We start from the raw sequence: 72,089 nt of genomic DNA, 5'->3' as shown, positions 1-72,089 counted from the left end.
GTGGATTGGGCTAGGAAACTCTGCTCCCTTCCTCCGAGGGGTCCAACCCCTCCCTGAGACCCAGTCCCAGTTACCCCGGGGGATTCTCTCACTCCTTTTAACATTCACTTCGTCTCTTTACTGGCTGTTTTCCTCGTGGAAAGACGGAACCACAGCATGGGAGACTCCACACTCGGGTAGCAGGTCTGGGACAACCAGCCCGCCTCTCATTCACACACATTCATCCCCCTGTACCTGCCCCCCCGAAAAGTACTTACCAATCCTTTTTCCTTTCCGGGTTCTTCGTGCGCACTACTACTCTTAGGGGGCCAATTACCGCGGTTTCAGAAAGGGAGCCGTTTTCCCCTCTCTTTGTTTTATTGCCTCTCTTTGTCCAACGATGTAACCTGCATCTGTCGGTTGCACCAGGGGAACCAGAGCGAGGCTGCCAAATCGAGCAGGGTGCGCCTCCCCACTCTGACTATCCTAAGGCACCAGCAGCGAGGTGTGAACCATCCTCTGCTACCATAATTGTGAAAAACGCCAATCACTTGTTTTTCAAATTTTAAAAGTTTAATAGTAGTAATATAATTAGAATAAAAAAGTTTGAACAATTGAGGTTAGGACAATATGAGACAATAAAAACAAAGAGATACGGACATCCGGGTACCTTTTTCTGGGCATCACGAGCCCGAAAAAGGACCCCCGTTAACAGAGAATTAACCCTTAAAAATCGCCTGTTGCATATTCATTCATCTCATACATGATGCATAAATTCCATTCAAACACAGGATTCTGTCTGGTCACTGTCAACTTCTTCCTCTTAATCCTCATGCCATCTTCCTGTCTGAGCGAGGTGGGAAGAAGTTAGTTTTCTGCTGATAAGGGAGCAATAAATTCCCTTTCTCTGAAAGATTTAGGTGTCCTGTGGCGTCCATCTGGTGCAAGTCCCTTCTTAACCAAATACCTTACATAGCATAGTTTCTATTTTAACATTATGTTATAACCTAAACCAGTATTTAATAGTTAATTTAATACTTAAGAAAATTAATACAGCATAACTTTCTAACATAGCACATACAATATTCATTTTAATACTTGCGAAAAGCCAATCATAAAATACACATTTTTCACACTTGTGAGACCACTACCTGGAGTGTTGTGCTTAGCTTGGCTCCCCCAGTTCTATCCATGGATTTATTTTTTTTCCCTCTTAATGACACAAAATAGAGCCTGGTACATGTTCTTAGAGGATGGTGGTGGGGCTGGGGTATGTGGTCCAAGAAGAGCTGAGACCATTCTGCCTCTAGAAGAGAAGGTAAAGATGGGTGGCTAAACTGAACTTCCATGCTTACAGTGGACCAAATGGAAAACAGACCTGTACTCCTCCTACAGGTGCCCCGTAAAAGCACAGCAATCTGCAGTGAGAGGAATTCCAGTTGCATACATGAAATAAAATCTAAAGAATCACCATGAAAATGGTCCAGGATTTAGAGCAGATACCAAGAGAGATTGTGAAGTCTCCATCACTGGAAATTTTCAAAACTCAAATAGACTCAGAGCCACCAGCTGTACCTTTGAAGTTAAGTCTGCTTTGAGTAGCAGGCTTGACCTCCACCAAACCCTTTCAACTTAGTTTATTCCATGATTCGAGGGAAACAGATCTCTGTATGGAAAACTGGTTATTATGGGGATAGACAAATCATCTGTCTGCCTCTGTGCATGCAAACCACTCTGTTTGTAGGTAGAAATAGTTTTGCTACAGTTTATCAGTGCAGGTGTTTATGTTCATGCTAACTGTCCCATGGAGAAAAGCCAACATTTGCAATTACAGTCATTTAACATTGGCACTACTCTATGGGTTTAAATCTTATGTCCTTGAAGAAATCTTTTAGGAAACATGAACTTGGAACGTAATTGAATAGTGTGCTGAGTGAATAACTGCAGCTGATCCTTACACTTGGATCTAAGTTTAAAAACAAAGCGTCAGGTTTCTAGAAGTTTCTTAACACCTTTAAGTGTTTTGTTTCAATTGCTCTGTGCTATAGGGAAACCACACCAGATGCAAGGTAGTAAAATCAGGTCATTTGTCCCGTTCCCCTGTAGAAGTGTCACATGTGCTTTCATAGCAAGAAACTGCTTCAGTTTTGTTTTTTTTCTCTGAAATAGAAAAATTTTCGCCTTGTGCTCACAACATGGTTTGTTTTGGCTGAGAGGTGTCCTTCAGGCCATGCTGCAAGGGAAACTATTGGGAAAAGGCTGGCATGTAGCAGAGCAGTTTCCCGATGCATTTTTGGATTAGGTGATTGTGGCAGGCTTGCTTTTAAACTGATGTTCCCATCGTGTTTCAGACATGTAATTCTGGTTTGTGTTAGTTTAAGTGATTAAAAGCTCAGCTCCACAAATGGAAAACAGACCAGAGGAAAGAGGTAACTTGTGTGGGTGCATCTGCCACTGCTGGGGGCTGCTGTGATCCAGCAGCTCCTCTCCTGAGGTGTGGGCCTGTGAAGCTCAGCACACTGGAGCTACCCACATCAGCAAGCCCTCAGAACCTGCAGTGGCAACAAGCCTCCTGTGCGGGGGGCAGGGGATTAAGGCTCAGCTCTTGTAAGCACGGAGGAGCAAGGGCAAAGGGAAGCCTAATACTGAACTGGAGCTCTTGAAACTGAACTCCGTATGCCCTTTCTCTTTCCTGAGCCATGTCAGGAGAGGTGCCCCCAGGCAAGCTCTTGGGTCACCTCATGGGCTTATTGACCTACAGACACAAGGGCTGATGGGATGTTGGAGAAGACTGTTTGGGCCGTGCATAAATCCTGTTCTGGGATATTTAGAGCCAGAACCAAAAGGGGAGAAAGGGAGGGGTCATAGTGGTTTGGAGGAACAAGCATGGGCAGAGAGAGAAGGGGGCAGTTGTGGGCAAACAGGCTGCTGCACAGCAGTGTGTCTGGCTGTGCCTACCCCTCACAGCGCTGTCTGCTCTCCCTGAAAGTTCTTTCCAGTCCTTTCTAAATATGAATAAAATGGTTAAAACTGTCTTAAGTAGGGCTTGTGGATAAATTTGGGATGAATTTAGGCAAAATCTAGAAGCATACATTTCCTTGAAAGTAATGTGATACTTAGCTACAAAGAAACGTTAGACAGAGATTGGGTTTTGCAAAATTATTCTGGCAGCCTTTATAAGAAAAGCACCTTTATGGTGTTAAGTACCTGACATCCTGACTGATGTTTTCTTCATCTCCTTTGAACTGCGAAGTAAGAGGTCTGTGCTCTGTTCATTAAAAGGAAATTGATAAAATTGAAAGATAAGTAGTTCAAAGCATTCCAAGCAAGCCAAGATGAAATTACAAAATGCAGGTTCTGGGCTTCAGAGACTAAAGCAATCCTAAAGATGATAATTATATACACTTAAACTTCATAATTTAACACACATTCATGGGAGAAATATGAAATCTAAAGTAATTTGTAGATTTAAGTAATAGGCTCTGTCATTAAAAAGCAACACAAACATACACCAGCTATTGTTAACTGTAGCATTGCAAAACTGTGTTTGTCAGTTACATTCACTCAGTAGACTAATGTTAATTAAGCCCTAGTGAAATTTGAAATTAGACACCTTAACAGAAATGATTGACTGTACAAGAAGGTTTGAATTTTGAGCAGGTTTTGGCAGTGCAGGTCTCTTTAAAGTGTGGTCACAGATTTGGGGAGGTGCTGACGATCTCAGAGAAGAAGAGGACCATTCTCATGATCTTCTTCCATGAAATAGAAATTAAAATTAATGAATACTGTCATGAGTTTCTGGTTTCAATGAATGTGTGCTAATTTGATGGCATTTGATTTGAAAGAGCTGGAAGTGCCAGTCAAACAAATGCATTGGGGTAATAGGTCTCATCCAGCCTGGAAGAAAGATTAGGATACACTAGTGTGATGTTAATGCATAGGAGCTCTTCTGCACTGATTCCTTGCATGTGTGCTTTTGCACTAAATATCAAAATATATTAAGATAAACTGTGGAAAAATTAAAAGGAACCCAGAGAGGCACAAAAATATATGCAGAAATCAGTGCCGAGTACCACTTGAAAAGAAGCCAAGAAGCCGAGTCAATCAAGCTTGTACAGAGATGATTAAATCAAGCACATGCACATGCATTGAGACTAACCCGAAGAACAATGAAGCTGAGAAGGCAGTGGGTGGTAGCAGAGAGCAAGTTATGTAATAGTGACACAGTAAGAGTGCTGGCAGCCACACAAGAGCTGTGGCTTGGTGCAGGAAACTCTCTTTGCACTGATAAGGGATGATTGAGGCTGTGCTCCCTTCCCTGGGGCATGTGGATGTGTTCTTGATGGTGAAGCAGATACCAAGTTGAGCAGTTTAGAGCAGGGAGAAGCAGATGCAAGGATTGAGTCTAAAAATTTAAAACTCTGAAGAAATAACTGCATCATATTAGAGATTAACCATGAGGAGCACTCTGGTTTTGAACCAAGAGGTCATAATCCCATTTGTAAACAAAAATTCAGAAGGTGGACATTAGTTTTGGTTGTGGCCTGGTGTTATTGGGAATGAGCTAGAAAATTGGGAAAAGCTGAGAAGATGCGTGGCTGTAGCAGCTCATATAGACTACATGATCTCTCTGCTGTGCCCCACAGTTTTTTTATCACAGAAATGCCTCATAATGCTACAGCTCTAGCAGTAAAAGACATGTAAAGAGCCTGTGAAATGCATAATTTTTCGGGGCAGTGACTCTCCTGTCCTGCGTTGATGGTGGGAGCAGAGCTGCCGAGGTTCTCCTCTTGTGGCACAGCCCATTCCCCACCACGGCCCCACCCCGCCTGGGGCTCCAGCTCGAGTGGGATTCACAGAAGTGCCCAAGGGAGGAGGCTGTTCATCTCTTTCTATGTCTTCCTTTGCTGAATAGCAGCACTTAAGGTCTGGTTCAGGCTTAGAGCCATGTGGAAGCTGGAAAGCGTGTGAGTTAGAGAGCAGTGCAGCTCATTCAAGACTCAGTCTGGACCCGGCATTGGCCATTCCCACTCCTTCAGACTTTGAAGCAAAGGGTCGGGTCTGTGCAGTACAGCTACAGACCTGAAAGAAAAAATGGGGTCACAAATGTAGGCCAATTGCCCATGCATCACGGAACAGGAAATCTTGCAGAACAGCCTTTTGCTCATCTCTCAATGTAGTTAGAATTTTTAAAAAATGTATGCATCCTGACTCATGCTGTTGTATAATAAAAGGATCTGTTCGTCATGGGAAGCAAACTGAACACTGTCCAGTTTTGTGGTCTTTGACAATAAATAGCATCCATACATTTTCTTGTCACTACTGGTTTTTTATATAGATTACCTGCTTTTTATATGTGTGTGTGTGTGTGTATGTGTGTGTGTGTGTGTGTGTGGTAGAGTCAAATTCTGCTAATGAGTCATTTTATATTTACTTGATCCTCTCGTCCTTGAGGGGTTAGGGAGGGGAATTGAAACAAACTTTTAACAGGAAAGAACATAAAAGAGATCATTCAAATCAATAAAACCTAATTTCTTGGAGTTTATTTTCTCCCTCCTTGGTTCCAACAGTATAGGAGAGAAGTTGAGCTGTGACAAGCTAATCACATAGCTAAATAGATCACTACATAGATCTATTAGCTAAATAGAGCTACATAGATTTCTTTCTTGAGAATGGCTGCTCCTTTCCTCCCCTGATTTTTGTTCTTAACCTGAGGGTTTCATCTAAAACCACAGCAGTCTGTTGTTAGCTACCAGCCTGGGGCACACAGTTACTTGGAACGATTGTTAGTGACCTGTGTGCTTTATTTTTAGTAAATATGATATTTAAGAGAATTTAAAGTTCCATCTCAAGATGTGGCAGTGCAGAAAAGTCTCAGGGATATAGAATTTCCCAATGCTTTGAGGAAAACAGAAATTTTGCCACTTTGCCACAGGTATTGCCCACCAATGCAAGGTGCTGAGAGGACGGTCCCCACTGACCATTTGTCTGGGAAGGGGCAGTGTCTTCTCTGTGCACAAGGTTGCACTGGGAAGTGGAATTTAATATTATGTTAAACCTACTGAAGTGAATAAACACAGGGATGCTGATGTGTCCTATGGACTAGTTTTAACCTCTAGCCGCAGAAAACTGCACATATAGATAAAACTATACAAGAACAAATTCGATCTAGTCTCAGGCACAGAAAGGATTAATGACAGTTGAGGATCCTCTGCTGTATATTTGGGGTTGGAACAGGCAGTGGTAAGGCAGTGTGGGACCAGTACTAAAGTCCTGGTGGAGCATGATGAGGCACTCTCCAGCTCTGTAATGCAGAACATTCCTCACTTCCAGATTTGCTCTGTGGTCATGAAGCCTGTCAAACTGGGAACTGTGCCACTCTAAGCACAGCACAGGTAACCACAAGATGGTTACTTAAAAAATCCTGTGACTGACTGGGGTCTGAGGAGATGGCAACACTGTTGCTTGGAAGGAAACAAAACCTACTCTGGTGTTGATCTGAGCCACTAGAGCAAGTCAGAGGGGAGAAAGAGACAACAGGCTCTCGATGTGAGTAAAGACAGTTCAACATAGTTCTGCATGTTGGGAGGGAGCCCCACCAATGTATTTGCTGGTCTTTCAGGGGCCTGGAAGAAAACTCTTTGATTGCCTTCAAATCAAGAAGATTTGGTGCTCCCCTTAGGAACACTTTATAGCTCCTGAAGAGCTCAACAATGGAAGCTGCACTTTTGGTGGCACATTAAAGCTGCTGTGTAGTGAGAAGAGGTAGTGGAACCAGAGAGACTGAGAGGCTGAACTTTCAGGAGGGGTTGTGAGATAGAATTAGGCATGCCAGAAATGTGCTTAAGTATCGTTGTGCAGGGGCTGTGGTTCAGTCTGGTGTTCAGAGCATTGGCGTGGTATAGGGACAGAAGAGCTCCTTCTTGGGAAAGCAGGCTGGCAATGGGCCCATGAAAAAGCTGCTGTTGACAACAGCTTCAAAGTCTTGCTGTGAATTGGATGCCCTGGGCCCTGCAGGATTGCAGAAAGAGAGAAGATGAAAGGCTTTTAGAGTAGGATGTTGTCACCTCAGATATAAGAAGATAAAGTTGTAAGCAATCAGAAATCTCTGTATGTATAACTATTAAAAGACACAAGTCTAGTATTTTCCAATGATTCTGGTATTTTCTAATTATTAGAATAATAAGATTTTAACTTCATTGAAAATTCTCTTAAGCCTTCTCCAAAAAAAAGCACCCTTAATTCATGGGTTATAGAAAATGGAACTCTAGCAGTTTCTTTCTTCTTTATTCAAACAGCAGCTTTTTAATTAACTTATAATCAGAGGGGAGCTTTTAAAAATAAGACCTTGTGCTACCTTCAGTAAGGAGGCATCTTCCCCAGCAGAAGCTCAAAATAACTTTTAACCACGTAACTTCTGCTGCTTGTAAAAATCTTTCAGTCTCATATTGTCTTGCCTTTAACAGTCTTTGTTGCACTCAGCGGTGATGGAAAAGGAAAATTTAGTATAAAGTTATTTTTAAATCATAAAAAAGCTTCAGGGAGAGCTACAAAATACTTATTCTTCCCACCCACCTCTTGTCTCACACTGGACCAGTGTCACATTCACCTTCCATTTCACTTAACCAGGCAACGTGGTTGCATTTGAGAGCTTCATTTTGTGCTCAAGGTCTTCTCTCCAGCTGCTGGCATGGCCTCTCTCTCACCCTCTTGCACTCTTACCAGCCTCTTGCATAAGAAATGTCTACCTGAGTACTGAAACTTTGCAACTGGTTCAGATAATCAAGAAATTACAAATTACTGTTGCAATACCATATCTTAACAAGAATTTGGGGTTTGAGTCATTAATCCTGCTATTGGTTCCACTTCTGTAGGGCTGAGGTAACTTCAGAATTCTGAGGTGTCACTCATGGTTATCAGGCAGTAGCATCTGGACCCCAGAGGACACAAATCTAATAATTACAGTGTAGCTTCTTTCATAGTTTCTCTTCAGTAGTGCAATTCAGTGAGACATCACAGTGCAAGCATTTTTGTTGTGTTTGTTTGTATCAGATTCTTTAAGACACCCCAAAATTATCACTCAAGGATATCCAGGAACCTTCTGACTGAGCTCAGCAAGTAGGAGTCCATCCCTTTCTCTGACACAGCTGAGGCATAAGGTGCTTATCTCATAAAATCACTGGGAAAAGTGTAGCAAAATTCCCATATTAGTAAAAGCTGCTTGCCTATTTTAGCCCCACTGAAGTATTAACAGGAAGGATCCTTTGATAAGGACACAAGTCAGCCTAAAGCCAGAGGTGGTGTGGATCAGGTTGGTCAGACAGGCCTGGAAGCATCTGAGGTAGAAGAAACACCTCTGGTCCTGCTGTCTGCATTTGCTGTGGCATGACATCTTTCTCTTTTCCAGCCATGAAGGCTGAAATGCTGATGACAGAGAAGCAGATTTTTCATCCATCCTCACAAAAGACAGTAAGTAAAATTTGCATCATGTAACACTTGTGTATGCCAAAAAGGAAAAAGGAAAATAACCCCCTGGATGCACCCTGGCTGACAGTAGGCTGCTGTGTGAATTTGGAGGAACACAGCCCACTGTGGAGCTGGGTGATGAACATGTCCTCAGAGGCCTGGTTTGGCAGTGAATGCCAGAGTATTAGTTTTCAGTTGGTCTTCCTGAAGGATGGGCTGCTCTGTGCCATCTACAGCAGGGTGACCTAGGCATGACTGGCACACCTGACACATCATATGCTGCCAGGAAGACATAATTTTCTCTCTACCATCTGTGTGAGAATTAGGGGACCCTTTCCAGACTTTATATGTTACTGTGGGATAGTGTGGACAAACTTCACCCACCTGGGTGAGACCTCCCTCTTGGTTGCAGATGGGAGTGACAATTCTCACCAAGAACCCTTGTTCCACAAGCACAGGGAGCAAGTTAAGCAAGACCCAACCATATTTAGGATCAAGGTCTGGGCTTCTCTTATTGGCTTTTGGCTGATCCCAGAAAGAGTTGGTTTGCTAAACATGGGGGAAATTCCTCACTTAAAAATCCCCAAACAACAAACCAACAAAACACAGTATAAAACAACAAAGAAAGGTAATGAACACTTTTCTGTTGTTTTGTCAAACTAAAAGAGAAACCAGGAGAGAAAGGCAGGTGCCAGAGCCCAGGAGAAAGTGTCTGTGGTAGCTGATATGTTGGCCCATCTGCTTTTTAAAACCAGACTGAAAACCACCTTTGAGATTAGCCATGTATTTAGAAGTAGGCAGAGGTCTAAACACCTCACTAATGTGGGGCCTTCCCTGGCTCAGGAGGGGATGAAGAGTCAGTGCTGCAGTGTTAAATGCAGTGCAGTGGTTAGCTGTGGGTGTGTTGACCCTGTGCCTTCACACTAATGCTGAGAAATCAAGGAATAGATCACACAAACCTCATTAACCAACACTGCTTTGAGGAGCCAATTACCTTTCTGGATTCTGGTTTTTTATATTTGATACTAAGGTTGTCTGGTAAATGGTTCTTGTGGTGTGTGCTTTGAGAGTCAAGACACTTAGTCCTGGCACTCTGCATTGAACAGGGAGCAGGTATGCTTGAGACAAATGGACAATAGGTGCAGAGGAGCAGCACCTCTGCCCCTACTACTGGCAACAGGTAGAAGGAAATGACTACCTGAGCCACGTCTCACTTCAGCATTTCAGGCAGCAATGGTTAGAGGTGTTTTGGAAGAAACTGAGCTTGGAAATAGCAAAAGGAATATTGTGCCTGTGAAGTAATGAAAGAACAAGAATGCTGTCCCAAATATTGCCAGCTGAGTTGTGATTCGCACTCCAAACACAGACTGGTGAGGTCAGTTGAAAATGGACAGAAAGAATATTTTGGGGGCAAGAGAAAGAAACATATCTGTCAGATTATTATCTTTGTAGGAGGAAGCAGATAAAGCCAAGAGTTTGTGTAGGACCACAGAGAGCATCAATGGGGATCCAGCATCAACAGATCCTAGTGAGGGTGTCCCAGTTAGCATTTAGGTGGTCCTTTCTGGAACAGGCACTAAAGCTTCAGAGTAGTGAGAGCCCACTGGGGATGAGTGGTATACCAGTGTAAATTTAGATGCCTGTCAAGCCTATCCAACAAACTGGAAGATGAAGTGAAGCAGGACATGGTTAATAGTAGTTCACTTTTCAAAATCTCAGCAGTGGAGGCAACCAAAACATCCAGGGGAGAAAGGACCGTGGGTTGCCAGCTTTCTCCAGTGTGTCCTCACAAATGCATATACCTTTCCCCTTCAGTAAAGAACATGTTTGTGCCATACAGCACAATCACATAATTATAAAATCATGGAACAGTTTGGTTTGGAAGAGGCCTTCAAAGGTCATCTAGTCCAATCCCCCTGCAACAAGCAGGGACAATGTCGTGAAGAGATGAGCAAGGTGCCTGGGCAGTCATCAAAAATAATCTAACTTGGAGAAAGATTTATAGATCCTTTGGGGGCTGTACTGCTTCTGCCACTTGAAATATCTGGCATATATCTGCACTGAGAGACCTATTAAAAAGTTTTGCTGCAGATGAAGAAATTTCCTTGACAAGGCTAAGAGCCATAAACAAGTTTCTGGTTTTCCAGGTTATATTGGGTTTGTGTGGCAATGTTTTGGTGGAGGTGGTGGGGGATGCTACAGCTTCGCATGTCCAACAGACCCAATGCCAGACACTCAAAGACAGATGCATTGCTGGTCAAGGTCAAGTCTATCAGCAATGGTCACAGAACCTCTGGGATAACATATTTAAGAAGCAGGGGGGTGGAGGGAATACTTCACAAGAGCAATGGCAGATAAAGAAGAGAAGAGTAAGAAGATATAAGAGAATATAACAGCTCTAGAGATGCCCAGGTGAAGCAATCAGTGAGTGATCTCTCCCTGCCCTTATCTCATGAACCTTTTATTACATTTTCACTCCCATGTCCATTTGAGGAGGGGAGTGATAGAAATGCTTTGATTGTCACCTTTGATGGCATCCAGCCAGGTCAAGCCACCAACCAGCACTGAGGTTCAAATCAGAGCCAGAATGCCTGCAGAACTGACCTGTCCCTTTGTGCTTCTGGTGTCACAAGGACAGTTCAACCTGAGTAACTGGGCTAACTGTTCTTCACTCTCCAGGCTGTTGCCCAGTAGTATAATTTCAGTAGATTTAGCTGTGCTGCTTGATTCTCTAACATACCTGTCCCACAGCATTAGCAAGTTCCTGTCTTTGTACAAGCTAGATTGTATTATATTGTTTTATATATTGTTTTTATTGTGTATTGTATTTATTTCATATAATAATATATAATATATTGTATTTATAATACATAATTATATAATATAGTATATAATTATTATTATATAGTATGTATTATATAATATAGTATAGTAACATAGTATAATATATCATCTATTGTATTTATAATATATTGTATTTATTTTGTATATTGTTATTATATTTATGATTATATATATTATATTGTTGGGAAACAAATCCATCATCCCTCAGGAATGGACATAAGCACATGCTTGCATTCTCTCTGTGTAACACAAAATTAATCAGCTGCAGTTGCCAATTTGTTGTTCCTGGGAGGAAACATGCCTCCCATTACGTTTTTGGTTTCTTTTTTTTACTTTTTTTACTTTTTTTTACTTTTTTTTTTTACCACCTCTGAAATCAAAGTGGAAAAATCAATGTTATCAAAGCCCTAACCACCAGTGATTTCATGCATACTAGAGATCAAATGATAACAGCAGCTGCCCACTCTTAGAAAGGAAGTGAAAGGTTATCTATCTGCTGCAATATGAATCCAGACAGATGGGTAAGCTGTGCACAACAGAGGATCCTATGTCAGCAAGTATTTTCCCTGTCATGTGCCTGGCACAACACAGCTCTGTGCATTTCCTTTCCCTCCTAATTCACACAGAAATAAATAGTTATGTTCAATGCTCTAAAGGAATCACAGTGCAACCCTTCTGCTGTGAAAGTTAAGTGCTTGAAATATTTAAAACTTGTTAAAAGCAAAATTATTTAAATGTGTTTGATTGTCTCACTGATTAGTATCTGACCATAGGGAGGATTGTGATTAGGACACAACTTCCTTCCTATACCAGCCTGCACAAATGCCATCTCAGCGGTGACTGTATGGGAGCAGAAATTCCTCCTGTCCAGAAGACCTGGAAGGTGATTTTCCTCCTTGCAGAGCAATCTCTTGTGGCAGTTTCTCTCTGGGTAGCCTCAGATCATTGGTGTGGTTAGTGGTATAGATGTAAAATGAGGGAGTCATTGTCTCATTGAAGAGGCCAGCCAGTATCTCCAGTATGTCTTTGCAATCAGCAAAATCACAGCTCATGTGCTGAAAGGCATGTGCTGTAACTTGGTCCATGCAGGAGGAAAGAAATCATCTCTGATATGTATCCAGCCAAGAAAGGGACTACATATTGTGCAGACACAGATTCAAATTTCATTCTTCCATTTCATCATCTGTGGCTTTAGGTGTGAGCTGGGATCACAGATGCCTTTAAACTTCCATACCACACATCCAGTTGCTGCATTAGGTATACAAACAACTTTTAATCTATTTTTAGCTCTTACTCAGGCCATGAAGCCCACTGCTGGAGAGATGGGATTGGGGCATTCCATGGTGTGGATCTCTTGTAAAAAAGAGTCATATGAAGAAAGTACAAGTCTAAAATGAAATCAGGTCACTGAATTCAATATATTCAGGTTAAAATGTAAATGCTTGGGAGTACAGTGTGATGACAGGCTCTGAGATACTACTTTGGTAATTATTTCAATGAGACATTAAACAGAGAGTGAATGACTGAGTGAAGCAATAAAAAAATGTTACCACAACGGGTATGATCTGACTAGAGGATCAAAAACATAGGAATTATGTCAGCAACTGCATACTTAGCTCTGCTTTTATCTTTGTCTCATGTTTGCAACATTTCTGACATGGAAATTCACTTGTCTTTTACAGCCTAATGTAAACACTGGCAGAAGTTTGTAAACAATTCAGCAGAATTTTCTTTCAGTAGACCATTGACTTCAGAAAGCAGTTATTTGGAAATATCATGCAATATTTTGTCTTTTTTGAGGTGGTATGCTTGATTTTTAAAAAATTTACATCCACTTTAGCAAGAATATGATCTTAAGCCCTTAAATAAGGGACTGTGACTTGCATTACACATTCTTTGTTGGGATTTCAGGAACAAACATATATTTTCTGGTCTATAAAATAATTTCTTTTGGGTTGAAAAGGTAAAAAAGTGAGATTACAAGTGCCTGGCATCTTCACTCAATAGGCCCTTGGCAGTACAAGGGTTGTGTTATTGTGTTCATCACTGTTAGGGTTCGTTATTTCTGCCATAACCTGGGGAGATGCTTTTACCAGAAATGGTTCTTAAACCTTTTTAAGATAAGCAGTCAAAAGGGAATAGTAAGAAAGAGACCAAATACAGCATAATCTAGAAAAAAACTTTTTCTTAAAGTAAAGCCCCTGTTATTTCAATAAACCAGATTTTTCCTCCAGAATGTCTTTAGCTATCCCAGAAATATTCTGATGAAAAATTGAAGTGTTAAAGGAAAAGCCTTGGAAAAGCTGGTCTTATGTCTCATGGGATTTGTGTTCCTTATGATTTCTATTCCTTTTTCTGTCTAAACTTCTGTGAGATCTTAGATCATGGAATGATATTACTCACTGCCTACTTTCTCTGTCCAAAGCTGGGAAACCTAGCCTGACTGATAAGCTGAGACTACAAAAGAAGATAAAACCATAAACCAGCATATGATAACTTAGATGTGCTTCTTGGTGCATTTTACAAACTAGCATTTTTAAATTTTAAACTGAAAATTTTTATTTAACAACTTTGGTTTATCAACATTTTCTCCAATATAATACAATCTGTTTAACCAGCTTCTCTGAGTCAGTGATTATCAGCAGGAGGATGCACTTACTGCTCTTTATGATTCTTTCTGGAACTCAGGCTCGCTATGAGCTCAGCTGGTTCTAAGAAGTGATGCTGCAGTGAAGCAGAGGAGTGTTCTGAGTATGACTGTGCTCCTCCTTCAGAAAATCCATGTTTAGTCTGACAAGAAATCACATCTGAATCTTTACCATGACTAGTAAACTGTTTTCCATCAGACTTTTTTTCAGCCTGACTTAATTTTCAAGATAAATATTGAGTGCATTGGTGGAAGAAAAGTGATGGATTGTGATACCTGACAAATGCAGTCATACCTTGGGCTGGAGGTGAGCCCTAAGCGCTGACTGTGCAAGCTCCTTCCCAAGTGCTCTGTTTACAATGCTACCCATTTAATCCCTGAGCCCTACTTGCTCCAGTGAAAAAAAAAAAAAAACAAAAACAAACCCTGTAGAAAGCCTTTAGGATGGCTCTGTCTTCCCTGACTGGTTTGACAGAGGTGACCAAATGATAAAAATATTGGTGGATGTTGGTCAGTGCAAGATGGATAACAGTAACTGACACCTCATAATGTGAGAGGAGGTCTGCATCTGGCAAGGGGATAATGGAAGCAGATGAGAGTGAGGTAAAAGGGGAACAAAAATGATCAAAGGGGAAGGAAGTGAGGGGAATTACAAAATGTAATGCTGAAGAGAAATTATAAAGACAATAAGAGATGGGAGTAAGAGAAATCTAGAAAAGCCGAACAAAGAAAGAGGAAGAAATAGGGAGAAGAAAAAACTAAATGCAGAAATACCAAAACCAGCAAAAATGTTTGACAAGAAGTGAAAAGCTAGATGCAAACAAAAGATAGAAATTTGCATAGAATTAATGCCGAAAAAATATATATTCACAATGTAGGATGATCATTATGAGAAAATTAAATAGGTAACATAAACAACTTGAATGCAAATACATAATTTACATTTTATAGTCCAAAATAATAATGAAGAGACTAGAACTTCAGCTGATGGCTAGGTTTTTAAATTAAATTAGACTGATCTAAATTTAACTGAAAGAACATGAAATCGGGTTGGAAGAGCATAGGCGTGCATGCTGCCTTTCTTTTAGAATTAAAAGATATGACATACTGTGTCATTTCAGAAGAAACTTGTGGATTCTGGAACAACTCAGACAATGGCTTAGCTTTCCCTATCTTTAAATATTTTCTTTCCTTAATTATTGGTGGCAGAAAACTAACATGCGGTGAGATTTGAAAAACCACAATTACCATATTAGCTAAGCAAGAGCAGATTTCCTTTCAGAGCTCTAACATATGAACCAAATATAGCTAACACACAGGTTAACAAAGAGTTGTGTTGAAAAGAGCGAACTCTTTCCACTTGCCACTGTGTGAAGGTGAAGCAAAAAGCACCTGTAAAGAAGGCTGACTGATTGCAAGAAGCTGTGTTGAAAAGGTAAGTTGGACTAGGTACCTTGTGGTAAATTTGGAATTCATTAAACAGTGAATTCTTCCGCTTCTGAAATATTGTTATATATGCTGGATATTGAATATATTACAGACTAAAAGCACAAGATACATTTGAATTAGAAAGCACCTGATTATGGAACAAGGTGAGCAACAGTTTTTGTAAAAGATCAGCCTCTGATTTACCTTTAATTAAGAATTAAAAATCTGATGTATATTTTGATGACTGTCATTCCATGAAAATATGTTGGTAATATTCAGTTTCTTCACAGGCTAATCTTGGTATTCCAAAGGTAAGTTGTTGTTTGAGAGAGATGTTGGAAGCTGTTTCTAGAAGTGCTTCTCTGAATATGTATTACAATCATGAAGGGCTTGGTGATTTGAAGTCATAGATGGTTTTGCAAAGGAGAGGGATTTTCTACTTCTGTTAGTCATTATCATTATGACTGCCATGTGTTACCATTGTCTTTGTGCAATGAAGACAATGCACAAAGATTGTACAGATCCATCTCTTCACTCCCCAATTTATGAGAAAGAAACACTAGAAATGCTTCAATGAAATAACCCACAATGACATGTCAGCAAATTACACTACCAACAGAATGTGTTCCTACTCTGAATTTGCTACTTTTAACAGGGTTTGAGCCCTTGTTTCAAACTGTCAGAGACTGTGAAAGGAATCTGATTTTCTTCACACAGGTCTTACAGAAAGTGAGCTCTCTGTAAACAGGATTGAGGCTGCTATATGTTGCTATGTTACTACAAAGAGTATGTGCACCTCATTTTAACAGGAGTAAATATACTGTGCCTTGCAGCACTTGAGGGACAGGAGATTTCAAAATGAAGCTTGTGTTTTCTGTCTAAGAAAGTCCAGAATGTACCTTCCAAGCCTCAAGTTAATTCGAAGATTTCCATTATTACAATTTGACATGCAAATAACAAGTTAGCAAACCAGCACAAAAATGCAGTTAAAAGGAAAGTCAAAGCCCCTTTCAGGAAAAGTTCAAAGGATGGCCTGAAAACCTGTGAAGTTTTGATGAAGGAAATTGTTATGAATTATAAAATTATAATTAAAGAGTGGAGAGTACTTCTATATTGTGATTAAGGATGTCTTGTAAGATTCACAAGGACTGCTGTCTTGACCTCTTTGTCTCTGCACTGAAACTCCCACATCTTCTTTCCTCCATGTTACCAGACTTTATAAAACCATTTTCAAGTGCTTAACTATGTTATGGATTTAATCACAACCTGCTCCAGATCTGTGATGACAGGGAGTGGTTTAGTCCAAACAACGATAAGGAGGCCAAATTAATCTTATAGTGACCCTGATGAAGTTATTTGAGTCACAGATAGATTTCACACTTTTTTGCTTTGTATGCAACAAACACTGAAGATTGCTGTTCAGCAGTAACAGTCAAAACATGCTTTCACCACATATGCGTGCACATTTTGGTAGAACAAGACTCATTTCAGGGCTTTCAGGTATCTCTGTGTTGCTCCATGCACATATATTTGGTAATAGCTGAAGTCTTGGATCCTGTGAAAATGAGCCATTGAGAAAATGACATGTGCCTGCTTAGATGATTACGAACCATTACAACATGGTGCTTTAAATGTACCAGTTCTCCTTTTGACACCACGCAGTGTTTTTGTTTCAGTCACTGGGTGTGGTCAGGGGAAAGGCGCACCAAACTTAAGCTGGTAGGGAGCCACTGCTACTGTGATATGCTCTGTTTAGGAAAAAAGTGAACGAGCAGAACATCTGTTGTCCTGCATTTCTATATTAACAGTGTTCTGTTAATATAATCATATCTTAGAATCTTACAAGGCTGTCTGTAATTATGCCATTTTACCTTTTTTTTTTTCTTTTTTTTTTTTTTTCCCTTCCTGCTAATGCAAACATCTAAGTTGTGTTTAAATCCAGGTCTGGAAAAGAAACATTTCTAGGTTTTAAAATTCAGGAATCATGAAATTAAATTAAAATTAGTTCCAACTAACTTTAGTAGCAGACTTGAACAGCATGAACATGAACGGCAAATGCTTGTGCCAAACAGGCAAATGCAACCACATTTTACTTATCTACCTGCATTTGCACATTTTGTGTTTTCAGATCTGGACAAACATTTGGGTTTCATGCACCTTGACATATAACAGATTACTATTTTTTTTTCTTCTAAAACAGCTGCTAATCAATTTGGTAATTATTACTTGTCTCATTTCACAGTTTTACTCTAAGCAGTCTTGTTGATTTAAATGATTGATCTTGAAACTATTCATCTGCACGACATTAAGTGCACCCTTTGCAAAACCATCATTAAGGACATTTCTGAGCACAATGACAATTAACACCCTGCTTATTATGATTCTGATTCTAGCTTGATCATTTTAAAAATAATATCATTACATAGGTAGAGTAATAAGTAAATTAATAACATATTTGCCTCCAGCTTGAATGTTTTCAGCACAGCAACATTTTCCTTTATATAAAAAAACAGGTTATTGCTGTTGCTTGTGAGAAGGAAGTGGTGGTTATTTCAATTTATCTCCATACCTTTAACTAATGCTGTTATTTCTTGTTCTCTAAATTAGAGTGTAGTCTTGTTGAGGCTGATGGTAAATGTGCTTGAGGCAGCCAAAAGAATCACACATCCTCTTTCACCTGGCCCTCAGACTATTTTCAAATCGGGTAAGTACTAAAATAAGACAGGTAATCTATAATCCGTGTATATGTCTGGCAAATATATTAAACTGAACATGTAAGTGGGATTCTACTTACAAGGATGGACTACTCTTAGAAGTACTTAATGACTGAATTGTTTTCTTCATAGAATTCTGTCTTTTTCCCCAGGTCTGTCTTTATTCATTGTGTTTTGTTTGTATAATTCAAATAGTATATTTGATCTTAAGATTGCGGTTTAGTCTTATGTTTGAATACTTGCACACTGCCTTCATGGTGAAAAGAAATGTGATGATGTGGATAAAGTGGAAAAATACTAAGCTCAAAAATTCAAGGCTTATATATTTAATATTCAGAACATAGGTGTTTTTGAGTGCACATGCACAGATATGTACTACCCATATGTAGTACATAACCAATGTTAGGACACACCACCTTATATATATATATATATGAAAAATTATTTTTATATTTACCTAATACATTAATGCTAAATAAAGATGTAAATATTCAAATTATAAATTATAAAGGTGCCTACTGAAACACTGTTAGAAAGATTTAAGTTGAAAAGGACATTGTGTTTACAAGAGTTATGATTCAACTTCCTCAGCAGCCAGTGCATCTTTTTAAAAACTTCTGCAAATGCTGTTTCAAATTCAGAAAAGGAAGTCAGCTCAAGAGATTTAAATCAGGTCTAAATCTGATCTCTGCAATTCTGATTTCAGTTTGAGTCCTTTGCTACAACTCTCATATTAACCATCCTCAGGAAGCTTCTGCTGGACAGTAGAAGTATTTTTGTGAATAAATGTGTGGCTGGTGGTGCCTTTTTGAATTCCTGTAGGATCAGGGAGAATATGCATCTCTCCTGCTATGAGTAGTTGTTGTTCCCCATACGATCCCTGCTGAGCTCTTCTGCAAAATAAAGAGCCTTTTCTTAGTGATCATCTGAAGAGACCTCCCTTCTTAGCCATCCTTGCAGGCTGTAGGAAATACCCATGGCTCCCTTTCTTCTAAATGCCCTCACCCAATCACCTTTCTTTTGTATGTTATGCTCATGTTTCAGGGTGACTTTGTCTGAGTGGAATGAAGAGTGACTTTTAGATAGAAGATATGCTGTCAGACTCTCTTGGTATATTTTAACCATGTAGGTCTTAAAAAGGCATGAATGGCAGATGCCTAGAATGGAATTTTTCTCTCAATGATAAAATAACAGTTTCTATAGTAATAACCTAGACAGGTACCCCTTTAATTCTGTCCATCTGAAGAATTGCTGTAGCTGCCAAGTACAAAGGGTAACAGAAACAGCAAGCAAGGTCACAAGTGTGTGGCTGGATGAGATCAGAAAGTATAAAGCAGTGGACAGTGATTAAAATAGTGCAAAGATGGGCTAAGGAACCACAGCCTCTGGTTAATTGCATATGCCTGCTTGCCCTATACATCTCTGCACTTCTGAGAGACACCTTTAAGTTGCTTGAGATTTGCTTCAGAAGGTGTTCAAGCACTTTCAGGCTGTCATATTTCTGCAGCTGCTAAAAATCAGTTTTGAAAAAACAGCAGACAAAACTGGAGATATAGTTAAAGATTTGTTTAAAGGGCAGGAAATCCAGATAAGCTGTGATGCCTTTGCTACATCGTATAGTTCAGGTCTTTACCCAGCTGCAGCCCTCTGTCATGAGCCAGCATCCCCACATGAGTCATCCTCATTATGCTTTTGGAGAGTGTTCTGTCCTTTCCCTCCCCCAGTTTCCCCATTGTATCTGGACTTCATCTGTCCCATTTTTACAAATTCTCTCTCTCTCTCATTTTCAACATAAGGTAATTCCCAAACAAGAAGGTTTTGGTTTTGTAGACTTAAAGCTGACCCATGTGCTCTTCCCAATTGGTAACACAGCAAAAAGCAGAAAAACTCTGGACAAAACTGTCCTTCACAGACTTGACAAATATGGGACCTCATGTCATCCTGTCCCTGAAATTACTGCCTTGCTGATAGGTGCAGTTTTCAGAGAACAACTAATGGAAAGAAGGGCTGAACTCTTGCAAGGGGAGTCTGAGGAAGGAAATCTCCTGCCCATGAGCTCCTGTGTGAGGCTGAACAAGCTATTTAAGCCCAGCTTCCCGTGTATGGTCACCAATGGTGTGTTTCCCATTTTTATTTTTCTGTGACTTTAGACTCTGTGGTCCATTTTGCAGAAGTCTGATCCTGGATGCCATCAGTCAATGAATTTAATCCTTTACCAGCTGACGTCCTTCATAATTTTAAGTAATCTTAGAAGTGATGTTGAGAGGGATACATGTCTCAAACTGATCATCTTAAGTGAATACTAAACTCTAATGACTCAGATTCTCCCTTTTAAATAAAGTAATACTTCTTCACCACAGGGTGTTGTGCAAATTAAGTAAACCCAATCTGTAAAACAGTTAGGTATCACAGTGATAAAAAAAATTTTTTTCATAGGGTGTTGTTGGAGCTGTACACTGAACACTGCACAGTAAATCTGTGCACTGAACAAAGACAAAACATCAATGCTCGGTCTGTTCATACATTGTGTACTATCCTTTGCCCTATAGGAAGTTCTGTTCTGTTGGTCTTCTATTACTTCACTAGTATAATAAAAAAAGACAGATAATGTTATGTTGAAAGTGCTGAGACACTGATAAAGTGTCAGAGTGTGAAAAAAGGGTAAAATGTTGCATCACTGTTATGAAGTATACTAAGGGAATGCTGTTTATTTTTTCCATATTTTCCTCAATACACAAATTGCCATTGTCATACAGAAGCTCCCAAAGTAAAATTTAACTTATTCTAATTTCTAGTGTGCAAATTCTATGTGAAGTAGTGGTCACATATTCTCATATATAATTTATTAGCCTATGAATAAACATTCAATATATAAGTCTGTGCTCTTAATAATACTGATAAAAACTATTCACTTTCTACAACTGCACATTTTGTAGAGATGTGTGATTTGTTAACATGCTCCAGTGATGAGGTTGTGTTTTGAGCAGGTTTTATTTCCAACTTTGTTTTTCTACTTTCTCACCCTTCTTGTGCTGGTTTTCTGGTCCAATCTACTTTATTTTCTTTTCAGAAATACTTGGGAAAATATTTTGAGGTCCTTCTGAAAATATTTTTCTGAGAAGTGTACTGCCAAAATGAATTTTGTAAGTACCTAATTTATAAACTATGTTAGTATATCAATAAAGCAATGACTCTGTAAGACCCAGTTTCTTTAGGCTGCAGATCCAAACACTGTAATTTCAGGAGAGAAAATCTGAAGAGATGCTTCTGACAGCAGAGTTTGCTGTCAAAGCACACTGTTTATTGGATTTTCACTACAGGTGTGGTGTTTGTGGTGCAGGTGAATGTGTCTCAGGCTAGCTATCATAGATTGCCTCTCTAGCTGAGTAGAGAGAAGCAATCATTTTTGGGCTTGATTTAATCAAGCTACATTAGTATGAAATGCATAGCATGCTAGAAAGGCCTTTTTGCCTTGTGTGATGGTAAAGGAAGACTAGGCCCCCTAATTCAAATTCAGACTTTTACACCGTAGAGTCTTCTGTGACAGCAGACTTGTCCTTTCTGTGCAATGCATTTAAATATGAAGGCCTTTGGGACATTCAAAAGGATTATTTCCACATTTGCATTTTAAGTATGATTTTATGAAATTTCCTAGATAGTTCTTACAAGCCTTGTCTGTAGAGTTAAATGCATTTGTAATTGGAATGTGTGGTCAGTTATCTATCATGTTTCTACCATACAGTGGTTAAAGAGTAACACCTGTGTGTTAACTGGTATTTTCCTTTTTAACAGACAGACCTTCGATCCACAGATTACCCCTATTATTCAGACTATGCTTCTCTGATCATGCCACCTTGTTCTAAGCTGGAAGTCAGAAACTTCACAAAAGCATTTCTGCCAGTCGCATATTCATTGATTTGTATCATCGGCCTCTTTGGGAACATCTTTGTGGTGATCACCTTCGCTTTATATGAAAGAGCTAAGTCCATGACTGACGTGTACCTCTTCAACATGGCCATAGCAGACATACTGTTTGTTCTTACTCTTCCACTGTGGGCAGTGAATTATGCTGCTGATGAATGGATTTTTGGTGATTTAATTTGCAAAATTACTAGAGGCATCTATGCAATCAACTTTAGCTGTGGCATGCTGCTTTTGGTCTTTATCAGTGTGGACCGGTACATTGCTATTGTACAGGCAACAAAGTCTTTTAAACTAAGGGCAAGGACTCTCGCACACAGTAAACTCATTTGTTTGGCTGTGTGGATATCATCAATTTTAATCTCTAGTCCCTCTTTTCTGTACAGTGAAAGTTACAGCTTCTCCATGAATGAAACCAAAGAGATTTGTGATCACAGATCTGCCAGAATGTCTGAAAGCACAATGCTGAAATCGTTGCTGCTATGGCTACAAGTTTCATTTGGATTTTTTATACCTTTCATATTCATGGTTTTTTGTTACACCTTCATTGTCAAATCCTTACAACAAGCTCAGAATTCCAAAAGAAACAAAGCAATTCGTGTGATTGTATTAATTGTAGTTGTTTTCCTAGTTTGCCAGGTACCTTATAACATTGTTCTTCTCATAACAGCTGTCAACATGGGCAAGATTGACAAATCTTGTGACAATGACAAGATAATGGCTTATGCAAAATACACCACTGAAGCCATAGCATTTTTACACTGTTGTGTGAACCCTGTGCTCTATGCGTTTATTGGAGTGAAGTTCAGAAGTTATTTTGTGAAGCTAATGAAGGACCTATGGTGCAAGAGACACAAGAAAGACAATAAACGTAGTTCAAGGACAAACTCTGATACTTATCATTCAAGACAGACCAGTGAAATTCTGACTGACAATGGATCATCTTTTACTATATAATACGATTTGAACAACATTAGTACTGAAGGACTCTTCTCACCAAGATACCCAAACCAATGTCACTGTGCGTGTGACAGCAAGTCATCTGAGTTTCTCTGTGCCTCTAAATGAGATCCAATGATCTACACCTCCTTTTAGGAAATTAGTTTAGATAAAGGAATTATACTGTCCTGTGTAAAACTAAAGCCTTATTCATGTCTCTTAATGCTCTTCTAAACTACATCCTCTTAGAATTATAAAGAAAGTGAAGTTTAAAGAAGAACCCTTGTCATTGTGTAAGGAAAAATTGCATTTAATCTGTCCTACAACATTGAAATATCCCCAAAATAATAAGAAAATCAATAAGGTTGTGTCTAGGCTCTTTCTTACATTTATGTTGTTTCTGTTAATTACTTCTGCCTGGAAATCCTAGTGAAGTGTAGCTCTCCACTGTGCTTATATTGCAGACAGGTCACATTGTGACAATACTAACCCCAAAGAGATGGCATTCGAGCAAAGCACAACAAGGAATGCAAACTGCAAAACGAAAAAACAAGCTCGAGACTGCTGACAGAGCTGAGTGCTTGGTCTTGTAAATCTTTGTCCAGTGCTATTCTGAACAGAGAGTGAAGCTCTGCTAGAGTTTCCTCTCATTGTCTGGCACAGGATTCAGATGCTGGAATCCAACAAAGCTGATAACCTGATGAACATCTCTTTGTGAAAAGTTGCCTCTTTCTAGCTGAAATTCACACTCAATTTTTTAAAAGGCAGCTAACTGCATAAAACTGCAGTTGTTCCAACACAATTTGTTGGCATGTGATTGGTGACAAAATATGAAGAATTTCTTTGTATTTAGCTACTGCTAGCAAAAATTCCTTAGGAATGCATTTACTGGCTCAAATATGCATATACATAGTTTCAGAAATTAGTTAGAAGTTATTGTCTTAAAAAAGAGCAGAATCTGACTTTATTCAGCCAAAATTTTAAGCTGGGTCAGTATTTGACTCACTATGAATATAGGAATATTTATAATAAATGCAATTAATTTTACCCAGCCTTGACTCTTCAGCAAATCCTCAGTGGATCTTCTGCTCTTTGAGTGAGCTTTACTACTGTTGCAGTCACTGAGGGACAGTGAGGTAGACAGAAGCAGGAGCTGAAGATCCCTTGAGGAAATCATTGACAGGGCACATGAAACTAGTACTGCCTTGGCTGGTACAATCCATCCTTGTTTCCACTGCAGGGATTTTTAAACATCAGTATCAGATACGATAAAGTTTGCATATATTTATCATAGCTGAATAGCAATTTTGAAAAAATATGATAGAAAATTATGTAAATACCGATGCATGCATTTGCTATACATCGCAATGAAGATTTTCCAGAAGAGAAGTCAGCAAATAAAAGTTGTAACTGAAAAGGAAAAAAATCCCCTCATATCTCAGTTCCTTGCTACATGTGTTGTTGAATATGAAATATTCTTTTACTCCATGCAAAATCAGTCACATCTGAACAGTCTGTCCATTGTGGGGTCCCTGAGGGAGTGTGCCCCAGGATGGGAAATTCAGAACTGAAGCAGCTGCAGCGGCTCTTGGGCAGAAACTCCCAAGGCTCCAAAGTGTATTCCCCACCTCCTGCCACCCCACTGCCATGCCTGCATTGGTCTTCAGCCACTGAACAACCCAAACACTGCTCCAGTGGGGTTAAGGGGCCAGACAGCAGCCAAGGGATTGTCACTGACCAGGCACTGTCACTGTCCCAGTGGTCACCTGTGGTGACTTGCTGATGGACCCTAGGGAGAGGGCAGGGAAACTGTGCCATAGCCTTCCTGAAGTGGTTAGTGGAAAGAGTACCCTCCCTCTGGGGGGAGGGCAGAGAAAGAGAACAAAGCAGGGTCTTGCTTTGAAGAAGCAGGAAGACCTGGGCCCAGGGAGACCTGGGCCTTCTCCAGAGAGAGGGGTCAGCTTGGGGCCTCACATGTTGCCAGCCCCTCGTAACTGTGAGGGACCCAGGCAAGCTGGAAGTAATGGTGTGGAACAGCGGCCTCAGGCAGGAGCAGCACAGCTTTTGGATTCTGTGAGGGGAAAATGCTCACTGAATGCATATGGGAGAGAAGTCCTGCTGAGTGAATAGGAGCATGGTACACATGTGGGACCAGAACAGCACTCGGAGCACGAATTGTGCTGGTGCCAAGGCCTTGCCAAAAGTCCTGCTTGAGGTGCAGCCAAAATCTTGATTGCCATGAATGAGTGCTTTGTCCCCAGGAAAGATGAGGGTAGAGCACAGGGTGGATTCCTGTGATGGTTTAACACGTCTGGTTGCCACGCATCCACCAAAGCCTCTCTATCACTCCCCTCCTCAACTGGACAGGGAAGACAAAATGTAATGAGAGGCTCATGAGTTCATATAAGAGCAGGGAGACATCATTCACTGATTGCTGTGATGGTACTTGAAGAAGTTAATTGGACTTATTACCAGTCAAAATCAGTGTAAGATAATGAAAAATACAAGAGATCTTAAAAATATCCGACCCGTCTTCCTCCCCAGATGTAACTTTGTTCCTGATTCTTTACCTCCTTCCCCACAACTAGCAGTGACATGGGAATGAGGATTACAGGCAGTTCATCATGTGTTGTTTCTGCCACCACTTCCTCCTCAGGAAAAGGAGTCCTTCCCCTGCCCTAGCCTGGAGTCCCTCACACAGAAGACAGTCTTCCATGAATTCCTTTAGCACGAGTTCTTTCCACAAGCTGCAGTTCTTCACAAATTGCTCCAGTGTGGATCCTTTTCTGTGGCTTACAGTTCTTCAAGAAAAAGCTGCTCCAGCGTGGCTTCCCTGTGAGGTCACAGGTCCTGCCAAGAAACCAGGTAGCATGGACTCCTTTCTCCACAGTGTCACAAGTCCGGCCAGGAGCCTGCTCCAGGATGGTCTTCCCAGAGTCACAAAGTCGCAACTTTTTTTCAAGCATCCACCTGCTTTCATGTGGGGCTCCTCTAGGGTCTGCAGGTGGATCTCTGAGCCCCTGTGGAACTCTGAAGGCTACAGGGAGACAGCCTCACCATGGTCTTCATCATGAGCTGCAGAAGTATCTCTTCTCTGTTGTCTGGAGCACCTTTTCCCCTTCCTTTGCTGGTCTTGGTGTCTGCAGTGTTGGTTCTCTCACATATGTTCACTTCTGTCTTCTCTGTCTCTGCAATTACTTCTGTACCAATAACTTCTCTTTTCCTATTTAGCATTACTATCATGGCTGATGGGCTCAGCCTTGGTCAGAAGTGGGTCCATCGTGGAGGAGCTGGCTCACATTGGCTCTGTTGGACATGGGAGAAGCTTCTATCAGTTTCTCAGAGTAGCCACCCTTAAAGATCCCCCACTACCAAAACCTGACCACTCAAACTCAATATATCTCCTAAGGGGCTGCTGTGCAGGGAGAACCACAGTTCCAGCCAGTGGGATGCTGGCCTTTTTACATACACTTTGAGCGTAACTACAGGATGGAAGGGTGGGTAGGTAGAAACTTAATTTAGATATAATACCTTCTTGACATTTTTTGTGAAATCTACCATAAGGTAAAAGAGAAAAACCAGTTCAGAGCAAAGGCAGTGGAAGAGAAGGATTACTCTGCTCAATGTCCAGAAGAAGGAGATGGCCATAGTGGCAGACTGGCCAGTGGATGTGGCTGATGAGCCCTCAGATATTCCATCATTCCTTTGGTGGCCATGCCAGCAGAACCAACTCATGAGCTGGGGCTGATACTGGTAGCTCAAGGCACAAAAAGAGTACAGATTTAGAGGAGCCTTGGAACTCAATATTTCTTTTAATGCTTATAGAGCAACATTTCAAAGTTTACTATGTTTTATTATGATTTTTACTATGTTTTATTATGATTTTCTCCTTGTTGTCATAGCTGTGTATGACAAACATATGGTAAGGTTTTCTTTTTCATTGCAGATATTCCATCTGGGATTTTTTGAAAGATAAGACTTGTTCTTGCACAGGTTCTTGTTTCCCACCAAATTTAAAGATAGAAGGACATATGCAGTACTGCACCATGTCTTTCACAGAGAAGATGTGGCTGATAAGATTTGAGAAGCCGATTCACATCTTCCTCCAGCTGGGGAGTGGGGCTGGGTTGTGGTATTGGCTGGACATACAAGGTGTCTCTTATTGGCAGGTTCCATTCTGCTTTAGATGGCCCTGCTTGATGCTTCCTGTTCTAGCTTCCTGTTCAGAAGGATGTAGGTCATCAGTGCACACTGCTAAATAAAGTCAGTGCAGACAGTCTAAAGCTAAATCTGTTTTCTGCAATCTATGATCATGAAAATGGACCTGATTTATTATTCTTCTCCCCACAGTAAATGACAACTTTCTTCACAGGGTGAAATTTAAATTTCATGTGGTGTCTCTTTTATTTATATATTACACTTCTTAGAAGAGTGATTATTATAAACTGGTGAGCCTGCAAGAGACTCAAAGTGGACATATAAGTTCAGAGCCATCTGTGCCTTTCTTCTATCAAGGAAAGACAAAGGAAAGAAAATTAAAATTATACACCAAGGTATATAGCGTTTGATGATGATTAGTGGAAACTGAAGGGAAACTTGAAAAAAACAGTCTAGAGAAGAACATCTTGCTATGGCAGGTTATTAATGATGGTTAAGTACATAACAGATATAACTCTACTTTGGATCTTTGTAGTGCAATCTTGTTATTTATAATTGTGGAAATTCTGGGGAAATTTTGTTGCTACAGAATAGCAAGAGATGGCATTTGTAGCTTTAAAAATTTGGACAAAATTGAAAACAAAGTTTCAGATTAAGTGAAAATTAGAACAGTTTCAAATCATCAAAACAGTTTGTCTCATGAAGCATCTAAAATATTTTGACATTTCTGGTTAGTTTTCAGATACTATAACAAATACCAAGGAAATGATTTCACAAAACCACTGAAAGTGGTTCCTAACCTACTATTTTTATGCTGCTGCCAAGTCATCAGGGTATTGTCTCCAACCGCCTCCTATGGCAGGGGGTACTAATCCTCTGTTACCCCTTGTGAGTTAAGGGCTCATAGCTTCTTTGAAAAAATCCATGCAAAGTACAGCTAAAATCAGTTGAAAATTTCGCCATCAAGTTCTCCTACACCAGTAGATCTTATTTCTCTTCTTCATGTCCTTCAGGCTGAAGAGGAAATTAAATTACAACTCCTCTAGTGTGGATGAATTACACAAGACCTGGTGGTAATGATGTGACCACTGAGCTGTGTTGTTCTCTTCACCACTTGGAGCATACTCAGTTCCTTTTATGAAGAGTTCCTTTAAAAAATTTCTTCATTTTTGGCTGTATGAACTTCATTGCCTAACACGGGTCAAAAAGTATCTAAGTTTTATTTACTCTAGAAAACATAATCCAGTAATTAAAAAGCTATTTTGAAGGTAAAAATTCTTATCCACCAAGTCAGGGCCGCTTTCCCCACAAACTGAAAAACCTATTGCCTGCACAAATTTCTATCTGATATTCATAGTCAGTTTTCTTTTAATTGATGATATCATGTAACCCAACTGTAAATACTGATGCACCTTTCACATTTCTAATGAAATCTTCATCTTTCATTTATATTTACTGCCTTTTTATTAGAAATATATATTGAATTATTATAAATTATATTATCAATTTGACCTATATATGTTAGGCTCAGCTAAACAAATTAATATTCTTCTACCAAATGTCTTTGAAGCACTTATTTCATTTTACTGTAGCTTCATCACTCCCAGATATTTATTAAAATCAATACAAATTGATGTAATAATATGTATAATATGTATTTAGTCTGTAATAACTGGAATGAATTTATGAATTTGTGATTCACTCAGGATTAGGAGAAGTAGCGACCAACAGCTTCTTCCACAAGAAATAGTGGCTGAACACTGAAATGAAAGGTTTTTTTCGAAAATAGAAAATATAACATCTGGATTTATGGCAACCACAGACAGCTGTGATGCTTCAGGACAAAGAATGGTAGTATTATTTCTGAAGTACTTGTGTTTAGTCCTATCTAGTGGTTAGGAATGATAAAGTAGAAAGCTATCTAATTACCAGAAAATTGTTCATTTATTCATTTGTTTGTTTCTTATCCTGGATTATATCATCCAGATACTGGTTTTTTTTGTGATTTGTGGTTCCATTTCTGAAGTTTTTACCAAAATATGGAGCCATTTAAGTAGTTACTACTGGAACTCTAATTGTTGTTCTTGATTTTCTTAGCTCATCTTTTTGTTATTCAGATTTAAACCTAGGAATTCCTTGTAGGTATCAGACCACATTTTGCTTCTAGTCCATGTACTTTTTTTTTTTACTAGATCAAGAATGTTTTTGCAAAAACAATTTCTAGTTATTGTATTAAATTACAGAAATACAGAATTGAAAAAATAATACTAAGATACAGAAAATGTACTGTTGGAAAGAATGCATGAATCGTGTATTTTTGGTTGATATTTTGATTCTAAGAGAAACTTATTTATGAAAGGTAAAATCATCTTATTAATGTATTTCAGGTGCATTATAATGTATTTTAACAATCTTTCTTATAAGATTATAATAGCTTTGCTTTTTTTTTTTTTTTTTTCCTGATTCAGATGCAAACTGGATTCAGCTCATAATAACAGTGGTAACAATAGTACTGTGTTCAGAAGCTTTTTGCAGTCTATGGTATTTTCAGACCAGTGGATATATATGTTGGGTTTATGTTTTTTTAAAACAACTTATAAGAAAGAACAATATCAGCAGACATACTAATAGTGAAAACAGAGATCAAAGAATGCGGTGTACTTGTTACATTGGAGTTAATTAGGCACAAGAACAGTGTTTGTTATTGAAAGTATTGTGTGCTCCGGGATTTTCATAAAAATGGGTTTTTTAACAGACTTGTCAATGCAGGAAACATTTTCCACTTTGTTTTCATTAACCTCTTGTTCTTGTATTAGGCTGCATGAGGCAGCATTCATTAAAAATAATTTCTAATTGCTGTTTTTCTCTCTGAACAATTTTCATCCCTCTCAAGTTTTCTATAAATATATGTTGATTTGTAATTTGGCTTTAAAACATGTTACTGAAGAAAGACATTGAAATCATGGCCTTGTGGCATTCACATTCTTTGAACATGATTCCTTCACCCAGGATTTTTCTCCTGGGAAGCTGAAAGGCAGCAAGAGAGGCCTCAAAGAAAAGAAAAACTATTCTTATCTCATTTGCTTCTCCTGTGTTGGGCTCATGTGGAATGTGTTTGGAGATTGTTTACTCACAGCTGATTGCTTGATTGGAGTTCGGTGTGAGTTATTTTGACCCATTGGCCAATCAGTGCTAAGCTGTGTCGGGACTCTGGAAAGAGTCAAGTGTTTTATTATTATCTTTTTAGCATTCCGTAATATCTTTTCTGTATTCTTTAGTATAGTATAGTGTAGCATTCTTTAATATAATATTATACAGTAATGAATTAGCTTTCTGATAAGATGGAGTCCAACTCATCATTCCTTCTTTTGTCGGTGGCCCTGCATTTACAATATTGCTTTATTGCTCAAACTAGAGGATTTCATTCCTGTTCACTTTTTCTGTTCTTTTTTTTTTATTTTATTTTCATAAAGGTACACATTGCTTTTTGCAGTAATGATACAACTCTGCAGAAACTTATTAAGCTTATGCTGATAAACATAAGTATTGTGTGAAAAGTATGTTAGGGTGAGGTTCAAAAATTCCCTTATCTAATTAAGAACCAAGGATCCAGCTGTCACAGTAGTACTGCTCATGAAAATCCATCTTGCAAAGGAAGTAGGGGTTAGTGGTAAGTGGCAGCAAGTCAATTTTGTTGCTGTGAGCTGTACCCACATTATTACTGTTGCTGTCCGCTATGTCCAATGTAGGTGCACAGGAAAAGCACTTGTCTTGGGAATTTCACTCAAAGTGGAAAAGTGGATGCCATGGTATAAAACAACTGAGTCAATTATATGGTATCACCTAGTTCAGAAACAGAAAAGTGCTCCAATTTAAAAACTTTCTGCAAATGTTTGTTGCTGCCTTCTTGATGCAAGTGTGGATGCCTGGATATACTTGGAAACCATTTGGGCTTTTTAGCCCCAAACTCATCCCAAACTCACCATTCATTTTGAGTTTAGTAGGCAGTAGGATATAAAAAAGTACCAATGTTCCTTGAGTACAAACTTTTGAAACTTCACATGTAATATCATAACTTGTTGTGAGACACTGCTACTTTCTTAAGAATCCCTGAAGATTTGTTCAGAAAGCACACATTTCTTTTAGTCCTGAAATTATTTTCATTGCTTCATTTTAAAAAAATCATTTCTGTGCTTTGATTTTAGTTTATTTGCACACTCAGACTGGTGCAAGATTTCCCTCTGGTGGTTACAACATCCACAAAGTGTCTGGAAGTGTAATGTCGTATCTGTACTATCTTAGAGTTTTGTCATTTTACATCAAAAGGATGCACACTTACGTCAGACCTTAAATAGATGTTATTACTTTGTAGATGTGATCAAAAGTTCTGTACAGCTTGAATGAAGAGAATCATATTGCAGAGCACAATGTAGTCACACGCTTTACTTTTTCCCTGAGTCAGATCTTTTTTCATTGTGGGCTGGAGTTTTCTTTGTGTAACAGAGGATCTGAACTCAGTCACTTATTGCCAGTTAGTTCAGCTTCTTCCATCGGATGTGAGAGTATTGTCCAGTAAGAAGAAATATTTTTTTTCCTCATAGCAGATAGTAGTGTCTCCAGGGAAATAAATCTCTGCCCCTTTTTCTCTTTACCTGTAGATTTCTGTTCTTCTAAGACACAGCAACAAAAGTGACAAAACATCTCAGGTCCATTTCAGGCTCATTTGCTGGTAGCTCTTTGGTGAATTCCTCTTCTGTTTAGGATTAACCTATATAAATTAACAATAGGAGAGGAAGTCTGAAATCCATTCCAAGCTGCCTTTAATTACTGTTCTCTTTTGGGGTTAAATTATTACAGAGTCATGGAATGGGTAAGGATAGAAGGGACCACAATGGGTCAGCTTGTCCATTCTCCCTGCTTATACTCAGTTAAGAGTGCCTGCTTGTTTTGTCTTAGGGAGTTACTGGTTTTGCTGCACTAGCCAATAGGTAAATTGATCCTCGTTCCACCCAGAAAATTCCACACAAACTTTATTGCCAGGAATTAAGCAGAACCATTGGAAAGAATTGCACTCACCTTGTAGTAGTCCACTGCAGAGGCAAGTGTCCCTATACATAGAGCTTTCTCTCCAGATTTATTTGTACATGGTACTACTGATGGTTTCTTCATAAACTCTGTGTAACCAAGAAGTACATTTATGAATATATTTATATATGTATTTACATATTAGGTATATATTTATAGACTTGTGTACTGCTTCCTAATTTGTGAACTTCCAGGTCTCATTTTCATCCAGCTTTTATCTTCCTTAAATTTCTTTGTCAGAGGTCCTAAGCATCCTGCTGTTTCATATTTATTGGCTTTGCAGATCACTTCCAGATCACTTCCTCTGTTGACAGCCCCTGACTAACTATACACAGACTTCATGTTGTTTGTGACTGAATTTTACTCCCACTATATTAGCACTCATTATATTTTCTTATTGAATATGAATGTATTTGAATACCAGAGGATTGCTAACATCTCACCGTGTTAGTCTCATGGATACTAAGGTGTGGCAGCTTAGCCACTGCTCCACTCTGGGACAAAAAGTTGGCATCAGAAGCTTGGATAAGAAATGGGCAGTGAGAGAAATGTAGTGCATATTTCTAACAGGAGAACACAGGAAAAATGTAGGGTGCTTTTTCATTGCCAGACAAACCTTTACTAGGACATGCTGACTTATCTTTAGCTTCATGTAATTTGAGACATTTTCAGAATGTTGATCATATTTAGCAGGTTAAACTATCCTAAATTAATGGAGGCATGGTGTAGAAATGAAGAAGAAAAAAGAAATTTCAAACCAAATTGATATGGAAGTTTGCCACTGTCACAATAACTCTGCTGTGGTGAAACTTGAATGGGCAGCATGCAAGGCAACAGAAATCTCACCATGGGAGCTTTTACAGAGGCCAAGATAAATTACATGTAATTCAAGCACCCTAGAGTATTCTAAATGTTAGACAGTAAATGAGCAGTACTTAAATGAGAGCAGCTCATGTCAACTGAATTATTATACTGCATTGTGGATACTGTTACTAAGTTGTTAGTAGTGTACATTCAAAACTAGTAAACAAATCACAGTAACAAGTACTAATTCAGGAAGAGCAAGCCCTCAATCTGTATGCTGCAGACGGGGGAAGTCATAAGCTCAGCCTGAAACTGCTTATCCAAAAAGCCAGAAGGAAGTATTGGATAAAGTACTGAGTACTTTACTCAGGATAAAGCTGAGTTTGGAAGTCACACCACTGTTACATGCTTGAGCAGGCTATTTGGGACAGTCAGCAGTCCATGCTGCCAGCAGCTGGGTGAAAAGGAGGGATTTAAAAAAATTAGAAAGAAAAATGAGTCTATGCTCTACTTTGTGTCTGCTTCTAAAGATTCCAGCTTGCTAAGCAGCTGGCAGCAACCTGCCAGGAAGGGACCTGCCATCCACTTGGAGAAATAAAAGAATAAAAATGTTAGAAAGAAAGAATAAAAATGTTAGAAATGCCAATGTTAAGGTGGTCACACTTTGCATAAAAATGTTGCAGCAGGCCAAGTTTGGCGAAGTTCAGCTAAGCTGTTCTCAGCTGGGAGTGAGGAACAGTGTCACTCCACCGCACAGGAAGGGCTCCAGTGTTGCTCCTCTTGACTTCGGTGGCATGATGGATATTCTAGTAGTAAATATTGAGACAAATAACACATGCAGAACTGGCCATAGATTAGAAATAATTTCCCACTCTTTCATGTCAGTAGTCACAGTATAACAGTAATGAATTTTATCAGTTATCAAATAGCAGCTTTCAAATGCACCAGCCACTGTGGTCACATGGAGCAAGTAACAACTTTATGCAAATAAATGTCTGTGTTCCTCACCTCAAATAAATTTGTGATTTCCTATTATGTAATCAAAAAAAATGCATATTGTATAAGAAGACTGAATTTCAAAGTATAATAAAAAGCAGGCAAATATAAACTTATCGCAAACCCATTAATAACTTTAAAAAGCATGATCAGTCTACACACTTTGTAAATGTATTTGTCAGTCCATCTCTTATGACGAAAGACTTGAAGATTATAATTAAATCCTAAATTTAATTAATTCTAGGAACCATCTGTAACTCCCTCTTGTTTAGTTGATACCAGTCTTGCTTTTCACTAAAATCACTATGAGATGTGAAATGCTAGATATTGCTCTGATATTACTGATAGCTCTGTTTTTCTCTATAAAAGCAGTTGGCTAGCTAAGTGTTCTTGGAAATTATTCAGTACGATTAAAAGAAACTATTTAATGGGAATTTTGTGTTTGTGCATGGTATTTTTCATTGTGTCGGTTTAGACAAGTCTCACAGCAGTTAATGTAAATTAATGCCAGACTTCATCTGGTTTATGTTATTGTTGGGTTTTATGTTGTATAAAATCATAGAATGAGTTAGGCTGGAAGGCACCTTAAAGTTCTAAACCTCCTGCCATGGGCTGGGATGCCACCCACCAGACCAGGTTTCTCAAATTTGCATCCAACTTGGCCCTGAACACTTCCATGGATGAGGCATCCATAGCTTTTCTGGGCAACCTGTCCCAGTGCCCCACCAAACTTAAATTATTTCTTCCTAATATCTAACCTAAACCTTTTAAACCCTTTTATCTTAAAGCAAATTCCCCTTGTCCATCACTATGTGCCCTAGTCCCTCTCCAGCTCTCATGCAGGCTCCTTTAGGGTACTGGAAGTCTGCTGTAAGGTCTCCCCTGGGAGCCTTCTTCAGGCTGAACAGCCCCTCCCTGCCAGTCTGCCTTCACAGCAGAGGTGCACCAGCCCTGTAATCATCTTTGTGGCCCGTCTCTGGACTTGTTCCAACAGTCCATGTATGTCCATGTTTACAGAAGGGCAATACAACACATGAAACTGTTGCATACTTATTTGCATAAGTAGATAAAATAAAATAAAGTGTAGTTTTGTTTTGGGGTTCTATGATTTTGAACACAGAAGGATCAAGATCTTTTCCTGGATTGTTAGGTATCAGAGCAATGAAGATGAAGAATGATAAATTCATCAGACTTTGGAGAATGCAGAGAGTGCAGGATAAATCCAGCACTTCAATGCTTGTTGGATATTTTATATTCTGTATTACTTACAAAAAAATTGTTACCACTGATTTATGTCTCTTTTTTCTGTTTATCTATGTTCCTTAAGTTTACGGCTGCTACTTCACTGTTAATAATATGACATTAAAAAGCAAAAGAGCAATTTACAAATCATAACTTCTTGTTGTTATCTCCAGTAGGGAGAAACTTGTGCAACTGCTTCAGGGTTTAGGAAAATTCTTCCCTAAGTCCTCCAGAGAGTGGAACGGGATTCCCCTGGGTGCCCTTGTCACTGGCAGTTCTTATGCAGGGCTATGAGTCTGACTGTGAGTCTTCTGCTGAGGTCTGCAGGCCTTGGTACATGGGGTTAACTTCCTAATGCTGTTTTGGGGACCTGATTAAAACTGTTAGGGCTTTCAATCAGATTTATGCTTTTTTATTTATTTTTTTTTCCAGGGGAATTTGTGAGGTTTTAGCAGTATTAAAAGATCAGGCATTCATAGACATACTGACTTGGTTAACACTTCCAGTTAACACATCAAATGTTTTAAAATTACCAGGGTGGAAGGCCTGTGAAACTGTAAAATATTTTTCTTATTTACTTTGTCTAATATTTATTAGGCAACTGTCTGAGATAAAACATGTTACTTTTTGTGACAGTTTCTAAATTAAAAAAGTCTGTTAAAGCAGAGATTCTCCACAAATGCTTCACAAGCCAATCATCAGCTTGTACCGCTGTTCCTTGCTTGCTCCTGCTTGCTGCCAAGGTAGTGGTGCCAAGCACCACTTCAGTACCATGCAGAACTGGTACTTCTGTCTCACAGGGATCAGTTTGACCTATTTGGCCATATTTTCTGAGGAAATACTGTGCTTCCAGGAGCAGGAGTGTCTTCGTGTAGTTTTGACTGAGAGGTGCAGACCAGGAAGGGATCAGGGCTTTAGAGAACTTCTGTTTATTCAATAATCCCCTGACAACCAGCAACAATGAGAAAGCAAACATAGAAAAGGTTCACCACAGAGCCAGTTTTCGTGCTCAGTTTCTTATACAAACTAAAGTCAGCTGCCAGCCTAGGCAGTTACCAGCCTAAACAATTTCTTAGGTATGAAACCTCAAGTGTTAAGAGTACATCCTCTGCTTTCCTGAACTTAAAATACATTAAATGGATGAAGAAGATAAATTTTGATGAACAGTTACTGGAATTTATTTTATTTTTGCTGGAATAAAAGCTGACAGTGTCACATTTGCCACTCAAACACCTCCCTGTCAGTGTCAAGGTTGAAATATCTTTTCCTTGACGATGATGTCAAGAAAATTGCCTTACAAAATCCAGTTCTTCATAATGTCTTACTTGAGGTGCCTAAAGAGAAGTATTTGTTGAGAGAGACTCTTGGAAAATGTTTCCTTTCCAGATCCCACCATTCTTAGTCTTGAGATTGTATTTCCTTCATTTATATTTTGGGGAAAGCATGACCAGGACATGGAGTGTCCATGCACCTGGTACAAAATGTGATGTCAGTGTGACAAGCCATGAACAGGCTTTTTATTTGTACCTTATCACAGACCATAACCTTGTACTCGCAGTTGACAACTGCTCACGATTTGAACTTGGAGCCTACGAACAGTTTAGTGGTTTCTTGGGGGGGCATGTGTTGTTTTCTATACTTAAAAAAAAAAAAAAAAAAAAAAAAAAAGGTAAAAATCCCCAAAATAAAACAAAACAAAACAAACACCAAAATTCCCCCCAAAATCACAGCCAACTTTTATACAGTTTCTGGAGTCTGAAGATACTCTGCATACAGCCTGGGCTAAAACAAAACCTCTCTTGGATAAAGAAAGAAAATAAACCACAGGATTTGCTACATCAGTATGACACATTTGTTCATGGTGACTTTTGTCACGATTCCTTAGAATGGATTTTGGAAAACAAGGGCATGGAAGCAGACACTTTTAAGGAGGAAGACCATCCATCACAGCAGACTGCCAGTGATCTGACAAGCAGGGTACCATCTTCCAGTATGACTGAGAAGATTGTATCTTCTTTATATCCAGGTTAGGTTAACAATATGAGTGGGTCCTCCAGAAAGAGCTTTTTAGACTTGAAAATCTACATTTTTTCAAAGTTTGTTTCCCATGTTCTAATCATAAACGGTGTGACTAAGTCATCTCAGTCATGTTTTTTGTTGTTCCCCCATACACATGTAAAAATACTTAACAGCACATCTAGTTTGACCAGTTTGGATGGAAAAATTTATAATCAAAATTCTATTTATTTCAGTTGTCATATGAGGAACATCTTGCAAACGTTTGCTCAAGAAAATAGGAATAACTTTAGGCACAGTTAAAGATAACAATAAAAACTAAGAGTTTATGGCCATCTCCTTGTCCCCTGTCCTGGAAACTCTTGGAGCTGGCACTGTTTTAGGGAAATATGACTTTATATTATTGCTTTCACAAAAGCAAATGTAATTTTAGCAAGTTTCATCTACCTCATTAATGAGTAATTATCTGTTGTTAGCTAACAAATTAAAAGGGACTTTGCTTGATTCATTCTCAGCCTCATGGGTTCAGAGAACCTTCTGTAGGAATGACAAAATATTGGGCTGGATAAACAATGGACAAGCAGATCTTGCACCATTGGGGGGCAGCAGGTGCTGTTACTGAACATATTCCCAGCAGCTGGAAAAGCTGTGTTTCTGTCAGAGCTGTGGAGCACGTGTGCATGCAGGTGTATGCTGAAGTAGATGCACCAGCTGGGAAGCAAGAGCCAACCACCACCCCAACAGAGACCACCAAAAACCAGTCTTTCTGAAGCTTGGGTTGTCTGTTGCATTGTGGGACCCTTCCTGATGATGCCAGCAGTGCAAAGAGATATGAGACTGAAGGGAATGAGAAACTTGAGGAAGAACACAGCATCAGATCTGTTTGAAGGTCGTGTTTTCAAACTTGATGGTATGTGACAATCAGGGTTTTTGTGGTGGGATAAGCAGGATTTCAGCCATTGACCCCACAGCCAGAAGCCAAGCCACAGCAGCAGTGATACAAACAGGCCTGGCTGTCATTGTACTAGATTTCCTGATGGAGCTATGCCACTGTGAATTAGCTGTCAAGAGCCACTGCTGTACATTAGGGGGATAGGCTGAGAAAGAGAGAGGATGAAGACCACGGCTATGTAAATGAAACTTTCATCATCCTGTTCTTTTTGCCTCATAGGAAAGGCTGGTTGAAATGGCAGGCAAAAGCCATCAAGCTGTCTGGAGTGACCAGGTGGAACAAGTAAAAGTCTGTGGCTTCCAAGTGTTCTAATCAAAGCAGAACATCCATGGAGTAATGATGTTGCTCATTCATCTCTGCCCAAATGCCACAATTAGCAAGGTGTTTGTTGTTACTGCCAGCAGTACACTGGGAGCAGAACTGTTCTGTGGCTGTGCCACGGTTTTTGGGTTCTCAGCAAGGGCTGAAGCATGAGAAGGAAAGTATCTTAAGTCTGCTATGCTTCATCATAGAAATTTCTCTTCCCCCTCCCCAGTGCTGTGAATCCTTCAATACATTTCTGAAGAAAGCAAGTACAGTTAGTACTATGAACTCAGGACAAAGTTCATACAGTAAGAAATATATTTATAGGATTCTCTTTGGGTACATTTACATATCCAGCTACATTTAGCTAACACATAAGGCCACAGACAAAATGCTGACTTGAATTAAAAGGAAGAGAAACCTGCTCCCAAAGTCCACTGGAGACAGTGTCTGTTTAGGATAGCAAAGGACACTTAATTTGGTCCCATTAAGCTTTAAAGACATAAAATACTAAGAACTAGTAGGCTATGATGCATCTTATTATGGTAAAGGTAGTTGCTTTTAGTATTGCCATACATTTAAAGAAGTAACCCAGCATTCAAACTGAGTTGGGATCTTCCTGAAACTGTGCCAGACAGGTTTCAAATCCACAGGTCAGCCTTCTTCCAAAAAATGCCTTAACTGAGGGGTGAGGCATTTTCAGTCATAGCCATGCTCTTTCTACTTGTTGGAGTTAGGTCACAGGACAGAGAGGATTCATGGTATAAAGAAAGAAAACAAAAATCAAGCCTAATTTATAAAGGTTTGGTTTTGTTTTTTTTTTTCCTGGAAGGAGTGAATTTGGACTTTGGTCCCTATGCTTATGTTTTTTCCACTGGTACTTCTTCTAACAGAATGTGTAACCAGACATTCAGAGCTAAAAGGAAAACCTTCCCCACTTTTGCATTAATGTATGCCTCAGAAATATTTTGAGGTACATAACTTTTACCTGCTAGTGGACTTCAGAAGTCCTAGGGTAAATGAGGGGTTTTTGCATGCTCAGGAGTATTTTTTTAATTCTCTTTAATTCAGCATTCCTGTATCATATAATAATTTTTGTTACTACTTATGATTGCGGCAAGTAGGTTTTACAGTTTAAATAAAATAACAAAAGCAGATTTTGATTATTTCATTCTGAACATGCAAACCACCAGGAAACATGAAAGCAACATTGTTTTCATGTCTTAACAGTTTAGCAAGAGTGCAAAAATACTTGTCTTAAGAAACTCTATTTTTTTTTCTGGTGATTATTTTTAGGCTTTTCTGTTTCTCCTGGGATTCCTTCTCACCTATCAGCCATGATGCCACTCCTTCCATGCTTTCCAGCTACTTTCATTCCTGTACAGTTCCCATCACAAAATTGTTCCTAAGCTGGGACCCTGGAATTCTCACAGATGTCTCCCTTGGCAATGTGCTCTGCTTGGCAAAGCAGATCCCCAGAGTTCATGCCAAATGAGAGGAGTTCAAAAATCTCAGGACAACACATGCAGCTTTCATATTCAGGTGGGCAAAAAGTACTGGAAAGGAAATCTGAACCTAAGTTTATTGTGCAACTCCTGTAATTTTTGCCTGTGATAGTGATTCTAACTGATTTTATTGCAGGTCAGGGGAAGGTGCTTGGGTTTTATGGTGGCTTGTAATAAAAGCTTTTAAAGTATTGTAAACTGATTTCTTTTTTTCCACTTCTCAAATCACAGTCATCCTGCCTGTCATACTGAGAGAAGTTGGACCTTGTAGATAAAAATGGAGAAGTCATTAAGTTGGGAAAGCTAAATTTTATTAAGTAGGCAATATGTTATATTTAGGGAGAAAAGCATAAGTAGGACATGGCTATAGCTTCCAAAGGTGTGAGAACATGTTGCTGTAGCTAACAAGGCCTGCTCTCTGTCACCAATCGTGGTTTTTCTCACACTGATATATAATTGCATCACTGAGAGTTAAAACAATGTAAGCTGCTACTTGGCATCTTCTCTTGGCTACACTTTGCCAGCCTTGCCTTCTGTGGGAAAAAGACTGAAGGGTAAGAAAGAATAAAAGACCAATTTGCAAGAAATCAAAAGTTGATTTCAAAATGGGGGGAAGAAGAGCAAAAAGAAGTGGGAATAAATAGTTTAAAAGGGAAGAGAATATAAATGTAATCCAGACACACATCCTGGATTCCTTTGAACTTCTACAGTGAGACTTGACTGTGATACTGTGAGCCACTCCCATAGAACAATTGAAATTTTAGTCTCATATTCTTCAAGCTAGCTCAGGACAGGTACTCTTACTGAAAGACTCCAGTCTCCTTCTTGTCCCTGGAACTATTATTTTCTTGCTGGTTTACACTGAACTTGGATCCATTGCCCAGTGAAGAGTACAGAAGAGCTTCAGAAATACTGACAGTACAAATGAGGGGGATTGGGAGGTAGGCAGTGGGTAGGTGAATCACTGAATCACAGAATGACAGATCCACAGAACATTTAGGGTTGAACCCCCTGTCAAGGCAGGGTCACTTTAATCAGGTGACACAGGAACTCATCCAGGTGGCTTTTGAACATCTCTGGAGAGGGAAACCCCACGACCTCCCTGGGCAGCTTGTTCCAGTGTTCTGCCATGCTTAGACTGAAGAAGTATTAAGGTGGAACTTCTTGTGTTTATGTCCATTACTCCCTGTCCTTACTCTGGGCACCACAAAAAAGAGTCTGACACCATCCTTTCGGCATCCACCTATGAGATACTTGTATGTATTGGTGAGGCCCCGTCTCAGTCTTCTCCAGACTAAACAGGCCCAGATCCTACAGTCTCTCCTTGTAAGAGAGATGCTTCAGTCCCCTCATCACCTTTGTGATCCCCCTGTTGCAACCTCACCAGTTAACCCTTGTTTTTCTTAAACTGTGGAGACCAGAATTGAACACAATACCCCAGATGTGGCCTCACTAGGGTTAAACCTGCTGACACTGTTCCTGATGCACCTCAGGATCTCATTGGCTCTCCTGGCTGCAGGAGCACTGGTGGCTCAGCTTGCCATCCACCAATACTCCCAGGTCCTCCTCAGCAGAGCTGCTCTCTAGGAGGTCAGTCCCCAGCCTGTGCTGGTACTAGGGATCATTCCTCCCCAGGTGCAGGACCCTGCACTTGTCCTCGTTGAACCTCATTAGGTTTTTCTCTGTGCAACTCTCCAGCCTATCAAGGTCCTACTGAATGGCAGCACAGCCTTCAGGTGGATCAGCCATTCCCCTCAGTTTTGTGTCAACAGCAAACTTGCTAAGGGTGATTCCTATCCCTTCATACAGGTTGTTGACAAACAAGTTGAATAAGACTGGACAGCAGGAAGCTGACAGCAAGAGCACACTAGGACGGGGGAGGTATGACTGCTTTTTATTGAAAGGAGTGCCGACTTCACTCTGCCTCATATATAAAACTAAGGCTTGAAAGTGCAGAGGCCTTATTATATCAGGGTAATTTCCAGCTGGATCTGGTCAGTGCACTGTCTTTGAAATATGCTTCAGTTGAATTTGCACTTGAGGACTAGGCTAGCTGATGTTTCTCTGACTGTTGTGATGAGTCTGGGTTTTTATTGCTGGAAACACAAACATGAGCATATCAACAGTTTGCTTAACATTTCACTTCACTTCCTTCTTATTTTAAGGGATAAGCTCTGAGCCATTTTTTCAGTTTATTGAGAGCCCCACAAAACACCTTTCCAGACAAGATGCTCAAGAAGAGAACAGGAAAGAAAAGAAAGGTGACTTACACAGCTGCTTTGACATATTGCTCTTGCCTTGCACTGGGAAGCACTAATTGAAAATTGAAGAGCTTGAGCACCTCTCCTATTAAAGCACTCTGCAGGTGGCATAGCCCCACATGTGAGACCTGTGAGAAGGGACACATGTCTGACACATGTCAGAGGTTCTGCACCTCTTGCTGCTGTCAATCTACTGTGTCACCTCTGCCTTCTCAGCCATATTCTGGTGCAAGGCAGGTGGGAAGGTTGCAGAAACAGCACTACTTGTCTGCTGTGGGACTGGAGATGTTTGGTACATCTCCAGTCCCACAGCAGACAAGTAGTGCTGTTTCACAGCAGACAAGTAGCAGACATTTGATGTGTAGCAGGGGAAGACTGAGGGATGAACACAAGCTTTTGTATTCCTGTTGTTGGACCAGAAAGTCCTTCCAGTGTGTTGCAAAGGACTTCAATAGCACTGGCTGTATTTACATTATGAAGTGAGTTATATAGTTCCTGCTACAGCAACTGTATGTGGTATGAATGAGCAAGTAAAGGCTTTTTGCTCCAGTTGTCAGCCCTAACTTGACCTAAAAGAGCAACTTACCACTAGCTGACACTCAGAATAAAAATTAATTGAAGTAGAAGCTACCTTCTTGTAGTAAACATAGCCAGCAAGCTTCAACAGGAAGATGCACACATTTCCAATTTTGTGAAATAGAATAGAAAATGCCTGGTTAGAAACTCTCATGTGTACAAATATGACTTATTAACCTGTTTAATGAACCGGCTCACAAGTCACATAATTACAGACACACAAGTTGTTCAATGTAGCAGTGCCTTCACTTCCACGTTGCATAGTGAACACATTAAACAAGCCCTACATTAAACAAGCCTATAGGCAGGGAGCACACATCTTACCATTTATCCTTTCCACGATTCCAGCGCTAAATTTGAGGATCACAAACCTCTTTCTTTCCCACAGGTTGTGTCCTTCCACCAACTTAATTCAATTGCATTTTGTAAAATGTTTTCAAAAATCAAACCTTGTGTATGTTGTTGAAAATACAAACATTTCTAATTATTTTAGGATGTTTATTTTTCATTTATTCATTCTGCAAATACTTTGTACACATTGTCCTTTTTCCTGCTGCTTCAAGAGCAGTCAATTAAAAGAAAGGAGTTTCTCTGAAACTTTTTCTGCTGCTAAAGAAGAACAAAGAGAACAACTAAAGGAGGAAATTTCTTCATCTCACTTTGGCATAGAGGGGAAGATGAAGAGTGGTAATACAGAAGCTGGGTGAGAAATTATCTTAGTCAGTCAAGCTGCAAACACGTGTTTTCCTTAATGGTATACATACTCCTTGTGTTACATATGCAACACAACAACTCTTTCCTTTGGGTGAGAGTGGCAGGTGTGCACGGGCAAAAATTGGGCAGGTCTATGGCCTGGTAGCTGATCTACTGCTGTATAATGGAATGTTGATCTAGCCCATATAAATGAACTGGTTTTGTAACTGTGATCTTCAAAGCATAGAAGTAAGGCGAAAGTTGGCAGGGAGAGATAGAATCTATTGATATGCCATCACTTCTGCAGTGGCCATCAGTTTATGATGGCAGCTCATTCATCCCTGTCTTTCATCTGCCTCTTCAGCTGTACCATGCCCAATTTTTATATGTCTATGTATTGAATGGGGCAATGAAGTAACCCTTGTGAAAGTTATCTAGAGAGAATTGTAACATTTAACTTGGATCACTTTTCCATGATCTGGTTCATCACTGCACTGCAAAAGGACACTATGGGACTGCTCACAATGGGCGAGAATGACTAGGCTGGCACTGGTGATGGAAAAAATGCTCAGAGTTATTATCTTTCCTCAACTGACGCAGATAGAAGCAGCAGATGTTTGGCATGCTGAGTCTTTCATCAAGTATAAAAAAGAAGCAGCAAACTTTTAGGAAAGCACAGACTGAGAGCAAATGTCATGAGAATTTTCTTGTGTTAACTATGTGGGAGTTGGACAGAGAAGGCAGACAGGGACCTTTAGAGCAGAAGGCTGGGAAGATGTGGCAGGACCATATGCATATCTGGGCAAGTGGCCCTGTCCATGTATGGATTTTTTGATCAGCAGTGAGCTTCTGGAGTCTGTCTCCCAGTCACCCCTACTTGTTGTGCTTTGGTTCACATTGTGATGTTATCATGAGCTGGATGAAACTAAAGCACAGAATGTTCTCCAGCTCTTCATGACATTTTCACTATGGCACCACGCTATATTTGATTTGAAGCAATCTTCACTGAAATGAGTATTGCCTAATGTTGAGTCCTCTTTAGCAAGAGTTTTCCCTACAAATCTAATACTATTAGCTCATGGTGTGGTAACAGAGACAGACTGACAAATCAAAAGGCTGTCCATGGTACAGTGGTGCTGGGTAGAGATGGAGTGTAGGAAGGACAGTGGTGTGCTGCACAACCAGCACTTCTATTACCCTAGAATTTTTTAATATTTAGTAGAAATTGTTAATTAGTGACTAAATTAAGGGTCAAGCACATTTGCTTTGAAATATGTTAATGCATGCCGTACTATGCTTCATTTTGAGCCAGCTTTCATTTTGGCCCTCTACAACATTATAGACATTATTTTTTCTACACTATCATTCTTCACCATCTAATTCAAGCCACTCTACCCGAAATATAGTGAGTTCTTTGTCATTGTCATCAACTCCAGTCTGAAGAACATGACTGAAATATTTTCCATTTTGACTACTTTTTACCTATTTCTAAGGATCGACTGATACCAGCCAAAAAATGTTGTTCGCTGAAAGTATAATTAATGCTTGGTCTAGACAGGATGTTTTAAAGTGAGAGTTGGATTCACACAATAGGAAGATTTTATTAACAACCTTCCCATTTAAAAAGAATTGCAAAGACCGTTTACAGTTCTAAACTCCATATCACCTCCACACAAATTATCAAAAGAAAACTAACTAGAGAATGTTACTAATAAGTATCTTGTTCCTTGCCTAGGCAGATCACACCAGCAAAGTATTGGTATTAGACAGAAGACTTCTGAAAAATTTGTTGAAGAGTAACTTAAAACTTTTCTTATATAATAACAGCAGAAGGAGCAAAGGTACTGTTGCCACAGGTATATTCACTTTGTTTTTTAACAAATTCTCACAGACAGGAATATTGTCTGGGCTTTGTTTTGGTTCATCACATAATAGCACATTTTTCCACTGTTCTTTCATGTGATATTGGAAGATTTTTCCCCAAAGTGAAAAAGACAAGAGCTGCATTACTCAGTCACAATCTATTAATGCATGATTTCCCACTGAATTCCTCTGTTTCCACCTATTTTCTGGGTCGTAATTTGTGCCCAGGTCTCAAGACAATTAGTTAAATTAGACATCAAGGTTGACTCAGTTTGCTCCACAATAACTGGTCTCTTATGTGCTACTGCTGTGAGAATGGGGGCATTTCCAAATACAGGTTTTCTACAAAGGTCAAGTAGAGTGAGTGTTCTGCTTTTTGCAGTGGGTACAGTTTGAGATGAGCTTATGCCTGACACCTCTAGGTGTCAGACTCAGCATTTGGTTCAACTTGGTTACTTGGAAATTTCATCACTTGCGTGTTTCATCACTCAGAAATTTTCTCTATGTCTCCCTGGCAAAATAACATCTCAAAATTATGCATTTCTGTAAAAACTATTGTAAAAAACTACTGGGAAAACTACTGTAAAAATTATTGTAAAAACTACTGGAACTTCTCCTGGAAAAAAAGAAGGACAGAACTTATCTTCTATCATATAGACATTTAGCACCATCTTAACCCTTTGATTCTACCAATGAATTAATGAATGGAGGCATCACATAGCTACTGCTTCTAAAAAGGTGCTTCTCCTACCTTCCCCTGAATGTCAGGGCTGTTTTTTGTGTATTCAGTTATCCATACCCAGGATCTTTTACACTTTTGGTGTCTCAGTGTTTTCAGTTATTGTAAATATATTCTTTCTGGAGAATTATTCTGTCTGTGATTGTCAGGATTTAATTTTTATTTTCTTCCAGGGCAAGCCAAAAATAACACATCCAAAGGTTTTTCTGAAATGAAGAAAGATTTGCTTGCAATCAAATCAAATAAGAATCTTTAATGTGATGAAATCTGTTAGAAATTAGTAGGTGCCATCTACTATAAACACAGGAGTGATTCTTTTCCTCTTTGCATTTCAAAACTAGTTCTTAACTGGTGCAAAATTAGCATAATTTATTGATTTTTATTTTTTGGTATATTATGCAAAGTAAAAATTTATTTTTCAGATCTACTTGTCCATTCTTCATTGCAAAGACGATGGGAATAGTGCAATAGGCTATTTTGCATTTATTGGTTTGTATCATCTTCTCCTATACCTGCCTTTCAGCAAATTGTTTTCACTGTCTTAAAAATTAATGGTTTCATTAAAGATCCTTCTTGGATCTCTACTTGACCATGATAGGTGTTCCAGATGTGAGTATTTGTGGGATTTGGCAGTTCATGAAACTGCTAATGAAACTAACTATTGCTTTTACTTTTACTGCTGTAAATTTTGACTGTGGGGTGACGTGATGGTGCAGAATTACTGCAGTGCCAAATTCTGTCAGCACTGTATTCTCTGCCTGCTGACTGTGCTGCCTTATCAGTACAATTACTTTGACTTTTTCATAATAATGCATATTTTTAAAAGAGCTTGCATGGATTTATTCATGTCATTAGCCAGAGTAGCCCCTAGCATTTCCACACAGATGTTTATCCAAAAATGCCTGCCCATTATAATGTGTGCATTTTTTCACTCACTTTTTCTAATTTATGAGTTAAAACTAATAGCAAAAGGCAGATTGTCCTCCCTGGCTGTGTTGGCCCTGTGCTGATTTATGCAACCCAAGAATCTGCTTTGCATTTTAAAATCAGTAACCCTATTAGGAGCACAAGATGACTGCCCATTGATAACAGTTCACTTGTGCTGTGTGACAACTTGTGCTCGCTGGAAGCAATGAAAATCCTTTTCAGAGCAGCATGACATGTCTGAACCTGCCCAAACCTATCCATTCCTTTGTTTCCAAGAATTTTGTTTTCAGACCTTTTCAGGTAAAAATCATATACGCAAGAGGGTAAAACCATATACGCAAGAGGGTAATATGTTGTATGTATCTGGTGCGTAAGAGAGTCTGGGAGTGCCCAAGGCATAAGCCTGTGGCTCCACCCCTGCAGCACTGAGGTTGTTCTGCTGGCACTTGGTGTCAGCCAGAGGATTCTCTGATGGTTATTTGCTTGTTCCTCCAACAAGTGCAGCTTGTTTGCCATTTTCAATGCACAATTTCCTTATAGTATGGAATTTGCACACTTTCTGGACCAACGACAGCAACCAACATGTTGGTGGTTGGTTTATTTTTTCCTACCTGCATCTCACTGAAAAACCTTGTCTTGGAAAAAAGACTTTTGCTTCATGTATGTTCTTGCCTCACAGGCAGCCCTGCCTCAATTTGCCTCATGCAGAGGTGCGCTTGGCACACAAGCAAGAGTTTCAGTTTGTGCAACGTGCTTAGCCATTTCTAATTTATTTTCTCTCTGTGTTCTGCACCTAGTCCCTATTTGTAATTTAGAGCTGGGTTGTGAACCGTTGGTCAGCAGCTCCAAAGAAGTGTCACAAGTGCTCCTGGTATCCTTGGTTATTGCATTTCCTCAGGGCAGGGCCTGTTTTCTAGCCTTGGCTTAACAAAGTACTGTTCAATCTGCAGTGGAAAATGGTATATGTAGATCTTGCATCTTACTTTTGTTGCAGTGCATTGTATTTCAGAGCAACTGGTCTGGATATGGAGGAGTGATAGGCTGGACATAGTCACACAGGGGCTCTATTTGCTCATTCAATTTGATTATTTTGAGGAGAATTAACTTATATTGACTGTTGCTGAGACTTTCTCCATAATGTTTTTCACCAGAATATTAGTCAAGCTTATTTAGAATAGAAAATACCAACAGCAACTACATTAGGTAATTAATTACAAAGACCAGCAGGATATAGAGAGTTTGTTTTTCTCTTAGTATCTGTGAGAACTTTCACATTTTGCTCCTGAGGTGCTAAACTCTGTTACTGAGAGGGAAACATGAGGTCACGGCTGCCTCACGGCTGAGATTATATACCTGTAGTTCATGTTTCTTTTTGAGTAATAGTGAAGGACAGATGGTGGCTGTGCATCATGAAGGGAGCTGGAAGCTCACTTTTTATTTGTTAGCAGGAAGCTCAAAAATAATTCCATGTCAGATTAAAAATTAACTAAGAAGGTAGATCACAGTCATATAAATAAGTTCTTCCCATGTTTCTGAGTGTTAAGTGCATTTCCAGACCAGTCATGTCTTGAGCCATTGAGTTCAAAGGCAAAATCTCTTCTGAACAACACACATTTAACTCTTGGAGCGTATTTACCTGTGGAAAGTAAATACTTTATTCCATTTCATTCAGGTCCATGGATAATCTGACTTGTAATAATGACTGGGCAGGTGAAAGTACAGCCCAGCCCCCAGCTTTGCTTGATGGCAGGGCTTCACAGATACACTGGCAAGTAACAATCTGTGCCTTCTACAAGGTCTGCCCTAATTTAGCTGTCTTAATACAAAATGAGTCTAAAAGCCTCTAAGTTCACGGTCATTACATTGACATTACATTGTAAAAATTTCAATTAGAATTCTTTCCAGCTGCTAAATATAACAAATTTTGCAGCTGAATGAATGCATGAGTGTTCCCAGGGAGGAAGTACCTGAATTTTGACAAGTGCTAATAACTGGTTGCCACTCCCAACAGTATCAGCTTATGAGGGATATGCCCAAAGAAGGTACATTTGAAGACAGTCCTTCATTTCAACTTCATACTCTGTATGAAGTATGCCAACTTCATACTCTGTTTCTTTTGTGAACAGAACATGAATAGACCATCTCGAGACTGTCAGGAGCCAGGAGTTGACTCACCCTCTGGAATACAATAGAGATCAAGCTCATTTACTGCAGAAAGAAAAAATTGCCCAGAGCAAGTTCAAAGGAAGAGCTAGAATCACTGGAGAACATGTGAAATCAGAAGAAATGCAACTAAGCTGTCTTCTGTAGAATAAATATGCATTTCTTATCAATTAACATCCTTCCATACAAACATCCTGTGTTTTTACCTGTATCTTTTATTTTCTACACAAAGCAAATTATCCAAGCCACTTCTTTAGGATGGTTAGATATACAGTACAGATTTTACTTTTAATAAGATACTGCTTTGGTTTGTGTTTTAAATTTACATCCCTTTCTTTTGTATAAGAAAAAAAATTGGGTTGTGCTTACCATTTTTAAGGACATTAAAATGTTCCCATGTTTCTCATACTTCCTCGTACTGATTTGCTCAGTTGAGCTGACACTTGAAAAATTTCCAACTCCTGCATAGTGAACTTTCCTACTTGTAAATATTAGGGCTCATTGTGCCACGTGCAACACAGTTAATGTAATCATTCTCATTCCTGTGCTGAGTATTTGTATTATTTTTCCTTTAAACTGTCCTGATCTTGGACTTTGAGGTATTTTTGTGATATATAGCCCTGTGTCTAACAATCTAACCTGCCTAATAGCATCCCCAAGTAATTCATTATGGTTTCTTCTAAATTCCTTTAGGGGATTCTATATTTTTAAAGATTTTATTTCAGACTTCTTAGTGATAAAATAATCTCTGATTATCTGTGGCCATTATCCATATTAAAAACAGCTAGACATAATATGAGTTAAGCGGCAATTTTCTAAAAGAATCACTGATAAACAGAGAAAAAAATGGTAAGCCATGCAAAGCCAATAACAGAGATGAGGCAGCTGAAAGATATATTTTTACAAAATAAAAGAATGGGCAACTGTAAAGTTCAGAAACATTTGGAGCAATGTTCTGCTGCAAAAGAATGTCTAAACCAAACTGATATATTTGACAGCAAACTGACAATTTAAATTACTTTCATCAGAAAAGATTCAGAACAATTAAAACTGGCAACATAGTACTTTGTTCCAAATTTCTATACTTTATTTTTCATTTGTACATTTTTGAGATACATATTTTTGGACTATACATATGGTGAATGTTTTTTCTCCTTACGTTGCATATTTGTCAACAAGTTGCATTTTCAATAAGAAATGTTTCATTGAGGCCATTTTAGTATTTTGATTAAAAATATTTTGAATGTACTTACTGCACAATATTTTAAAATATCAGTTTTCTTTCCACTTGGGTTTGGAAAACAAAAGAATTAGAATTTTTGCCAGGGAATGGTTGAGTTTTTTGACTTTGCGTAGCTCTAGAGATGGAATTTGATAAAATTGTTTTCATTTTTTGTTCCCACCTGAAATACATAATGAGTATAAGTTCAAAAATTTAATTTTCCACAAAAAAAAAACCAAAATGGGGTTATTTATCTCTGTAATCCCCAACTTCAGAAGTCTGCTGCTTCCAGAAAATGGCTGGATATGCCAAATTCAGAGCAGGCAGCTCACAGCTAGGAAAGGAATGTGATCAGGAAACAAATGGGCAGACATGAAAGTGAAGGAAAAGTGAGAAAGAGTTGCATTTGACAACTGGTTAACCACCGAGCAAACTGCACATTTCTAGCTCAACTCCACCAGTATTCTCTTTGCACTATCCAGCATTAGTGCCCTGAAGGAAAAGGACTCAGTGTTTGCATGAGCATGGGTAAAGGAAGAAGGGAGAAGGCAAAAATAATGGAGATGGATGCATATGGAAATGTCATCTCCAAATTTCATTAGTTTCATTTTCAATTCAGTTGAAAATTACATCTTTGCATCCCCTGCTGTTTGTAAGAAGGATCTAACTATTCCTGTGCCTTTTAAACCACATAAAGATCTGATTACCTGGCATTTTTGTCATTAAAATCTACCTTGTATTCTAGCTGTTTCTTAAAGACATTGACATTTAATGCTGATTATTTGCATGATTAATTTGAATCTCATTATTTTCTTCAGCACAGACTTGTCTCTGCTCATTTTGTGACAATTGGTTTGTTTTAAACATAGGAGTTTGCAAAGTAATATTTTTTATTGTTTTTTGGGGGGTGGTTTCTATGTTGAAATAATTTCAAATGTGATTTTCTTTTACTGCATACCTTAATACTGTAGACCTTTAAGCAGAACAAAAGGCTCCATGCATGCTTCTGGATATGTAAGGTGGGCATGCCTAGTTCAGAGCAGGCAATGACATGGCACACTTCTATTTTTTCACTGATAGATATTAAAACAGCAGATTGCTGGACTGCAGGAGTTCAAGAGAACTGAGTCCTACTGGCATGCTGCCTGCAGCAAACTGAGAGACCAGGCTGAGTTGCTGACCAGGCAGAACAGGGAGCTTCAAGATGAGCTCAGAGTTTCAAAACATTAGAGATGGACAGCAGAAAAAACCCCCAAACTATAACTTTCATGGACAGAAAATCAGAGACCCTGGTATTGGAAGATACTCTCTGCTTCATAGTGTTTGAAAAATTCAGTAGTTTTTCTTTGAAGCTGTGATGTGTGAATACTGTCCCTCCACTCCTGCTTAGCCTGAAGGCAGGGAAAGTCAGCTCTACAGTGAGCCATGTTAAAATACGCTCTTTCTGTTGCCCTCTTCCACCTAGTCGTTTTATCCACAAGGTGTGCAGCTTTACCAGGTGACACAGCCAGCCTATCATAGACACTTAGGTCAAATGTCTCCCTCCACTAACTAGGAAGAAAGTCTAGATAATTAATTTACTTTCCGTGACTAAATTAAAGCCTTCTAATTCTACACTTTATATATATATAGTGCCATTTATCTGTTCAATAAAACATCTCTTCAACCTGGAAAAAATACAGCTGGACCACCTATTAAATCTTAGTTCTTATTTTAAACTGTAAATTTTGAACTGCTGTAAACTTTCTGGAAGGAAACACCATCAGTGGCCTGCCTTACAGAGGCACAAGCTGAATTCTTAAGTAGGAGTTACACTGGGAAGAAGAAGGAGGGATAAAGGGTGGAAAATACAGCTGGTTGATGTAAATGTCTTTGCTAATCTTTGGAAATCAAAATGATTTCATCATAGGTTTACAGTGTCTTGTAATTTTTTTATTCAATATTTCACTTGTTTAATGTACTTGTAGGGTTTTACTTGCTCCATTAGTATATAACTGAGTAACTTCTTGTAAGGGAGTTAAAGGTAATTAAAATTACTTTTTACACAGGAGAGTCTGGTGAAAGTAAATGGTTCAGACTAGAATTTAAAAAACCCTGAAATTTGGGCTGAGTGCATAATTTCTTTTCCATGTGTGTATTCAAGGGAGAAAAACACATTGAGGGATTATTTTCATCCTATATGTGTCAAGGAAACTATAAAAAATAATCTCCTAGATGGTATAGTCTGATGAGATGAACCCTACACTTCCTCAGAATGAACCTAGAAGAAAATGAAATTGAGCCATTTTCTCTTAGACATTTCTCTAATTTTCAAATCTAATTTCTAGTAAGATATCTTTAAAAATTGTTAGAACTACCAACAAACCTGTCCTTTGCTTTATTGGAGTGAAGAAGTTTTGTGTCTCTTTTTATTTGATTGTAATGTACTCATTAGTGAAATTTTTCACCTAACACTTAAATTTAATTGAAAATGTTATTTGAAGTTAAATATCACTCTAGTTTTACTTTTCCCAAACCTACCTGCTCTTATGACTCATCATTTTATAGATTGTGAAGGTCAGAAAAAAAAATTAGTCACAAGTACAAAATCAAAATACATAAAAATTCCAATAAAAGCAAGGATAAGAAAAAGCTAAGTAATTTCTGTTGTTGGCCAGATTGCTGTTTATTTCTACTGCTTTGCTGATGTAAAACTACTACTCAAGACATTGAATATTTTTGTTGTGTGAAAGTAATACTAGGATACTCTATAGGAAGATGCTAGGATGGTACCTACAAAGTTTTTGTTGCATACTAGGGACTTTCAGACCCTGGCTGAACAGCATGTGGAATGTCATTTACTTTTTTTAAATATAATAATTTTTATTAAAAGAAAATGGCTTTAAATTTGAGTCAGCTGGCTTTGGAGGCTGTTTGATTCTACTAGGTGTGACTGGAACTTAAAATTATGTATTTATAACAAATCCTCCACTATGTTTCAGAAGCAATTCTTTGAGGGACAACATCATCATCCACACCAGAAGAAAGTTCATGGAGAGATAATCACAAGAGTAGCATCATCTCTCACGTGGGGCTGAAGACATCTTTGCAAAAACACTTCCTTAGAGATGTGAATAATAAAGTATGCATCCCTGTTATCAGTAGTCACTTTCCAGAGTTTCAAATACATATTTAAGAGAATGTTCTTTGGAATCAAAATTTCCACAAATGAAAGTGTGTATAGGCATGATCATATTTTCTTGCTTGTGTATAAAATATGAATTTATGAATTGTAGATTTTCTTCTGGTTTTGCAGTAACAGGAGAAAAAACATTTTTCCCCCTCTTTTTTAGACCTAACTGAATTGTATGTTGTTTTCAAAGAGTTTTCCAAACATTTTGCACCTGCTGCTCCACAGGCTGATTTTACCAGGAATCCCCTTGCCTTGGCAAACCATAAATCTAGTGTTTTGCCATTTGAGGCTTTACTTGATTCAAATGTTCAACTCAGTGGGAAAACCACTCTGATTTTTACCAGCTGTGACAAGTTAGCTCAGTATGTCAAGTGAGATGCTTATTTCTGGCTGGTGTGCTCATGACTGCTCCTCCACAGTCAGCTTACCATATTTCTAGCACATCTCAATGTTTAGAATTTAGATATCTAAATATCTCTTTATGCTTTTCTTTCTCTTGGCTTTCTATTTCTTGCTTCATATTATGGGCACCTTGGATATTACAAGTCCCTTTTCTCAGTTTTGATCAGATTTAGTTGACATCTATGCTTTATTCAAGTGTACAATCTCTCTGAAATACATCTTCTCTACTGGATACTTCCTTTGGCTAAAGGAAAATTTAGATTAGCCAACACACTCTGCTCCTCTGTATAGGAATGGAAATAAAATGTAAAATATTTCAGATGAGAAGGGAGGCAACTGTTCCGGTATAGTGAGCATGACAGTGTGTGGCACTCACATTCTCTGAAAAATTCCTTCACCCAGGGTTTTTCTCCTGGGAAGCTGAAAGGCAGCAAGAGAGGCCTCAGAGGAAAGAAAAACAATTCTTATCTCATTTGTTTCTCCTGTGTTGTGCTCGTGTGGAATGTATGTTTGGAGATTGTTTACCCAAAGGCGATTGCCTGATTGGACTTTGGTGTGAGTTGTTTTGACCCACTGGCCAATTAGTGCCAAGCTGTGTCAGGATTCTGGAAAGAGTAATGAATTTTCATTATTATCTTTTGAGCATTGAGTAAGTATCTTTTCTGTATTCTTTAGGATAGGATAGGATAGGATGCTATTCTTTAATATAATATAGTATAGTAAAGTAATAAATTAGCCTTCTGAGAACATGGAGTCAGATGCATCATTCCTGCCTTCGTTGGGGGTGCCTGAGCGTTTACAATAACAGTGTGTGTTTGAAAATTGCTAGACAGTAAATTCAGCAAATTCTATACGGTTCCAGGTATGAAAAGAGATTGATGATGTCCTCCTATGGCACACAGCCACGGGCAATAAAAATTGTGACTTCAGCAACAGTTTTGAGAAGGGGAAGTTGAGGAGAGCAGACTTTTGGGCTTGCTGCTATCTGGGTTTTCACCATCTAGCCAGGACTTCATCCAGTCAAACTGGAATACAGCACAAGCATGAGCTAGACTGATGGGCATAGTGCCCAGATGTCCTGAGTGAACTCTAATATGTTTGACAGGGACACATGCTCTTTATCTGATCTGATGGCAGAAATACTTTACAGTGAATAGAGTGGCTGCCAATTGTTTGACTCTAGAATTGAAGTCTCAGGTAAATGGAACATGAAACAGAAGCCCAAAATTCATGTCATAGCAATAGATCTGCACATGGTGACTCACTTGCATTTTCTTTGCATTTGAGCTCTTTTTGCTAGCTGGTGGATGCTTTCCCTCACAGATCCTGTGAATCTGGATAATTCTGAATTTTGAATATAGATTTAAAAATCTATCATACTACTTCTATCCAAAATTGAGAAACTGAGCATAGAGACACATCTAAGTGAATGGGATAACCTTGAGCCCCAGAATGGTGTCAGGCATTGGAATGGGCTGAACAAAGGAGTGGTGGAATCACCATCCTTGGCACTGTTCAAAAAATGTGTGGATATGGAACTTTGGGACATGGTTTAGTGGTGGACTTGACAGTTCTGTGTCAATGGTTGGAACTGATGATCTGAGAGTCTTTTGCAACCTAAAATATTTTATGGTTCTAGTGAGTTACGTGGTATGTAAGTTAAAGCTAGCTTGGACTGGTGAGTTTAATCAGCTGTAACCAAGAACAAATTGCCGTCTGATTTTTATTTTTTTTTGTCAAATCTAATAAAATTTGAGGATATGCACAAAACCAGTTGGTGAGCAAGTCTGAATAGTAATCAGTTTGTATCTTTGTTAAAGATACAAATTTTTTGTAGACATGATTTTATGAAGTAAAAGAAAAAATATAAGCAAGAGATGGTACACATCTGAAAAATATGCATTCTGCTTACCTATAATACTTTTAAGAATTACCTCTATTTGTGCTGTAACATGACCTAGCTGGTGAGGAACTGTCCAGTTTAAGTTGTGCTTTAGTGAGACAAGAAAATTGTCCATTTTAACTGCATACCATTAGTGATTCTTTCAGACTATGAAAGAACAAGATGGGCCAAAATAGTTATTATTTATTAATTATTAATGCTTACTAACATGGGTACTCTGAAAACAACTTGATTTCTGAATGCAGCTCATTAGCTAGAACAAGTTGCCATTTTCCTGCCCAACATCTCTGGATAGATTTTCATTATTTCTATGAAAAAAAATGAATTTATTTGCCTGGCAGTGTTGGAAGTGGGAGGAGGGGAGGGGAATTCCACTGTAAGGTATACTGATATAATTTCCTGATGCTTCAGACAGGGTCAAATATGCTTACTTCCAATCTTAGATGGATTTTGCTGTCTAATCTTGCAAGGGATTTTGATGACCTTTGAGCATGTTATTTCCTTGCCTATGAACATTCTTCTGACAAATTACTAACCCTCAGGTAGGGAAGGTCAGTGAATATGTGAACAGACTTTCACAGCATTTGAACTTCACTGCTTTATTCATGAGTATTTATTTCTCAAAATTTGTATTTATTAGAGCGAATGTGAACCCTAGATGACACAAACTGTGATATTTGAAGGTAATAAGAGATCCTTATTTTAGGGTATTGACAAGTGAGAGATTTCTGGGACAATTTGATGAAGAACTGTAGGTATTAACAGCTGGGAGGCAAAAGCTTATTAGAAAATGTAACTGATTATTGTTGAGCATGAAGATCCAGGAGAACATATTAGAATTCCTGCAGTCTAGCTGGAGACTCAGTAACAATACCTCCTCCTGTTCTCCACTGCCTTCATGATAGCATAGATCTGTAGGACTAGAGGAGTTTCAAGAGTACCTGCTTTTGCCAAGAGGAGGATCAGTGTCACTGATGGCAATTCAAACTGCGTTTCACTAGCTCCCATGACGAAGATATAGAATGAACTGCCTATATGTTCTTTTATGAAGTTGAGTTTCATTACTAAACTACACCACTTTTGTTGTCACCAGCAGATAAGGTGATTAATTTTTTTTATGTTTTCTGTGAAGATTGGGAAAAAACCTATGTACTTTGTGCATGTTGGGACACTGCTTCTTCCTCTAACCCTGTAGCCCCTTTACATCAAGGGTCTGCATTCACTGGTCATCCACATTACTGGTCATCCACATATTTCCAATTTTTAAAAATTGAGATATGGCTTTGTTTATGAAAGTGATGGAATTGAAAGAATCTTTATCAAGAAGCCAGTCATGTGTGATTAGTCCAAATGCTTATTATTTGAGTTTCTTAAAAAGTGCAGAGTAAAGCTTTAGTTGTTTCCTGGGATACAGTGATGGCTCTGAATTTTGAAATGGCCTCTTAGACTGACATTCCTCTGAATGAAACCGGAGACTGCATGTGATTCATGTAAGCCTGTCTGGATTCCTTAGACATTATCACTTTAAAAATAGGTATGATAGTGTATGCAATGCATAAAAAAAGAAATCTGGCTTTTACAATAACATGTGTAACAAGAACTGTTCTGCATGGATGCTCCTTCAGCTGAATTGGCTGATACATCTCATAATTTTCATGGAAACAGTGCTATTTGTCTGACGATATCTAGCCATAAAGTATCTTCTATTTACAATTCTTATGTAAGGTTTTTAAAAGCTTGAATTGCAACATTCTTTCTATAATAAACTACAAGGAAAACAAATGCTGCCACATGTTTGTGTCTCTCTGAAGCTGATGAATATTTGAGCTGCTGTGGCCCTATTGGCACTTTCTGAAGATGGTGAGCTAGCTGGCTCAAAACTAACCCGGCAGCAGGAAAAGAGTTCATCTCTTCCTGATTCTACTCAATGCACCAGGTTAATTCCCTTCTGTAGCTGCTGATGCCTCATAAAGGAGGGACTGGAAACACATGCCTGGGGAAGAAGAAATGGAGTGAGACTCCAGCAATCTGGGCTGAAATTGGTTTGAGCTGCTGTGAAACTGCTCCAATGGCTTTTCAAGTTCTTTTAAATGATTTGGCAGATTCAGTCTTGAGATATTTGGCAATGAAATGATGGATTTGTGCTCTTTCTATCTCTCTGCAATTTCTGAGCTAATATCTCTTCATCAGAAATGGTCTTAAAGGTCCTCAGTTCTATACCTTTTGTCTCAAGTTGAAGTCCCAGGCATATTTTGACAGTTTGCCCATCCACTTTTATTTGAAAATCTGATTATGTTTGAAGAACCCAACCATAGCCACATAATCTGCCTGCAGAAAATATCACCAAATGTAAAATATAAATTATATTATTTTTAACAATAAATTCTATTAATTTATATACTTTCCAGCAACCTTGTCTGAAAGAGTTAATCAGTTGCCTTTCTCCTTCTGAAAACTGTTTTACGCTTGGAGGAAAAATTTAGCTTTTTTTAATCCTACAGTTTTCTGGTGTTGCAATAGGATTGTTTTCTTGGCTTCTTCCCTGTAAGCATACATTAAATTGTAATGTCATTTATTAATATAAATAAGGCACCACCAACAACAGCAGCAGCAGATACCCTAAATTTCACTGATCACATGGAGTAAATTTTACAGCTATCAAACATTGACGATTGTTATCAGAGAAGGAGCAGTGCAGTTTTCCTGTCTGTGCTTTGCTAGTCCTATGTCCCTTGAGCAATAGCTCATGGACGTGAGTAAATTGAGCTGATGGCAAATATATTCTTTCCATTAATAGCTTACACACATCTTCTCAAACAGCCGCTCTTCAGTGTGTGAGACATTTCAAAATCAGAGTTATTGGTGCCATTTCCAACTTTTTTTGGATTGTTTCTTTGTTTCTTACCATCATGTACTTTGGAGCTGCAAGAACTTGTGTAAATCCCAACTATCTCACTGTGGTCATGCAGGAATATTTTATGTTTTCTCTGTGCTCTGTTCTAAGGTCTGCATGAAAAATTGGGGAAGTGCTTTTGAGTCTCTTTGATCTTTCCAGTCAAAATAACTGCTATTGTTTGCTTGAAAATTTTTGCATCTCATTTCCCTTCTGTGGCTCACACATTCCTTAGGGTCCTACAAGTCTTGTGTCAGTCTTGATTGATGGAGATGTATGAGATCAAAACATAGAAAGGCTGGACATGCAGCAAGTAAAAATGAACTGTCATGCAATATATTTTACTCAGCTCAGTTGTGATAACCTAGAGAGAGTTGGCAGGGTGGTGGGACTGAGGGATGAGAACCTTTCAGCAGTTGTTGGCCTCAGACTCTGCCCCTTGGATTAGACTTGACTTGCATTGTTGGCCAAGCACAGAGAATGTGGGAAGCAAAACAAGACCCCAAATGCAGAGTTATGTATAAAACGTGTGTGTGTGCTTGAGTGTGTCTTTGTGGATACGACCACACACACAATTAAACATTTTCCTAAACTTTTAGCAGCATGCAGCTCCCATTCATTCGGCAGCAATACTCTCCTGGCTTTCTTTTCACCTTTACTCCTCATGTAAGTGCAGTCTTTGAAAAAATATTGTAATGGTTTTCAAATAATAGGCTAGATTTCTTTGTCAATATGGTTCTGCACAACTGTTGAACATTAATAGATTTATGTTGTTAGTTAACATTTTAATTTTGTCTCAGGAAGAAGAAGCTCCTAAAAAGACAGGAAAATCGCTAAGAGCTCAGAATAAAGTGGCTTTTGTGACCTCACAAGAGAAATGGCATAACTGCATATGACAACAAAGTATCTACAGACAGTTCTGCTTTTTTAGATACTGAAGTAAAGGTTTGAGCTATTTAAAATTCCAGTTCTTACATGAGCAGCAACTGTGTTCTTTCCATCTGTGAGGAGAAATAAAACAAGAAAAAGAAAGTATTCTGTTCCCACTTCTTATGCCATGCAGTAGACACAGCTTTACAGATAGATTTGACAACTTTAAGCATGGTGTTTATAGTTATTTAGTGAAGCATATCATTGCCCTGTGGGGAGCAGTTCTCCCTATTCCTTCAGATCCCATAATTCAAAATTCACCACATCTTTAAACTGTAATTAACATCAGCTTGTAACTGCCCTGGACGCTGTGTGCCAGATGTCACTTGACTTAAGGCTCCTTTACACTGCCAGACTGTAAAGAGCATTTATGGTAATGGTAAACTGGAATTGCAACATCCAGAATAACCCTTAGTTACATAGATAGCACCAACTAACAGCTAAGAGCCATGTAATTTGTTTTGGAAGAGTGACTCTAGCTAATACAAATACCTTTCTTCCTAAGTCAGTAACCCAATACTCAGAGATAGTTCTGCTCTTTGTTCCTGTGTTTATTCTCTCCATTTTGTACAGCATAATTTTGCCAGAATGCATTTTTATCACCTCAGTTTTGGACTTCTGTTTTTCTATCTTTTGCTTTACAAATGGAAGAAAACCGGAATTAATGTGCAACATTTCTAGTTACAAATTTAAAAAAAAAATCATTGCAGATACACAGTAATCCCAGAAAGAAGGGAATCTTTCCTCTGTGTGTGAAATAAATTTTTTGCATAGTTGTTTTAAGTAAGTGAACATATTTTTAATACATTTCTGTTTATATAACACTGATTTTGAGGTTTTCATAATATAACCTACTAAATCAATATTATCTAGAAGGTCAAAGTTACATCAATAAAGGAGAAAGCATGGAGAAGAGGTGCAGGAAAAAATAGAGTATTGTGATGGAAAAGTAAGAGAAAATACCTTTTTTTTTTTTTTGGTTAGGAGGTATTCCCTTTTTTTGTGAAAATTCTGACAAGACTGGAACAATATAACAAAGCTGTAGTGTATCTTCTGGTTGCCTTCTTCTTTGAATGTTATGAAATAATTATACTATGGTATTTGATATATCCTGGACAGAAACAACTGCTACAGTAACACCAGGAAAAATTATTAACCAGAGGCTATGCTGGGTGTGAAGTCTTCTCTGACTAGTGACCTTTTCATAGAAGAGCATATTAATGACATTATTGCCTGCTGTCAATAAGAAGCAAATGTTTAGGTCTGTGCATGCAGCCAAAATTAATTCTTAGTACTGAAGATCCATACAGGATTACTTGGAAAGAAATGGTTCTTAACCTACCACATCAGCAATCTGCATTAATTCATCCAGTTCAATCATTTTGATACGCACAGTTCAGAAAAGGCATCTCTCAAGTGACCTGTGTGGAAGATGTACAAGCATATATTAAATGAGCCTGGTCAATAATTCACTAAAGTTGGTCATGAAGAAACCTGACTGTCTTCCCTATTGCTGCAGGACTGTGCACTTTATTTTGTTTAACATTAGAACAAAGTAATGGGATGAGAACTTGGAACATGTGCTACAACTAAGTTCGTCTTGTGAAAAGAAAATTTCTTTTGGCCTCTTTTACACAAAAATGAGGCAAAAATTATGCCTATTCTGCAGAGATAATCTTTGAAATACAAAGATGTAGCATGAATTTCTTCAAGGTCCAATTTAATTAGAAGGCAGTGAGGTGATGCTCATTTCCTTTGACTTCATCTACATTGGATGCTCTGTGTGTTTGAAGGTAGAAGAGGTGCTTTCCGATGGACACAAAATCCTCACTTTCCCTGTTGGTACTAAAAAGGAGATTGGTGCTGATGAAAGGATGACAATGATCAGCTTTTCCAATAGAGATGTGAAGAAGATCATGCCAGATCAGAGGGTGGTGGGCAACTTTTCATTTCCTTTAAGGAAAAAAAAATATTAACTGATTTTCCAGCAAGGTTCTATAATTTATCTTGATCTATTAATTCTGAGAGAAAGAGATGAGGAAGGGTGTTGGTTTAACAACCCTGAGCAGTGAAACTGCTCCATCTATGAAGACAGAAGTGGAAAGGCATGAAGGTAACAGTCAAAGAAGGAACAAATGTGTAGCTGCCTGAGCAGGAGACTGAACAAAGGCAAGGGGCATGGGCAGTCATCTGAAGCAAGGACTGGTTTTATACATTTGTAGAGTATGTAGCATGGAGGTTTCTTCCATGTCAGCATTATGTAAATAAAAATAGCTAGTAACAATGTGGGCTAAAGTGGAAATTAGTGAGACCTTTGCAGCAATAGAAATTTTTAAAATCAATAGTGCATGGATGAGAGCATAGAGGTAAGAGGATGACTTTCATTTGCACACTGTTCTCCTGCACAATATAGAGGTGAAAGTAGCATCATCTGGACACAACCATAAGGGTGGATGAGAGGAGGGAACAGCAATGTGAGCATAGCTACTTTTATTGATGACAGATGCAGAATATGACCTTGAAATGACTTTTAAAGATGGCTTACTTTTGAGCACATTGTTATGGTTGAATATGCTTATGCAAATATTGTGAATATGCTTCTATCATCTCACTCTCCTTCCAGATTTATTATTATGCAGATGCACAGACAACTCACACTGCTTATCCAGATGGCCTGGAGGTGCTGCAGTTCCCTAATAATCAGATAGGTATGCAAGACCTCATAATGTGAACTGTATGTATAGATTTATTTCTATTACGAAAGTGTAGTTTGAATTCTGACTCCAGCAGATTGGATGTTTTCTTGCCATTTCACATTGTCTTTGCATTTCACTTTCAATATATTCCATCACTTCACTTCTCAGTTTCCTCCTACAAAGCAAATATAATAATGGAATGTAAATGTGGTTCTTCCAATTCTGAATATCTGATTATGTGATTCTTTAATTTCTTTTACCAGTGTTGTAGATATAATTTACATCCTCACTACTATGTCCAAAAAAAAAAGTCCTGACCTAGCTTTGTGTAAGGCAACCTGAAAGAACACTAGAGAGACTTTTTACATCTTCTTTTCTACAGAAAAACATTATCCCGATGGCACACAAGAAATTGTGTTCCCTAATCACACAGTGAAACACCTCTACAGTGAGGGACTGAAGGAAACCTTTTTCCCAGATGGCACAGTAGTAAAAGTAGAAAAGCAAGTCCTGTGTAACTAACAGGGACCACACTTTGGACACAGGAACAACACTGACGTTTAGAACTGTGGTTGGATTTTGCATAGCTGGGAAAATGCCAGATGAAGAGAAAAAGGATTTGTAAGATAACAAGGGTTTTTCAAGAATGTGGCACTGAAAATTCACTTCTACCTTGAATGATAGGTGACAGATCACCACTAGCAAAGTGACTGCAAAATATTCCTCATTTAGTTCCATGTAACTTTCCACCAGCCAGAGTAGCTGGGAGATCACCAGTTGTCAGTGTTAGCAATGTGGGTACTAAAGGACTCAGGATCAGGTCTCCTGAGCTCTATTTCCAGGTGTTTGGCTCCCCCTCTAATATTGGGCAAGGGCTGAGATTATCTAAGTTGGTTACAGCATGGTGCCACTAAAACTAAGGCTGTGGTTTTGATCCCTGAGAGGGTTATTCACTGAAGAATTGGACTTGAGAGTCTTTATGGGTCTCTTCCTAGTCATATTCTGTGAATCTCTATTGTCTCTCTATTCCTCCATGCAAAATGAGAAGAACAGCTTTGGGACTCTTACACGTCTCTTCAGAGGAAGAGGAAGGATACTGCTGTAAAATGGATTTTCTACCTGCAAAATGCCTTGAGATCCCTGCATGAAGTCATGTAAAATTCAGATCTCACCATCCATTAGCTATGATATTACGTATTGAAGTCTTTTTGTGCGACCAGATTTCTAATGCCATTCCATGTAAATCCTGAGGTTTTCCACTTTACATTATTTCCTTATTTCATTGAGTTATATTTGGCAGCTCTGTGAGACAGGTTAATAAAATAGTGTTTTCTCATCACTTCATTCATTGCTACTTCTTTCAGGAACAGAGATAAACTAGTGGTATTCAGTGATGGGCAAGGGAGATTCACACTGCACAGTTCAGGAGGAGGGAGTACCCGGATGGCACCATGAAAACTGTTCTGCAATGGCAGACAGGAAACCAAGTACTCCACTAGATGACTCCAAATCAAAGATGAGGAGGGTAATCTCATCCTAGATAAGAGGTGATTCTTACATGCAGAAAGCTGCACTGTACATATGTAGCTCAAGGCATTTTCTTGGCAGGTCAGAACTGTTAGGAAGATCTAACTTGTGAAAGTGAATGAATGGATCTGTAGGGCTCAAATTTCTTTGGCTCATCAACTGGTGCTTAGGTTGGAATAATATCACCTGAATCAAATGAAGACTGAAGGACATGCAGTCACGCCCTTTTTGTGTATTCAACATTAAAACAGATACCCACAATATTTCTCACCAAAATGTTTCTTTCATGGTACTGATCACACTTTCTCTAGTTTTTCTGCAATTTGTTGTGAAAGTGACTACAATTAATAACTATGTTATGAAACCCCTAAATATACAGTTCAGTGCTGCCTTATGCTGACTAAAATAAATCTACATGGGGTATTTATTTCCTGAGTTAAAAATAAAAAAAATGTGTGGAAGTGATTAATGTTTTGCGTTTTTTGGATTTTTTGGACCAGAATTTCCCAGCGTGTATCAAGGCTTATCATGAGCTGGACATTAGACCAAAACCTGAGCAGGAGTGGAGAGAACAGTCACAGCTCTGGATGTTCCTTCCAACCAAAGTTGTTCAAAAATTATATGATCATAATCTATAAACCCTGCTTCATGCATTTGAAAATAAAATGTAATGTTTATTCCATTCTAGTAATTATTCTGGATCAAAGGCCTGGATCTTCTGAATCTTTCTTCTTCCTCCAGAAGTCTTTCCTCTGTGTTGCTTTGTTTTTGAAATAACATTTCTCACTACTGATTTTATTGTTCCAGTAGTGCAAAAATATTTCCGTTCAGTGAATCTCTCCATCTGTAAGGTTCTTTGGATGGCGCTTGATACTTAGTGGGATTAATAATTTATCAGATGTTGCTTTCAAATTCCTTCCCCACAGACTGCCTGTCAGAAAACCATAGAATAGTTTGGGTTGGAAAGGACCTCGAAGATCATCCAGTGCCAACTCCCCTGCCATGGACAGGGACACTTTCCACTAGACCAAGTTGCTCAAAGTCCCATCCAACCTGGCCTTCAACACTTACAGTGAGGTGAATTTTTCCAAATTACTGAAACTCTTCTCTTGTAGAGCTCAGTTCATTACCTGCCCACTGACTGTGATACCAAATTATCTCCTTATGCCCTTCAAATTCCTGTAGCAACAAATAGGCTCTTATAGCATGCTGTTTTAGCCTTTTCTCACACCTAAGTACAAAATTGCAACATTTTGGAATTCCTCCCTCTTCTCTTCTGTTTCCAGGGGCTCAGACAATCAACAAATCACCACTCAAATTGCAGAGCATCTTTAAAGAAAGAGCAAGAAGCATTGCTGGCATTGATCATACACATACTTCAGTTTATCAATTTAATTATGAAGATGTGATCAGTTTGACATCAGCTGGCATGAAGATAAAATTGTGTTGTTTTCCCTTAACTGCTGCATAACACTGCTTTCAACTACAGAAATAGTTAAGATGTTTTACTTGTTTTGTAAAAGAAAACTCTAACTAAAATAAAATCAAGACGTCATTCTTTTCTGTGCATTTCACTAGGAATTTCAGTTTGTGCTACCTTATGCTGATCAAAATAGATCTATGCTGATTTTTTTTCTCAATTAAGCATCATAAATAAAATACATGTTGCTAGTGTTTTCAGTTTGGCTGAGAAACTGAATATGATACCAATGTTTTATAAAGGACCATTGTTTTTATTCCCAGTAATTCCTTTAACAAAAGATCCCTGTTCTCCAGTCAAAATGCTGACATTCTTTTTGTTTCTGTAATAAATCAGGATGCTTTGCTCACAGCTTTTAGCCTTAAATCACTGTTTACTATTCAATAACCCATCACTGAATCACAGAATCCTGTGGATAAGTAATCCCTTCTAATTGTAAACTAAATAAGGAACAATTTTGTTATCATGCTGCTTGCTCCTTGCTTCATTCATTAACCACACTTGACTCTACTTGCAGGAAATATTTTGACTTTGAAATAATTTGGCACATGGTCCTGCACAATGTGTGACACATGAGGAATATGTGCAAGGCAGTCTCTAGAGCTGTGCACAAGGGTGAGCCTACTGAAGATTTGGCAGCACTTTTTGCCAGCCCATGTCTGACCATTGTTTTACCGAGATGCATTTTTTTCAGGTGTTATTTTACAGTAAAATAAATGGATTTTTGACATAAAGGGCACACATTGGGTTTGGAAACAAGGAGGCAGGAAATTCACCTGCATGAATGACAATCTCTGCCGGTATGTTATAACTGAGAGTCCTTCACAGATGAGTTTTGACACATCCCACTTTGTTTTTCACAGGCTAATTCTCACACCCTCTCTCCTCCACCTTCCACTTGCCTCAGTTAACCAGAAGCATGGCTCTACCATTTATAGTTCATAGCTGTAGGAACAAAAATAACCCAAAAATAATCCACATTAACTGTGACTGCATAGTATGCTTAAACTGTAGCAACACATGTATCTTCTTCTCGATGTTTTTTTGTCCTGGAGGATTTACAATGAAATTTTCATGAATCCTTCAGGGAGATGGAACACATTTGGGAATTATGGCTTTTGTCTTTTCACAGGTTCTCCTGGCATTAGCAAAAACATGCTACAGTCAGCATTTGGCCTCAGTTTTTTTCACATATAGAATATGCTGTGACTTGTGAACTGAGCTAGCTCCATTCAGACAGACAGGGATGTTTCCCTGTTCCTTATCAGAGGAAATATCTGTGTGGTTAGCTCATAGTTGCAGAAGTCAGGTGTAGGTAACCACCAAGTGAGTTGGGCAGACTTGTGTGGAGAATGCCCAGCCTCCTGGGATTTGTTTATTTTTAGCTTCACCTTTTGCTTGGAAGGGTATTTTTGGCATGCTATTTTTTCCTGCATCTGGGAAGTCAGTGTTTTTCTTGGAAGTGCTCTGGCAGTTTTCTTAGTTAGGACAGCCATCTTAGGAATCAATCCTCTTGCGCCTGCAGGGCAGATTGTGGTGAAGAAGCAGAAGTACATTTTGTCCACTTTTTTATAAGCAAGTAAGCCAGCTTTGCTCCAGGGCACACACCTTCTGCCAGCATTCATCCCAGTGACTTGGTTTGGCCTGCAAGTGTCAATCTGCTTGTAGTTCAGCAGTTCAGCAATACTGTGGAAAAGTTTTCTTCTCACAGTGTCATCCATGGAACAGCCTAAACACAAACCTGGATTTTGGTTGAATTCTAAAAGCCAGGGTTTGAATTTGTCATTAACATTCTCATGGAGATGGAACTCCCACAGCTTCAAGATGTCTCTTGCATCACAGTCACCTGTGTTCAATTCCATCTTACTTTAAGATGACTTTCTTTGCACTGCTGCAATACTGGCACATTATACTAACTCAGTATGTTACCCTGGTCTGAGCAAACTCTCTTGGCTAAGGTCATAAAGCCCAACGCAAAACCAACAGTAGACAGTAGGAAAATGTCTATTGATTCTAATGTTCTTTTCCTCCTCTGACATGTGCTGATTTAACTTCTGCTATAACACTAATGAGCTCCTCTCCAACTCCTGAGGAGCAGGGCACCTTCTTCTCTCATCACTTCCCTGTCAAGTAAATAATGTTCCATAGAGATATACATGGATTCTAAATGAAATACCATTTCCCACTGTCTACAATGTTAGTGAGTGATGGACCCCACCTATTTTTTTGAGTAGGAAATGCATTTTGAGTTACATTGTACTGAGCAATTCTCGTACAGACAGTTCATGAAATGTGCTCCTCCATACCCAGTTAGTTCAACATACACAAGACTCAAACTAAAGACCTGTCCAACTGGCTGGTGGCATAGAGGAAAAACACCTATGGATCTTAGATTTTTTTTCTCTTGGTTTCATTTTTCTGGAAACCTACAGTCTAATTGTCCCTAAAGATTAGACTCCATATTTGGGGCAGAGAGAATGTTGGATGAGAGAAGAGTGCTTGATCTGAGGACCATTCTGACAAAACATTAACACACTGACTCTCACCTTCTCGCAGAAAGCAGCAAGCAAAAAAATACAAAGTGAATAGTCTATACAAGACCCTTTCACATCCTGTTATTGTAGTGGCCCCCTTGCTTTTTCTTTTCAGGTTGAGTTTTAGACTCCAGAATGAATAACCTCTGCCTTCCAAACAACTACAGAAAAAAAGGGAAAAAGCCACACCTGGATATACTGCCTTGAGCAATGTGCAGTTGAGTTGGGAAAGGACACTTTTATGTGGAAAAAAAGTCCATGTATTGAAATGGAAAACGTTTTTCCCCGAGAACAAATGTAATCTTTTGATAGCTCTAATTTAACTTTAATTTTCTTGTTTTGAAAATGTCAGAATATCCTTTTTTCATTTTTTAAGAGACAATGGTTCAGGAAGACTTTTTAAAATGCCAATTTAATTTTAAAATTAAAAGCCCAAATGTGAAATGAAATACTTTGCCATTGTCAAAATGTAAATTAATATAATTCAAAAGTTTCACAAGTCACAGAATAGTTCAGGATACTCATCACTTTATTTGAATGTGGAAAAAAAAATTTAAAAATCTTTTGGGAAAGAAAATCATGTTTCTCCACGGTCACATTTATGGCTCTCTCTTATGATGTAACTATGTCATAGCTGTCCAATGCATAGAGAAGTGTCCAGGAGGTTTTTCAAGAAGGCTGGGAAGCAGGGTAGTGGGGTTAGAAGCATATGATTACTTTACCACAGGACTTTCTTTCTGTGAATCCTTTGTCCTGTAGCGCATGGGTCAAAAGTAGTCCTGGACCATCTTACATTCTGTAGTGAGGGAATTGTTGCCTAAAATATATGGGATTTGACCAAGCTTTAGTCCAGGGTGTGAAGAATAAGGCTCCTATTGGAAAGAGAGTTTAGGCATCATTAATGGCTGAGACTGTGGCCAAAATTTGAACTTCTGTAACAATTACTTTCCATATTGCAAAATAATATGTAATTCTATATTCCAATATTAATATGTATATGAATATATTTTGTGATGTTCTACAATTAAACCTGCAGTAACCTTCCATCTCGGGTTTAAACTGGTGTTGGAAGGAAGGCAGCAAGATCTAAACTGCACTGGGATTATTTCTGAGGATCCCCTTATAGATAAGAGACAGTCTGAAGTTGAATTATCCTTAGTGAGAGCTTTTCTTGAGTGAGGGGTTTATAGGCAACAGGAGATAAATGTGGTAAGCAGTTACTGAAGTATGGTTGTGATGTAATTGGACTTACATAAAATACCATGACGGAGTAGCAGCCTTGCTGTGTCTGTTGTAGTCAGTCATTCTTTTCAGCCCCAGAAATGTGGGGGCTTGCTGCTGAGCTTGCATACAAACCTAATGTGATGATCCCAGAAAATGATGCTTCCACTATCTTTCCTGGGAATTCTTTGCTTTGTCTGCTTATTAAACAGCACTACATCACATGCTAAGAAAACATAAGTAACAAGCAATAAACAAACAAAAACCAACCAAGTAGAAAACAAAAAAGACAGACCAAAAAACTCAACCATACCAAACTAAACAAGATTTACAGGAGCTGGTTCAAATCCTGGGGCAAACATTAAATTAAGAAAAAAAATTATGTAGTTGGACACAGCCATGGTAAGAATTTGGATGAGTCATCTTACAGACTGCAGTTTGCTTTGTCTTTTCTACACTGCTCGACAATGTTATTAGCAGTCGAGCAGTGTAGAAAAGTGTATTAGTGTTTCTGCTATTGAACATGCAGCCAGTGTGTGATAAACTGTGCCATCACAGTCTCCACTAGGTAATCATAAATTAATCTGTTGATAATGTCTGAACAATGAAGCTTTCTTTGGTGGTTTGTTCATATCAGCTTATATTAATGAACTTTTTTCATATCTCTGGCATTCAGGGAATGAAATTCAACATTCGGGGAATGCCAGTTTACAGGAAATTGGCTCACCAAACCTAGATATAACAAACATCTGCTTCAATTTCCCAGATAATTGAATGCCAGGAAAAGAAAACAAACCACTTTAACTAACAAAGAACACCTATCCACTTTTGAGAAAGTCATATCACATATAAGCAGAAGCTCTTGAAGTGCATTTATGAAGCACTAACTCTAGGATTAGGAATTGGTCTAAATGAATGAAGATAAATTTCACTCACTTCACTGTGCACAAATGTGTGCCCAGATGAACTCTCATCTTTTCACCAGCCTTCATTCCCAATGGGTTCTATGTTCAGCCCATTCCTTAATAACTTGCAAACCCACCTGTGAGTTTGCAGACATTCTTCCACAATGCAGAAACTACCACAGCTGTCTCTGACTGTGCTCGAGTTTAACACCAACATACTGCTGCTGCCAACCAGCGCCCAGAAGCAGAGAGCTTGGAATCGTAGAACCAGAATGATTTGGGTTGGGAGGAACCTTAAAGACCATCCAGTTCCAACCCCTCTGCCATGGGCAGGGACACCTCCCACTAGCTCAAGCTGCTCAATGCCCCATCCAGCCTGGCCCCATGAGGAAAGCAGGATGCCATTCTCTGTGGCACCATGGGACACAGAATGTTCAGTAGATAAGCATCAACAGAGAGCACTGGAAGGTTTCAGGAACATGACTGGGGAGGGATTCATCTGGCTACCACTTCAAACCCCAAAGCTAGCATCCTTTGAGGCAGCAACACCTGCTCGTTAACATCACGCACTCAGAGTCAGACTGATAAAAGCTATTGTTTCACTGCAAAATGAACACTGTTGTTGGGGGTGAGGTAAGAGCTTGTCAGGTAGTGAAACATGCAACGAAGCAGGGTGAGTCTGCCTGCATCCTGCTGCTGGTTGAGGCCTCAGAACAGACAGATCTATGCTATTTACTACCTGCTAGACTAAAGCAGGACTTGTGGAGTCTTTCTTGGCCATGAGAGAGAAGATGCCTCACGCCACAGCAACCTCAACTACCATTTATTTTCTTTCATTTCAGTGAATACATGTTCCTAGCTGAATTTGTGCCTAAAATTTTTATATATACTATGCAGCAAAATTCCTACAGTCTTTACAATAAACAAAACCATAAGTTTTTATAACTGTGTATTGTCCATGCATAACAACATGCGGCAATTTTCATTTAAGTCATGTCCAAGACTAATGGGCACCTTTATATTCATCTGTTCCAGGCAAAAGCATGTTCATTGCCGCCTGTAGCTGCGGCTTTCATTCCCAAGGGAACAGAATTTTTCCTCGCGGTCCCTGTGCAATGGAAGAGCTGTCATTCAGGAAATGACTACACAAAATGCTGTGAAAATTCAAGAGTGAAAACCAGCTCCTGAAACCACAGGCCACAATGTCCTATCTCCCATGCTGATTCAATGTCAGTGATGCTGAGGTCCTCAGCAAGGTCAGAACACCTTTTTCCTGCTTCTTTGCTGAGCTTTTATTGCTGAGCATGGCTTATGTCACATGGGATGCCCCTTTCATCACTCTGTCTCAGCTGTCCTGATTTTGCCACCTCCCAGTTTCTTGGGCACCTACAACCTACTCACTGAGGGGGAAGAGTGGAGAAAAAGTGAAAACCTGGATGTTCAGCAAACACTACTCAGCAATATGGGCTGCTACAAAGAAAATTAACTCCATCCCAGCCAGACTCAGTACAGAAGTAAAAAGAGAAACTACATTAAAAAGGAAAAAAACCCAAAAAAACCAAAAAACAAAACAAACTGTATAGTGCCTAGGGTCATCTTTTTGTTTTTTTGTTCTGCGGTTGTACAGCATCTCATGTAGCAGGATTCTGACTTCTGTATTGGGTTGTTACAAATAAAAAGTTATTACATTCATACAAATGAGATTTTCATCATGATGTTGACCTCAGAAATCCTCTTTGCCTCACTTGCCATTGAACGTCACTTTGTAAAAGAGAATCAGAGGAGGATTCAGAGATACAATGAAACACACTGCTGTGTTTCTTTATGAGGGGGAAGCAGTGTGGGGTGAAAATCAGCAGCAGCCTAGAATATCCATCTGTGCATGCTGGGCAGATAGGAGGTTGTCAGGATTCTTCAGCCATAATAGTTTTACCATTTGTATTTCCAACAGAGATATCAACAGCATGCCTTTGAGCTGACAGG

General features: G+C 38.9%; 1 protein-coding gene and 1 pseudogene across 1 annotated transcript; both read left to right on the top strand.

The window, feature by feature from the left end:
• The first annotated feature begins 21,212 nt into the window (after positions 1-21,212).
• CCR6 (C-C motif chemokine receptor 6) lies at positions 21,213-23,045 on the top strand. Its single transcript, XM_041408233.1, has 2 exons — positions 21,213-21,221; positions 21,871-23,045. Exons 1-2 carry the CDS (start codon positions 21,213-21,215, stop codon positions 22,954-22,956), a joined length of 1,095 nt encoding a protein of 364 aa, XP_041264167.1. The 3' UTR covers positions 22,957-23,045.
• Positions 23,046-39,942: 16,897 nt separating this feature from the next.
• LOC121337867 lies at positions 39,943-63,990 on the top strand (annotated as a pseudogene).
• Positions 63,991-72,089: the final 8,099 nt, after the last annotated feature.

This window comes from Onychostruthus taczanowskii, unplaced genomic scaffold (genome assembly GCF_017590055.1).
Source record: "Onychostruthus taczanowskii isolate IOZ18803 unplaced genomic scaffold, ASM1759005v1 scaffold295, whole genome shotgun sequence".
NCBI classification, from domain to species: Eukaryota; Metazoa; Chordata; class Aves; order Passeriformes; family Passeridae; genus Onychostruthus; species Onychostruthus taczanowskii.
Note: the sequence above shows the minus strand (reverse complement) of the source record. Positions and strands in the feature narration are given on the sequence as shown.